Raw genomic sequence first — 72,089 nt, forward strand, 5'->3', positions numbered from 1 at the left:
CATCAAGCACTGCCCGCAGATGCTCAACCATAAATAGGAGTGCTGTCTCCGTACTGTGGCCAGCTCGAAAACCGTTCTGTGTATCATCCAGAACGTTAGTGCGCGATAGATGGTCCGAGAGGGCGGTGTTAACATGCACCTCCGCGACTTTAGCTGGACACGGGAGAAGCGAAATCGGCCGATAGTTCTCCGATTTACTAGGGTCGAGAGATGGCTTTTTCAAAATGGGCATTACTACTGCCTGCTTCCACTTCAAAGGCACACAGCCAGACGTGAGCGAGATGTTAATCAGGTCGCGAACTGGGTTAGAGAGTGTCAAATCTCTAAACATTGCTGGCTTGAGCGGGTCTGCCGGAGACCCAGATTTGACTTGAAAAGCCACAATCTTGAAAATCTCCGGGGTAAGACAGGGGAAAGAATCTAACACCACCTGTCTAGGCAAAGTATGCGGCCCAACGCCGGTATGCACAACAGTGGGGAAGGCTCTGTAGATGGTATGAACCTTCTCCAGAAAAAAGGCCGCCAACGTCTCACAGTGAGTTTTGGAGCTGATGGTGTCAGTAGAGGGCTTTTTTGCCACAAGGTCCTTGAGAACCTTGAAGATGGTTTTGGCTGGATTCAGGCTATTACGAAATTCCAGGGCATAAAATGCGGCTCGAGCCCTGCAGACCGCTCGATGATAAAACTTGACGGTAGCCGTATAAAAGGCTTTTTTGCTGTTATCGTACGTTCTCCGCCAGTCTCTCTCTGCACATCTACAAGAGCTTTTCAGTGCACGCAGTGTGCCCTTATACCAGGGACTTGGGTCACGGGGTCCACACTTACTCGGTATCATAGGAATAAGGGAGTCAAGGGCTCTGGTTATCCATTCGCAAAAATGGTCGTAGCCGATTCCACATTCTCCACTGAGCCCAATGGGTCTTCAGAAAGAAGGCGGTGGAGATCTTCCAGTTTTAATTTGCTCCAACGTCGTCTGGGCAGAACTCGCATCGAGGGCTTAAAAGGAGCCTCTGACAATGGACAGTGAATAGTCACCAGCGAGTGATCTGTCCAAGGCATAGGGAAAGGAGAGGCCACCTTTACCTCTGCTAGATTTGAAAAAAAGGGGTCCAAAATATGTCCACCGACATGGGTGGAATCTGAGACCAATTGAAGCAGTTGGAGGGCCTCAAGATCAGCCACAATCCCACCCACTGAGGGTAGGGCCGGGGTGTCAAAATGGAGATTCAAGTCTCCTAAGATAGAAAAGTTGGCACACCCTACTGCCAGCGAACTGACGGCATCAGGGAGAGCCTCCCTAAATGCCACATCGCTGCCCGGTGGACGATAAATTAGCAGTCCTGAGAAAGTAAAGTGAGGTGTGATGGAGACCTTGAACAGGGCGCTTTCGCATCCCGCAATATTTTGAGCTCTCCAGGCGCAAGGGTAGCAAGATTTAACGGCAAGCGCAACTCCTCCACCCCTGGAAGAGCGATTGAGCGTGTAGGTAGAGTACTCAGAAGGAAAGGCCAAGTTGAGAACAGCTATATCGGAGTCCTGGAGCCAAGTCTCTGTCATACAGAAAATATCAGGAGGTTCCTTACCCATGAGGTCGGCTATGTCCTGATGGTGTTTTACCAACGACCTCACATTCAGGTTCCAGATGGTAATATGGTGCAAGGAATAATTGCTACCATTAGCTGGCTTCGCTCCAATGTCCCTCGATAGGGCAGGTGCTTCAAGCAGCCACCTACCACATGCACACTGATGAGGGCCACACAGGGGGTGAACGCGGGCTCCGTCACAGGGTGGCAGACACCGATTGATAGACATGAGGGCTTCCCTAGTATAGCTGAGCATTGTGCAGTAGTTGACGAAGAACAGAGTCACCACCGGACCAGCGCGACCGAGCGCGGGCGGGCGCAGACGGGCAGGACTCTGGCACGACTCAGGCTAAGTGAAGGCGTCACCGCTGCGCGTTACCGCTGCGCTAAGCGGGGAGCTTTAAGTAGCTGTCCCCGAGTGTCTCCTGCGCACTAGAGCGCTCGCCAGAAGTAGCGCGCAAACACCCCACCACTCCGCTCCAAGATGGCGGCCAGAGTCGGAACAGACCCCTCCCAGGACCCGGACCCACTCAAGCGGCGGTGCCAAACAATTACAGTGCAGGTGGGTGCCCGACTAAAAACAGGGAATAATAACCCAGAAGGAACACAAATAGAAAACAGGAATAGTTACAAATCGCTATCAGCAATAGAAAGCGCGAAGCGCTTATGCAGCGAGACGCTACCTTATCAGGACGAGCGCTGGAGCGACTCGCCTTAAGTAGCTGTCCCCGAGTGTCTCCTGCGCTCTAGAGCGCTCGCCAGAAGTAGCGCGCAAACACCCCACCACTCCGCTCCAAGATGGCGGCCAGAGTCGGAACAGACCCCTCCCAGGACCCGGACCCGCTCAAGCGGCGGTGCCAAACAATTACAGTGCAGGTGGGTGGCCGACTAAAAACAGGGAATAATAACCCAGAAGGAACACAAATAGAAAACAGGAATAGTTAAAAATCGCTATCAGCAATAGAAAGCGCGAAGCGCTTATGCAGCGAGACGCTACCTTATCAGGACGAGCGCTGGAGCGACTCGCCTTAAGTAGCTGTCCCCGAGTGTCTCCTGCGCACTAGAGCGCTCGCCAGAAGTAGCGCGCAAACACCCCACCACTCCGCTCCAAGATGGCGGCCAGAGTCGGACCCCTCCCAGGACCCGGACCCACTATAAGTCACCCCTATAGCAGGCCTTAACAATCCTGAAGGCAGGGTGCTGGGTTGTAAGTGAGAGGGTGCCCCTGCATGAGCATGGCCCCTATGCAGCTTTCGGAGACCATTCTCCTGGGTTGTCTGTGACTCAGCCAGACATATAGGTAGAGGTGCATTATAACCTTGCGGTACATGCTATCTCGAAAACGGCTGAAACAAAACATGTTGTGTTTGGTATAAAACACCTTGGAATCATACCTCCACACTGGCAACTAGTGTGGAGGTATGATTCCACCTTTCTGAAGTGAGCTTCGTGCGGTCACTGGTCTTCCTGGTGCCAGCCTTCTCGACCTGGACAGCACAAAATGGATGCTGCTGACCAGAGACACATTTCTGCTCTCCTGGTGCTGAGCCAAGCTCGAGCAAAGGAAGGCAGCACAATAGGCATCCTGTCACAGGGAGGTGTGATCACATCCCTGACAGGATTTAGTGTATTGGGGCTGGGTGGGTGTTCTTTCAATGTGCCTAAAAGTCTGCACCTGGGGAACATTTTGTGTCCCTGTGCATAGTCCAGCTCAAATCAGTTCTGGGAGCCGTTGGCTCATGTGCTATTGCGAAACTGGACAATGGACATGGGGGTAATCTCCCCTCTGTCCTGACTCTCCCGTAGGAGGGTCCCCTGAATCTGTCAAACCCTCTCCCGTGGGTACCTAAGGGCTTTCCTGGCTGTAAAACCTTAGATGTGATGTGGACAAGATTCTGAAACAAGAAACCACTGACCTTCGACCATCTGGACACTCTGGACTTCGCTGGACTTTGACTCGTCCCCCTCTCTGTCCAAAGCATTGTCTGTGCCCTTGCACCATACTGGCTCTGTGCAAGACCTGTGGATCACTAAGGACAACAGAAGAATCTCCCTTGGGGGGAAGGGTCACTACCCTGCATTCGCGGGCACCGTAAAGCAACTGACCGGTCTTCTGATCCTGAGCTCTTGCGGACTCAATTGGACTCCGTGTAGTCCTGACCCTGAGCAGTATTTCCACCAAAGAACTCCGATGTCCTTGCACTGAGTGGGCTGGTACTTTGTGGGCTTGCTTGAGGTCCCCTCTTGACTCCTCGTCATTTGATCTGTGGGTACTCTTGAGAGCCATCTTGATTTCTATTGGGTTTCCCTGGTTGCTCCAGACGTGCCCTGACTCCCCATTGCGTGACGAGTCCCTTGGACCTTGCTGGTCCACACCGTAACCTGCTTGACTTTCCTGCGTGGGTTGCTGTTGCCAAGGCTTGTTGGTGCTCCCACCAGACACTGACCCTTCAGCACTCAACTTTTTTCGTGGGACCGACTGCTTCCGGCTTCTGGTCATCCTCGAAGTTTCCTGGGCCGCATGGCTGCAGAGTCAAGCATCCCTTCTTCACACCTTAAGCACCTGACCTTGGTGGGGTTGCCAATGAAGCATTATATTCCACAGTTCCTCCTTCTAGCGCAATTTTATTTGTGCAATTTGTATCGAGCCCCTGGTCACCCTGAAGTGACCCAGACTCTGACCCTTCTGCTTTCAGGTTCCCTCCATCACAAATCCACCCTTGGATTCTTACGGACACTTTCTTCCTTCCCGGCAGCAGCTCTTCTTTGAAGCCCTCCATTGAAAACGACGGCGGTTTCCGACACCACTCCAGGCCTACGCCGATGGCTCCTCTAGGATAGGTAACTCGGGTACTCCGGTATCCACGGGTGGGGTGGCTCTCCAACCTCCTAAGTTCCAAAGGGTTTCCTCGAAGTCCACCGAGCAGGGTCCCTAAACTTTAAAATTGTAACTGTGACTTCCCTATAGAATTGTACGGAGCCCCTGGTCTTGTTAGCAAACTGCACCAGTCCTCCGTGGGGTCCCTTTCTACTCACCTTGGGTGGTTCCTTGGGTTTCCAGTGATTCTACGTGTTCTAGACACTGTCTCGACTCCAGTCGTGGTTCTTATACCACTATTTTAGTCTATGTTTTTTGTGCTACTTACAACTGTTTCTTTGCTAAAGTATTGTGTGCTTTGTGTTGTACCCTTGTGTAGAGGATACTAGAGAGTGGTATATAAATAAATACATATTTTTATAACTACTTTGTGGTTCTCCTTTCATTTGATTAGCCCTAAAGGTGATATTCTGGCAAAACAACCTGCTTTACATTCCGTCAAGATTAAGCCTGAAGGCTACTCTCCACAGATACCACAAGGATAGCTTTCTAAAGGTTATCTTTGACCTCATACATCATAAGAGTCGTTTGGACTGGTGCAAGGTGGCCAATTTAATTAGTGGACAGTAACCAGGCCAGCTTCTCGCAGTCATGCTTGCGCTGTGTGTCATGCAAAATATGGTGCAGTCTACACCGTATTCGGACGAGATGGAGGTGCTTCCACAGTAGCGGGATGCTTTTTATGCTGTCCTATGAGCCAAACATTCCAGTCACCATGACACCACCGCACCAACTGCCCTGCATTACTGTTGTAATCTGTCTGGCGTGGCTGCAGACAGCTTGGCAGCCTTCTTCAGACCACCACGGTGATGGTCCAGCGGAAAGACCGCCAACATCAAATTCAGGCCCTCAGTCTTTTCATACATATCACATGTTCTCCATTGTAAATCTGTGTCCACTATACATTTGTGCTTTCCCTTTGCTTGTTGAGCATGATCAAAAACAGCTTGCAAGCCACCATCTGGTTGACTGAATCAGTGATTCACATACTATTCATTTTTATATTGTTAATAAACTCTTCCAGACTTTGGTGTGTGAGATGAATATCCTTATATAAGCTATTGCCAAAGTAACCTCCTGGTGTCCTGTACTGCAATTTCTTTGCTGGTGACAAATATCAGACTTTAAAGACATATACCCCCACAAGTTCTATTCGCCATGATTAGGATCTTTTAAGGTTGGTCTTTATCTAAAGTCAGACGATTTAGAAACATACGAGGCACATGACTAATCAACAAATTTACATTAACCTAAAAAAATCATTAAGGATGATTAAGATATCATAGACTTTTGTGTGCTATATTAATGTTAGCTTCTGCCCCAATATGCAGTTTGTTTTAAAATGTGTTGTTGGATTATGTAACGATACACAATGCTCAATCAATTTCAGAAGCTAAACTACTGACTTCAAGAAGCCACAACAATAATAGAAGGGCACTATGAGGAAAGGTAGTATAGCATTATGTGTTAGCACTGAAATGTATTTTTTTTAAAAACCATTTACACACCATTGTAGCAGTCCAGCTGAAGTTGGACTTTACATAATGATATTCTTAAAAGTGTAGAGAACAAAATAAATTACTAGTATGTAAAGTGCAGAAACATCATTGCTTCCTTCGTGGTGGGACTGGCCACGCAGCAAGCAGGAAACCTATCAAACCCTCTCTTTGATAGTACATACCAGTTATTTGTTATTTATGTGTATATGGGAGACGTACCTTGATGCTGTGGAGTCCCCGTGAGCAGTGTGTTGTGTAACAAGGATGCGTCTCCAGATGACTTTGTACAGTGATTTTGAGCACAGGTGGGTGAACACAAGGATACTTTGTGGATCTTCAAATGGAGAATCGAAAATGTAATATGATACTTGTGTGTGCATTTCTCATAGAACAATATTATGACTCATGAATCATCAATGTAACATTAGAACAGTGGCAAAGCCTCACACGTTCTGTTTGCAGCTAAACAATAACATAATGCTGTTGCTGATTGCACTGAACATGCAATGTGTAGATGATAAAACAGTGGATTAGAAATTATTCCCCTTGATGTACTTTTTTTCCCCTTTATGTTGATGGATTATGGAAATCTCTATCCATTCATAAATTTACAGGCTGTTAATTATACATTTTTAATAAAGCTAAATAATATAAACGTTTGCAATGTTAGTTGCTACAGTTCATTTTTCATCGTGAAAGGTGATTAAAATCTCTACAACAACAGGTGTAACGCGCAGGACGATTCTCTGGCTTTTGTATTATGCAGTTTGATCTCTTTCACATAGTTGAACAGAAATGAATAAGGGGAGAACCAGGTCACAGCGTGTGATAAAAATCAGGTTTCTTGGAAATAAATTAGAATATGAAATTTGACTTTGTACTGCCAGAGGTTGACCTGGTCTTGTCTTCTTCAGGGTACAATGAGCACTCCAGTCTTAAGCACCCTTGGTGAGTTTCAAACACAAGAATGTAATCATTTATTTTTGGTTGATACCACACTAAAGCACATTAAAATTTAAACAGATGAGGACAAACATAAAATATTTAACCACGCAAAAAAAATGCTCAAATATGTTTAAATGTTCTGTCAGTGAATCCTCTCCAATCGCATGTCACTAGTCATAATTGAATTTAGGATTTCTGTCTATTAGTAAGGAGCTAGTAGTTTTCTTCTGCACTTGGAAAAAAACTACAATCCAATAACATATATGTGTCACTATCAAAGCAAAAAAAATGATATTGCCCACTTGGGACATTTATCCATACTCGCTGTTGCCGGGCGCAAAGGGGTTAAACCTGGGGGCAGTGAGGAAGTGCGGATCGCAGCGCTGTGATTGGCTGCCGAGGGGCAGGTAGTCCCGGGGGCCTGGACGCTCATAGACAGCCGCGGCTGCTCGTCAGGGCTCAGAGTGTGGAGGGGGCGTATATGGAGGATCTGTAGGAGTGTCGAGGCGAGTCTCAGAGGAGCAGCGGCAGAGCCGAGCACCGGTGCCGGGGGATGGTTAGTGCAAGGGGTCTGAGTGCTTCATGAGGCCTGGGGCTATGTGTGTGTGTGGGTGCCAGCTCGGGGGATGAAGTGGGGAATCCCTTCAAGAGTAATAAGGCTTACAGGACAGGGGCAGGTATTTTTATTTATTTATTTAATGCATTTTTATAAAGCGCGGACTTTACCCGAAGGTGTGACAGCACAGAACAGCTCCTCAACCCCCCACTGTTCATGTAGCGCCGGCCGTGGCTCCGAGAGGATGGGGGCCTGCCGAGGATCTGCCGAAGCAGTGAACAGGGGAGCTGGGAATGAGGAATGGGAGCCCGGAGTCAGACATTTTTTAAGTTACCTTGTCACCTGTCAATTGCTGTATTCATATTTGAAACTGGTAGAATAGTGGTGAAATCTATTGTCCCCAAGTGATATACAGAAGGCCCTTTCCAACAAGAACAAAGTCATGGCCTATATTTAAATGTAATTCAAGAAGTTGGACGAATGATTCTTTCTCACAGAAATGCTTTATTGCATGTGTGTGTGGGGCTCTGTGTGTGTGTGTGTGGGGCTCTGTGTGTGGGGGGCTCTGTGTGTGTGGGGCTCTGTGTGTGTGGGGCTCTGCGTGTGGGGCTGTGTGTGTGTGTGTGAGGGGGCTCTTTGTGTGTGTGTGTGTGGCTGTGTGAGGGTGGGTGGCTGTGTGTGGCTGTGTGTGTGTGGCTGTGTGTGTGGCTGTGTGTGTGCGGCTGTGTGTGTGTGGGGGGCTCTGTGTGTGTGGGGCTCTGTGTGTGTGTCGGTCTGTGTGTGTGTGTGTGTGTGTGGCATTTGCGAGAGATTAAGCTGTTGGCATTGTAAATGACAATGCCATTTATTTATCTGTTTTCACCAACACATAAATAAAAATATTGTCATTTACATTGCCAATAGCTCTAACTTTTGCAAAGGCGAGACCGTTGCATTGTAAATGTAAAATGTAAATGTAAATGTAAATGTGTTGTATTTGTAAAGCGCACGGCTGCCCACGTGACGGGGCGTCCCGGCGCTGCACTCATACCGCTGTGGAACCCTTCCTGGCTTTTCCATGTGAAATGTCCGCTCCTGGGCACCCCCAAGGTGAAGCCAGGCATCCAAGCGCTGCTGGGGCCGTTGTGGAGATTAAGCAAGCTATTTCCCAGAGTCACAGAGTGGGACCCATGATTAGACTAGGCACTGAGGCGAGAATTATCAGGTCCAGGGAGATTGAGTCCAAGAGTCGCCGAGGCGGGAATTGAACCCTGGTCCCGTGCCAGACCTCTGCATCAGGTTCTGCCGCTCTAACCATTGAGCATTGTAAATGCTTGTTCAATAAGTTGCCCAGAAATGGACCATTTGCTATAGCCTATAGCTGTCGGGTATGTCCAAGTTAGTTTTCCTTGATAATGGGACGTATGTATGCCTTTATTAAAGTCTTATTTGAAAACTCCTGCTGTTAAGGAGTTGCTGATGAGTGTTCTGCCTGGGATGGCCCCTGAAGTTGTTAAAATAATGTTTTTGAAGATGTGAGGTGGACAAGGGTTATACGGGCAACCTGCAGGCTTGGTAATTTTTACACTATCCAGAAACTTTGCTGTTGATAGTTCTTTGAAAAGGAAGGCGAACACAACCTGCCTCTGGAGGATTTTTTGTTTGTGAATTAAGGAATTCACCAAGTGTGCTTTATTTGTGTAGTAATTGGCCAGTTTTTCACAAAAATCTTAAGAAATGTGATTGGTTCCTTCTATGCATCTTGGCTTACAGAATTCTGTCAGCATTTTTATAAAGTTCATTATTGGTACATATAGCATTGTGGATTTTGTTGGAATAGTACAGTGCTTTTGTTGAGCTTTTTTGAATGATGACTTGTATATTCTGTTATATGTGTGCAGGCATAATTTGTCTTTCGAGTTGTTTATTTTTCAGGGTCATCCCAGAACGTTTTGCCTTCCTCCTGTATTTTTTCTGACCAGTTGTTGGTGGTTTTATGAGTCTGGGCACTTTACCACTGCTGACCAGTGCTAAAGTGCATATGCTCTCGTTGTATATTATTGTTATGGATTAGTGTTTCCATGATTGGCTATTTGATTTACTAGTCAGTCTCTAGTATAGTGCACCGTGTGTGCCCAGGGTCTGTAAATCAAATGCAGCTAGTGGGCTGCAGCACTGATTGTGCCCCCCCAGAAGCAGCCTGTAAAATGTAACTCTGGCCTGCCTTTGCAGAGCCTGTGTGCAGACTTGTATGCAACGTTGACTTGACAAGTGCACACACTTGCCAGGCCTTAACCTTCCCTTTTCTTAAATATCAGTCACCCCTAAGGTAGGCCCAAGGTACCCCTGTAGGCAGGGTGCAGTGCATGTGAAAGGTGGGACGTGCCCTGGTATGTGTGGCATGTCCTGATAGTGAATTACTGCCAATTTTGTTTTTCCCTATTGCAAGGCTAACTGTTTCCGCGGGACTGAATGGGGAGTTTGTTTATAACATCTTATAAACCTAACTACCCTGGAAACAAGGTAGGAAAATAAAGTTTAGGAGGCCTAAACTCAGAATATTAAAATGCATCTTTTAGTGAGGGTGATTTTTACATTCTGTGTTTGAAAATACCACTTTTAGAAAGTAGGTATTTTCTTGCCTAACCATTCAGTGTGCCTATGCTAGGTTTGTGTATTGCATGCCTGGATTTTGGATGACAGGGACTGGAGACGGGCAGTGGATCCAGGGAGCCTGATGAGTCAGGGCTGGGCTGAATGGACCTGGGCTGCATTTAGAGTAGAGAGAGAAGATTTCCTTTAACCTGAATAGGCCTGGTCTACCTTCAGAAATTCTGTCTCCACCTCCTGCCAGTAAGCTGCACCTGTGAGGACAGATCTGGTTTCGGTGGGGTACAGATACCCTTTGCCTTCAGAGAACAAAGGAGTTTCGTTTATGAAAAGAGGAGCCCAGACCCCAGAGTTTTAGATCACTCCTGTGAAATCAAGAGGAACCTTTGCAAAGGAGAAGAGCAGGAGAAGCTGAGGAGGAATACTGCCCCTGTGCTGTTTGCTGTCTGGGATTGGCCTGCAGTGGCTACCTGCTGCCAAGGAAAGGAGAAAAGGACTTTACTGTTTGCTTTGTCACCTGCTTGAGGAAAAGATCTCTAAGGGCTTGACATTGAGCTTGCCATCTGCTCTGAAGTCTCAGGGACACAAAGACTTCATTTCTTCTGTCTCTCTGCATCCGGAACTGCTGTTTCAGCAGCCACAGAAGAAAATTGTAACACCGAAGCATCAGAGTGATGGCGTAACCTGCACCGAAGCAGTGGGTACCGCTCGTGAAGAGAACGATGCACCGCCCCGACTTGCGCAGTAGGCCCGATGCCTCCTGACGCCGTGCCGCATCAACACCAAAGCCGTCATCGAGGCCGCTGCCTGCACTGGAGCCGAAGACACCACTTGGACGCCCATGATGCACCGTCCCAACTCGCACTGCAGCCCCAACTTCACCGACTCTGTTGCTTCACCAACGTGGAGCCGATACTCGACCTGTGTGACTCCTGAATCCATAAACATTGCACCGTCGTAAGGAACCGATGCCACGCCACCGTCCTCGCCGCCATCATGAGGTCACCTTCCCGAAACAGTAAGTAACTGATGTGTCACCTCCCCTGCACCGCAGTAAGGAACCGAGGCTTCACCTCCCCTGGGGTCGTAAGGAACCGATGCCGTCCGGCACCAATGAAGCATCACCTCCCCAACGCTGTGCACCGTCTTTGCTTTCATCAATTCCAAGGTACTGTTCTTTGTGGGCCTGCTTGACTCCCTGCCAGATGCGGCACACCTTGCTGTCGGGGCCATACTTTGGGATTTTTATCTTTCATGACATCATAATTACTGAATGGTAAGGCAAAGGGTAGCTTGGTTAACACCTGTGTGGGGCTGTAATATTAAATTGCTGGAGATCATATTTTAAGTCCCTGTTTTCCAGAACTATGCCAACACCTGGTGGATTGTGAGTTCTCTGACCCCAGGGAGCTCCCATTGGAGGCAGACCTTTTGGTGGATTCCAGAGGGTCTGAAGAAGCATCTGAGGGTGATACTGAAAGTTTTGGTGGCCCAGATAGGTCCTGGAGAAATGGGAGGGGTGTAGGGTCCCATGTCCTGTCTCAGAGGAGGAGTGGGAGGGGGCTGTGTCCCAAGGTCCCCGAAACCCAGTCTCAAGGCCTGGTTGGTTCACCGAGGGAACACCAGGAGGGGGGCCTGGTCTGTACCAGGAGGCCATCTTCTGAGGGTAATCCCAGGGTTTCAGTTGAGCTAGGGGAGACTGCTGTAACCAGCATTCCACCAGCTCTGGTGTCTGGCAGCACATCTCTAGTAGGGAGAGGGCATGAGTCCAGAGAAAGGGGTGAGAGGGGGACACAGTCCCCAGGGGAAGCCCCAGTGGGTAAGGGGTTGCTAGCTCTGGAGTCAGCACCCCAGGACTGACCCTGGTGAGGCCACTTCTAGCCTGGGGGGGTCTTCATGCTCTCCCAGGTGGACAGGAGACTGGAGACCTGCATCAGCCAGACTCTTACACAACTCCAGAGGACTGTTTTTCCCTTGAGGTGGGGGGTGGTGTACTCCCCCAGAAGTCCTGAGTTGCCAGGCACAGGTTCATCCCGGAGGACAGACCCTGGGTTGGAGGGCCAGGTTCAGGGTATCGCCCTTGACCTGGCGGAAGGGGCAACTGCTAACAGTGCCCCTACCAGTTTGTCTTCTGGGGGCACCGCTCTATTGGGGAGGGTGCAGGACCCCACTAAGGGGGGCAGGTAGAGGGTAGCCTCACCCATGACCTCTGCCCAGTCTAAGGGTACGGACCCTAAGTTGGGATCCCAGTTGCAGGATTGAACCCCTGAACTGGTGGATGAATTGTGCAGGACACCTGCCGCAGGTACCCCATCAACTCTGGAAGGGGTACAGCTCCAGGTGGGACGGTGCAGAGCCCATTGGAGGAGGGCTGGGTGTGGGAAAGCCCACCCCAGTCTCCTGTCCAGCCGCCGGGTATAGGCCCGGGGCTGGTGGGTCAGTGTCAGGATGTCATACCTGACCTGACTGGAGGGAGAGTGGACAAAGAGTGCCAGGTGCCTAGGCTACTGCCCCTGCTCTCTAACGCCAAAGAGGTTTGAGAGCCCTGAGAGGCATAAGGCCTGGGTCTCATCACTGACAACCCTAAGTGTCCACTTTGGCTTGCTGTCCTGGAGGACAGAGTGGCTCCTGGGGGGACAGGTGTCATACCCCGGAGTGGACTGGACCACACCACTGTGTTGGCGATGTAGGTACTGTCTGCCTGTTGGGACACACCAGTGAGCAAGCGAAGGTTAGGTGCTGCACAGATGGGGTCCACAGGTGAAGAGAAGAATTCCCCATGGGTTTGGCCCTGAGAGTATGGACAGAGAGATCCAAATGGGTTCAGATTGGCATAGAACTGAAATATGCCCCTGCAGTTGCGGGCCAGGTCCATTCTCTCTCACCCAAGCAGAAAATCCTATCAAGGTGTTGATTAGTCTACCCTGGCTTTAGTCTTGAAGGGGGTCGTGTTGGACTTGGCCCTTTTTGCAGGGTCATCCCAGAACTTTTTGCCTTCCTCCTGTATTTTTCTGACCTGTTGTTGGTGGTTTTATGATTATGGACACTTTACTACTGCAGATCAGTGCTAAAGTGCTTATGCTCTCCTTGTATATTATTGTTATGGATTGGGGATTCCATGATTTGCTATTTGATTTACTAGTCAGTCCCTAGTACAGTGCACCATGTGTGCCCAGTGCCTGTAAGTTAAATGCAGCTAGTGGGCTGCAGCACTGATTGTGCAACCCACAGAGCAGCCTGTAAATTGTAACTCTGTCCTGCTATTGTAGAGCCTGTGTGCAGTCTGGTACTGCAACGTCGACTTGACAAGTGCACACACTTGCCAGGCCCTAACCTTCCCTTTTCTTACATATCAGTCACCCCTAAGGTAGGCCCAAGGTAGCCCCCGGGACAGGGTGCAGTGTATGTGAAAGGTAGGGCATGCCCTGGTGTGTGTGGTATGTCATGATAGTGAATTACTGCCAATTTCGTTTTTCACTATTGCAAGGCTGCCTGTTCCCATAGGACAGAGTGGGGAGTTTGTTTATAACATCTTATAAACCTTACTACCCCTGGGAATAAGATAGGAAAATAAAGTTTAGTATTCCTGAACTCAGAATGTTAAAATGCATCTTTTAGTGGGGGGGGGGATTTTTACATTCTGTCTTTGAAAATTCCCCTTTTAGAAAGTAGGTATTTTCTTGCTTAACCATCCAGTGCGCCTCTTCTGGGTTTTGAATGACAGGGGCTGGAGAGGCGCAGTGACTCCAGAGAGCCTGATGAGTCAGGGCTGCGCTGAATGGACCTGGGCTGCATTTAGAGTAGGGAGAGGAGATTTCCTTTCACCTGAATGGGCTCAGTCTACCTTCAACAATGCTGTCTCCACCTCCCGCCAGGAAGCTGCACCTGTGAGTAAAGAACTGGTTTTGGCTAGGTACAGACATTCTCTGCCTTCAGAGAACAAATGACTTATTTTTGTGTATGAAAAAGGGTTTCCTAGACTCCAGACATTTAGATCACTTCTGGGAAATCAAGAGGAACCTTTGCCAAGGAGAAAAGCAGGAGAAGCTGAGGAGGAATACTGCCCCTGTGCTGTTTGCTGTCTGGGATTGGCCTGCAGTGGCTACTTGCTGCCAATGACAGGAGAAAAGGACTTTGCTGTTTGCTTTGTCACCTGCTTGAAGAAAAGATCTCCAAGGGCTTGAAATTGAGCTTGCCTCCTGTTCTGAAGTCTCAGGGACACATAGACTTACTGTTTTCTGTCTCTCTGGAACTGCTGTCTCGGCTGCCACAGAAGGAAATTGCAATACCGATGCCGGTGATCAACGCCGTAGGCACCGCTCGTGAAGAGCACGACGCTTCACCCCAACTTTCACCATAGGGACGACGCCGTGCCGCATTGACTCTGAAGCCGTCATGGATGCCGCTGCCTGCACCAGAGCTGAGGACACCGCTCGTGCCGCCCACGACACACCGTCCCGACTCACACCACAGCTCCGACTTCACCGACGCCGGTGCTTCACCAACGTGGAGCCAATCCTCGAACTGAGTGACTCCTGCATCCATTGACATCGCACCATCGTAAGGAACCGCCGCCTCACTGCCATCGTGATGTCACCTCCCCGACACAGTAAGGAACTGATGTCTCACCTCCCTGAACCGCAGTAAGGAACCGAGGCTTCACCTCTTCTGGGTTATTAAGGAACCGATGGGTTATTAAGGAACCGACGCACCAGCGCCAACAAAGCATCATCTCCCCAACGCCGTGCACCGTCTTTGCTTTCATCAATTCCAAGGTACTGTTCTTTGTGGGTCTGCTTGACTCCATGCCCGACTCCACACACCTCACGGTCGGCGCCATACTTTGGGATTTTTATCTGTCACAACGTCGCAATAACTCCAGGTGGACCTATGTGTTGCTACAAACTTTAATTGAGTGAATAGCCTATTTTGGAGGATTTCTTGATGACTGTATTGTGGAGTTTGGTCGTTTGGTCTTGTTTTGGTTTAGATAAATACTTATTTTTCTAAACTGTGTGGTGTCCATTTGTAGTGTTTTCACTGTATTACTGTATGTGTTCTCAAATGCTTTACACACTGCCTGTTAGATAAGCCTGTCTGTTCGTGGCAAGCTACCAAGGGGGTGAGCAGTGGTTAATTTAGAAGTGTATCCCCTTACACTGACTAGAAGCAAGGGCCCCTATTGGGACAAAGGTACCTACCTCTGCCAACTCGAAACCCCCATTTCTAACATTTATAAAAAAAATGTTTTTTTGAAAAATTATGCTTCATACAAGGTGTTGTTCCTTTTGTTATCTATAGATGTTTTCAGTGGAATTAAGAGCTCAAATGCTTCATGGAGCCATCCATAGAGTGTTTGCACAGAATTTATTATAACCATAACTATGTTGGAGGCAAGCAGCCATTCAAGTTCCTCATAATTCATCTTTTTCCAAGGTCAAAATGTAGTTTTGAGTTTAGGTGGGGTGGGTTGTGGTTTCTTGTGTTGGAAAACAACCAGAAAGTGGTCCGACCATGTGACTAGAGTAATATTTTGGAACGTAACAAGGTATGGGTTGCCGAAAATTACATCTTACATGTGTCCTGTGATAGGAGTGATATTAGGAATTAACTGTTGTAGGTTGTGTGTGTCTAGGATAGTGAGGATGGCTGTGAGGTGTGATAAATTAGGTTTGTCAAACCATATTTTCAGGTCATCAAGGTTGCATAGGTTTGACTATATTGTAAGATGGTTAGACATTGTGTATAGAAATTTGTCCGGGAATGTTCTATTGCTAGGTGGTGGTCTAGGTGGTGGTCTATAAAGAAGGAGAAACTTACATGACTATTTTGGGTTGGGTTGCATCTGACAAGAATGACATCACAACCCTGTGAAGAAACATTCTCAGTTTTGGTGAGATATATATATATATTTTTTTAATATGACGCTATGCTGCCTCTTGTTTTGCTTATGTGATTTTGTGTCACAGTTTGATAGCCTGTTGGAACAGCTTAATGTAATACTGATGCCATATCTTCCCCTAGCCATGATTCAGCTTTGTAAAGTAAGTTGGGTCTGGTGTCTGTCAAGAGGTCAAATATGTGGTACTTGTTTTTTTAATGTAAGAAACATTTATTAGTAAGCAGTTTAAATAATGTTTTATGAATGTGGTATTTATTATTATTTATTAAATTTATTTAAAATATTTATAAAGCGCGGCTGTCACCTGGCAGGTATCCTGGCGCTGGTAGCTACTCCTGGGAGTTTATTGCCGGGGGGGGGGAATGACTGTGGCTGGCCGGTCTATTAAAGGGGTGAAGGAAAGAGCCATGTTTTGATTCGTTTCCTGAAGGGGAGGAGATGGGGGATTTGGCGGATATCGACAGGCAAACTGTTCCACAGCTTGGCTGCAGCTACTCTGAACGATCTTCCCCCCGTCCTGGCCTTCTTACATCTGGGCACTCTCACAAGGCAGGCAGTTGTGGACCTGAGTGTTCTGGTGGGGGTGTACCAAGAGAACAGACGTTGAAGAGGTCTGGGTCCTGCACCGTGTAGTGCCTTAAAGACCAGGCAGAGGGCCTTGAAGGCAACGCGTTGCTTCAAGGGCAGCCAGTGCAGTTCGGCCAGTGCAGCGGTGGCCGAGGATCTCCTGGTCCATCCAAGAGCCAGTTTGGCTGCTGCCGACTGCACTCGTTGGAGTCTGTCCAGTAGTGTCGCAGGAGATTCAAGCAGCAGGGCATTACAGTAGTCGAGGCGACTAAGAATAGTACACCTGACTACTAATGCTCTGGCGGAGGCAGGTAGCAAAGGCAAGACCCTGCGCAGTGAGCGCAGAAGGCCAGAGCAGGTAGCGACCGTTCTTGAGACCTGCGTTTCCATGCTCAGTTGGTGATTAAGCATGACGCCCAGGTTACGAACAGTGGTGACAGGTGACGGGTTGTTGGAATTTTCCGGGGGCCAGAACTCGGCGGGCAGAGGGCGGGGTATACGACTCGCAGGGCAAAACAGTACCTCGGTTTTCGAGGCGTTGAACTGAAGGGAGTTCTGATGCAGCCAGCTCGCGGTGTCTCTTAAACATTCATGGAAGGCTTGCAAGGAGATGGAATCTTCGCCTTCCCAAGAGAAGAGGAGCTGGGTATCGTCAGCATAGTTTACTGTGGTCATGTTATGTGATTTAATTAACGTGACCAGTGGTTTCAAGTAAACATTAAAAAGAATCGGACTGATAGAGGAACCCTGGGGAACACCGTGAGGGACAGGGAGAAAGACCGATTGAAAAGGGGGGAGGGATACGGCCTGTTTTCTTTCGCTGAGGTAAGAGTGAAACCAGATCAGGGCCGTGCCGTCGATCCCTGCCTCTCTCAAGCGCTCGAGCAGAATCCCATGATTGACAGTATCGAATGCGGCAGACAGGTCTAATAAAATCAGGGCCACGGCTTGGCCCCTGTCTGCGCGCATTCGAAGCTCTTCCATGGCCGTGAGCACAGCAGTTTCAGTGCCATGGGCTGGGCGAAAACCAAATTGGAATTCGTCCAGAATGTGGTGCTGCTCGAGGTGGGCTGAGAGACATTTACTGACCCAACGTTCGAGCACCTTCACCGGGAAAGGTAGGAGTGATATGGGGCGGAAGTTGGATAAACATTCTGGGTTTAGCGTGGGTTTCTTTAGTAGCGGGGTGATAAGCGCTTGCTTCCAGGGGCGGGGGACGAAGCCGCAGCTGAGGGATTGATTACAAATCATCCGGAGAGTGTCAAATAGTTCGTGCCCACATGCTTTCCAGATTTTCGGAGGCAGAGGATCAAGGGGGGATCCCGAGGTGATGCCCTGTGCAACTTTTTCAAACTCGGTTTGAGAAATAAGGGGGAAAGCCAGTAGCCTATTCATAGGAGGGCAGGCTGACCTCAGAGAGTCAGAATTGGTGGGGCTAACTTCGGGAAGGGTAGGATAAGTGAGTGACGGGGGCATTGCCAGATTGTTGATGATGGTCTCAATTTTGTCAGTAAAAAACTGAGCAAGGCTGTCACAAAGGGACTGAGATGGGGGAATAGGGTTTTTAACGCAGTCGGGATGTAAGATGTTGTCCAGGATCTGAAATATACTTTTTGGACTGTTGGCCGCGTTGGCTATGGTAGAGCAGTAGTAATTAGCTTTACTCTCTGCGATGGCAGATTTGTAGTCACGGAGTGACTTTTTCCAGAGGATTTTATTGTTGTTGCAGTATCCGTGTCTCCACTTTCTCTCAGCCTGTTTGCAGGTTGATTTGAGAATTTTCAGAGAGTCATTGTACCAGGGAGCGGGTGCTCTACCTTTAGGTTTACAGAGTTTAAGAGGGGCAACAGAGTCTGCGATGAAAGTGATTCTCGAGCTAAGGGATCTGTAGTTATCTTCCACCGAGCTGGTGGAGGAGAAACTTTCCTCCACCTCGAAGACTTTGGTGGAAAAGCTGAGTTTTTCTAAAGCTTTCCAGTTCCGAAAATTGTGGTGGCGGGTGATTTTTGGGCTTACTTGTTGTGGCGTTATTGATGTACAATTTGATGAGCGAGTGGTCTGTCCAGCTCATGGGTAGAATGTCGCCTACTTGAGTAAGACCCGGGGTCGAGAAGATAAGGTCAAGCCGGTTGCCTGCGGAGTGAGTGGGGTCCTTTATCAGTTGGTAAAGCCCCACACTGTCACAGGACAGCAGAAGGTTATCTAGACCTGTGTCGAGGCTGCCGTTTGGCCAAAGATTGAAGTCTCCTAGGAGTATAAGTTTATTATGAGAGGTAGCCATGTTGGTGATAGTCGTGAAGAATGCTTGCTGTTGCGAAAGAGAAAAGGCCCCAGATGGACGATAGCAGACAATCACCGTAAGGGTGACTCCTTGGTGGCAGTTTATAGTATTGGTTTGAGCTGCAGTAGTGTAAGTGTTGTCCTATGAAGTTGTATGTGAACTGCTATTGGTGGTATTGATAACTGTTACAGGACAAAGAAAGTGCTGTTTTTATCGTTGTCTTCCTCCAAAAGGCTTAGAAGACATTTTCAAGGTATGTGTGTGTATGTGTGTGTGTAGGTGGTGGTGAGACTGGTTGGCTTTGAGGGGATGGGCTGTGGATTTATGTTGGAAAAGAAGGCTTTTTGTGGAATACACATGGGGATGCGAGGTTATGAAGAGTGTTGTGGGGCTGCTTTCTTTTGTGCATGTTGGTGGTGGAAGGTGTGTGGGTGAGGCGTGTTGGTGGAGCATGAGAGTCAAATTCTAGAACAGATGCTAGACGTGAATGAATGTTGTGTGTTTATGGACTGAGAGACTGGTGTCTTTGTTGTTTGGAAAGTGTGAGGTAGAGATAAGCTTGAATGTGTTTTATTTATGTTGGTTTTCAGAGAAGAGTACATTTGTGTATATATTTTGTGATGTTTTTGAATGTATAAGATTTTTTTCAGATACATTTTGTACATGTATTTCACTGTATTCTGGTGGGGTAGCATGAGCTGATACTTTGGTAGTGACTTGAGGGTGTGGAATTGGAACGGGAAGGACTGGTGAGTTGCGGATGTTCAAGGCAGGCGTGTGGGATTGGTTGTGAGAGAAGAGTCTCTGTGTTGTATGAGAGGGGTTGGATTCACGGTTGGAGGCTGAGTAGAGGAAAGGTTTTGCCTCATTGGTGGAGGGGAGTGTTGAAAGAGTATGGTTATTGGTTTTGTATGACAAGAGGGGGAGAGTTGTGTGCTGAAGAAGTATAATCAAAGGGGGAAGAAAGGTTTGAGAGGGTTGGCAACGGCAATATTAGGAGTAAGTAGAGGATAGTGGAAGGATTTTCTTTGGAAACTGTTGGTGTTTGAGAGATTGAATGTGTGTGCTTTTGGGGTTATTGGTATATTGACAAAATATATTTTTGGTTGTGTAGTCGTACTGGGTTGTGGTTTGTGTAGGAGTGTGTGGATGCAAGAGTAGAAGGATGTGTAGGCGTGTGTTATGTGAGTGGATAGTGTTTGGTGGGTGAGTGGTGGTAGGAGTGCCCTTCTTTGTTGAGAGAGAGAAGTGTGGGTTTGTGTGCATAACTATGGATGTGGCTGGGTCCTGGTAAAGGTTTGAAAAAGAGCAGCATTTTTGGCCTGATGCTCTACCAGGCTCAAACAGGCAAGTCAGCCTTGTCTTCTTTGCTCTTAACTGTGACACCATAGGAGTGGCTTGTAAAGGCTGCTGGTGAGGTCATGTGGCCCTCTCTCAGTCTCTTAAGCTCACCTATAGACCTAGGCAAGTGATTTCCCAGAAACCACCAAAAAAGTGCATATTGAGCATGGGTGTGATCAGCTTTCTAATCCACAAGCTGTGTCTGGGAGCGTAGGTAGGAAGAGCGAAATGGAAGGGGGAGAGGAGGAAGGTGTGATAGACTGGGTCCAGCAGTAGTAAAGTTTGGTTAATGGTGGGTGGAACTGCAAATGCATTTACCCACTTTAATAATTAGGATAAGCACAGTTTGCCACCAAAACTGCTGTCTATTGCTCTCAAAATGTACTTTGATTATAGTCTAAAGAGTTCACAACTTTTGGGCTGCTAAGCAGTAAGTTAAAGTTTATTGTACAGAAAGTTTAAAACTTTAAAAGACGAATCTCTAGTACAAAATCAAACAGGCGGTTAGAGCTGGGCATAAGAATACATTGTTAGAACGTTAGGAATGGGCCGCCTGATAAGCAGAACTCAAGTAGTCACCAGGGACCCGTCAGTGGAAAAACAAGGAGGCAGAGAGAGCAAGGGTGTACAAAAGGAAAACCAGAGGCTACTAGGAGGAAAAGGACAGCAAAGAAAGGGAAGCAGAGCAAGAAAATGGAAGTGGAATGAGGGAGGCAATGAAAAAGGTGTGAGCATAGTGCAGGATTGAGCGAGGTAAAACAGACTGCAAAGAGGTAAAGGAAGTGGGTTTTACAGACGTCAGCAAGCAAAAGCTTTTTTTTTCTTCTAGAACATAGAGCTTAAAGGGTCATGGTCTAAATGGACCAGTGATTGTTAGCAGCAATCACAAAACATGTCACACTATTAATATATTTTGCAAACAGTCAGAATTGAGTTAAAGGCCAGGCTAAGAGAAGGAATAAAGGCACTCCTCTTACCTGTAGGTGTGTCTCAAGGGTTTGCAGGCTGATACTCAGGGTGATGGTATTGGAGCCCAAAGGCTAGAACTTAGGAGAGTGGGGTCACGCGGTACAGGTCCAAACAGGCAATTGGCCTTGCCCTCGCCGCCCTAAGCCTGGCGCCTGGGCTGAGACGCCCTGGAAGGAGGATGTGTAAAGGCTGGTGGCGAGGTCATGTTCTCCTCTCTCAGCCTCAGAGGCTCACCTGCAGGCCCAGGCAAGTAAGTGGTTGCCCAGTAACCATCACATGAGAACACCTGGAGGAGGGGTGTGTTCAGCTTTGTAATGCACAAGCTGTGTATGGGAGAGTAGGTAGGAAGAGGGAAATGGAGGTGTTGTAGGGATTCTGCACATACACAGAACTATGTGCAGGAAACCAGGACCACGGTGTGTATTGGTGTACCAGAAAACCCACCTCAGTACCCAGAACCCCAATCCAACTAGCTATAGTGTCTCATTCGTTCTCCGTACTACAGCGAAGCTACCAATGATTAGACATCCTAGAACATGTCACTCTGTCCCTCTCAGGAATCGCGGGAAGAGGAACACTCTTTCGTTCAAACACTCATACTTGTCCACAATGTGAGTAAACAGAGACACAATATAGTTTAAAATGTTTCTGTTAACTAACGTGTTCTACAATGCAGTATACTAGCCAACACAAGCAGCGAAATGCATAAGAACAATATAATCAGCAAGGTTACAATTCCATGAAGCACAAACGGGGCAATCATTTTATAATGATGGTGGAAACAGGGCTACAGCGCCTTACCACCCTCCCCTTGCTACAAGCTAGTTTATTATAATTATAGAAGACCGCTAGGCTTTGTCAGGGGACCCTATACCTCTATGTTTAGATACAAGGAATCACACCTCTGAACAATCACAGCTCGTCTTTGTTGAAATTAATCTTTCCAATGGCCTTTTCATGCATGCATTGCAATATTAAAAAGCACTCTACTTTCAATAGGGCATCTGTGCTCTATGTTGTGTCTATGGGCGCGGGACTGACCAAAGTGAATCAACAGCATACATTAATTTTCTACCTTGAGCACGCTGTGTAGACTAGGAGCACAGTGTACAGCTAAATGTGTGAAGGGTAGACAGTTCTCATGCACAAATGCAGCAGCAGTTTTTCAACGAGAATAAAGCCATGTAGAAATGTGCGCAAAAGCGGCAAGATGGCTGCAAAGCATAAACAAACTCATGCTAACTAGAGAGGTGGGAGAAAATGCATCTAGCAGCAGTAAAGTTTGGTAAATGGCAGGTTGAATTGCACAAATAGTCACAACCTTTTATGACACACGCACAGTTTGTCACCATAAATGCTGGTATGTAGCTCTTAATTTTACTGTGATTATAGTCAAAAGATTACATAGCTGTTGGGCTGATTAGCAGAGCTCAAGTAGTGAGCCAGGGCCTGTGAGTGGAAAAGCAAGGCTGCAAAGGGAAAAGCAGAGCAAACAAAGGAGAGCACAGCTGGAAAATGAAGGGGGCCTGTATGGGCAGTGCGGGGTGAGAGAAGAAAATGAGATGCAGAGCAGAGGATAAAGAGAGGGAGAACAGAGGCAGCAAAGGAAGAAAGCAGAGCAAATAAAGCAGAGCAGAGTTAGAAAATTGAGGGGATTGAAGATTGCAGTGAAGGATGAGAAACAAAAGAGGAGCAAAATATACTGCAAATAGGAAAAGCTGCCCAAAGAAAGTGAAGAGAACTAGACTAGAAAATGGAGGCGTCTCAGGGGGACAGTAAAGGATGAGAGAGGAAAACTGGGTGCAGAGCGGAGGATAAAGGGAAGGAAGATGGAGGTTTTAGTTTGTCATATTTCATCACAAACATGTGGCCCCGTTTTAATAAAGCATATCTTTTGAGTAATATGCTTTTCTCTGTCTAGTCTTGGTCAGCTACCTGTAACGGTTTTTAAACTACATTCTTTAATTTGTTGTGAAACTCTGGCAAATAAATATTTACTTCATCATAATCACATAAGAGTCCACGTGTTGAAATCTATCCTAAGCAACGGCAGACATTCAAATTTGCGTAATTTTTAAAATATCAGCCACCCTTTAAAGAAAATATGAAGTTTAATGCAGTAGCCCAAAATTCACCCAGCCAATTTATATTAGTGATATAAATATTCTCTGTAGTGACTATCAATCTATCAATTTTAATATCATTGAAATTTCGATGTCTAGGAATGGAGGATTTTGCTAGTCGAATGGCTACTAATTGATGCATTTGTGATTTGTCTTAAAGGTGAAGTAAAAGAGGAGTGGGGGCTTTCTGGTAACAGAGGGGAGAACCCACACCAAGGGTAACTCAAACCCTTATTAAAAGAATCCGACCAGAGCTGAGGGCTGAAATACTAGGTCTTGTATCCATGCTATTAAACCAATCACACAAACTTCTCTCGGCAGCATCTGAGAAACTGAAGTAAAACTAGACTTTCCCTTTAAGAGATGGAAAGAGGCTTGAGTGTTGACAGGAGATCAATCCTTCATCCCCCATTAACTCAGCATGAAATTCACCACACTAGAAAGTGAACACTAAATGGAGCTTTTTAGACTACTCTTTCGTCTTTTACCTAATAGATATGGACATAAACTGAAAATGCTTCAATGAAACCACACCATGCCAGACTAAGAAAGTAACTGTGTTCCAGGTTAACAGCACATCAACTAGGGAATAATGCAGAATTTTGCAACCATAATGGAAGCAAAATACAGATGCCTGTTGACACCCAGTTCTTCATTTTGTACAAATACCAGGTACAAGAATTCCCCCATGAGGTCCTAGAAAAACTAGAATGCAGAAAATGTAAATCCTATACATGAATGATCCCGTTCTCATCATTAGAACTGGGAATACTTTCCAGCTGTCATGATCTGAATCCCTGAGAATACAGAGGCCTTTGAATGAATTGCTGCCTAGAAGGCACAGGAAAATGGAAAATGGAAAAACTATGGGCCTCATTTATGAAAAGTGACGCATCGCTGCGTGAAAACAGCGATGCGTCACTTTTCACTGCGCACTCCTTACGACACCAATGATGCGTCATATTTAATATATGACGCATCATGTCGCAAGGAATTACAGATACGTCAGTATTTCTGACGTATCTGTAAGCGCAAAAGTGATGCATTGCTGGAGTGTGTCACAAAAGTGACGCAACTCCAGCAATGCGCCCTTTCACATGGGGCAAGCCCCATGTGAAAGGGCCTGCGTCAGTCTTACGCCTGCTGTGAGGCAGGCGCAAGATTTTGACGCAACGGCGTCCTAAAAGTGACACAGTGAAATCTCATAGATTTCACTGCGTCACTTCTACGACCCTTCCTTGCGTCAATACGCCCCCCTTGCATACATTATACCTGGCGCAGGTATAATATGGCGCAGGGGTTTACAAAGTGACGCATCTACCTAGATGCGTCACTTTGTAAATATGGTGCAACAAGGCACATTATTTACGCTGCTGGTGCGTCACAAAAAGTGACGCACCGGCGGCGTAAAAGTGGCGCAAGGCCTCATAAAAGAGGCCCTATGTTTTCTTTTCTTGACCTAACACTGGAATGCGCAGTGGACTTCGAAGGCGCTTCAGTAAGACCTAAATAAGAGAGCTGCAGTATCCAGTAGTCACATCTTTAGATTAGGTCTGCCAATTAATGTGGGGAGCATGTTACTCCCCCTTGTGTCCAACATGTACCAGTCAATGTCTTTAAATTGGATAGATGGGGGTCTGCTGAAAATAATAGAATGGTCAGAAAGGACACAGAGAAACTTATGACAAGGACAACAGACCTTCCCCAAACTACTTACCAAATTTGAATATTTTCTTATGCCAGTTTAGACAACAATTTGGAACTGCCAGGAGTTCAGCATCCACACCAACCATTTCCGACGCTTAAGCAATATTCGATTAATGAATGTTGGGAGAAATATATGTGCACAGCATGTACACTCCAGCAAATGTGGAAATGGTACAAAAGGCTTGCACATCTGGGACCGTATTAAACTGACTACCCCTTGTGTGCCACAGGCATGCACTTCCACTTTTTGCATCCCTGTGACACTTTGGCATTACAGAAGGGACAGCAGAAGCTTGTAAAGTCCCCTCTGTAGTACACATGGTGCCTATCACATCCATTCTAGCTAATGTAGGTGTTCTCTCATTTACAAGGGTGCATGGCCCCATCCAAATGTAGGAATCACTTTGCTTCTGCACCTGCGCTGTATTGTGAATGCTGGCACAGAGAGGGGGCGTGGCCAAGCTGCCAACCGACATGGCCGCGCAGGCTTGATGCTCTGTCTTTAACTACCTTGGACAAGCTCGTCATGGCTGCAGGATTAAGATCCGACATCTACAGACACCACTCCAGGTGTGAGAAGTGATGGCGGACTCGATGCCGTCTGTCTTGGCCGAATGGAGTTCCGCGTTGCGGTGCTACATCGCATTGCCCGGTGCTGCGGCGGCGGGGCCTGCTACAAATACTGAAGCCGTGACCTCGAGTACAGGCCATCGGGAGATTGTGGGCAGAGCCTCTGCCCTCTGAGGTGCTGCGAACGACAGACATATGACCGGCGGTGAGTGGTCGTGGTGGGGGTTGCGGACAGTTTCCACCACTCTGTGGGGCACAGGCTTTCCCCGGAAGCCTTGCGGCGACAGGGGCCGCGGGTGAGCTTGGGGTCTGACCACCCAGCCGTGCTTTGTGCCTCTGTTGATGCCCTCCTACCCCCGCGGCCATGAAACCCTCCCCGTAGTTGCCCCCCAGTAGGGCCCCCCAGTCTCCGGTCACAAGCTGTGCAGCTCCAGAGGGCAGCTCTGAGACGCAGTACCTTGGATCCATCGCGTGGGCCTCACTGTACAGCCAGCACACCATCTGGGCCCTGATTTACACCATTAGAGACGCTATACCTCAGTGAAGAGTGGGTGGCGGTTGCTCTTGGCCCCTGCGTGTGCATTATATCCTTTGTTTCATTGGAACTGAAGCAGGACCAGTCTCTGATCGGTCCCGAGTGCTACCGGGTGAGACTAGACTGCTGCTTGATTTTGGCCCTGCACAATTGGAAACCCTCTCCCTGCTAACACGTTGGTGCTGTGTTTGTCATTGCACGGGTTGGTGGCACAGCTCCATTGCCTTTCAAGCACCTTTCGCTGTTGTACCCATTGCCTCTTGTCTGGGGTAGTGCAGCGCTCACATCATTACAGCTGGGTGCAAAAGTGAGGCATGGGGGTAAGGATCCACGTCAAGGCACGCTTTCCTTTCAAACGACCAGCTCTGGTTCCACAGTGCAACAGTCCAAAATGGCGGAGGTAGGCGACATGCCAGCTCCCAAGGTCACGGGTCCCGAGAATCTTCTGGCGGAACTTAGGGAGGGTTCAAGCCCTAGACACCCGGTTTGATGTCCTGGACAGACGGTTAGACTCCATGGGGGCCCGGATTGATCTACATGAAGGATGCCTCACGGTAGTGGAGGGTAGAATCTCTGACTTAGAGGATGGCGCAGCCTAGACAGCGAAGAAATATGAGCGACTGGAGAAGATTCTAAAGTATGTTGCCATCAAGAACGAAGACTTGGAGGCTTGGGGGCGTAGAAACAACGTACGCATCACTGGTGTGCCGGGTCCACCACTACAGGGCGCCTTGACCGATTCGTAGAGTCTCTTCTTACAGATATGTTTGGGAGCCTGTCCTTCACCAACACTTTTATCGTGGAACGTGCACACCGTATCCTAGGTCCTCGTCCTAATCCAGGGTGTACGGCAAGACCAATCATAGCCCCACTCTTGAATTTAAGGGACAGAGACACTGCCCCAAGGCTAGCATGAGAAAAGGGTCAGCTTGACTGGCAAGGTTCAAACATCTCCCTGTATCCAGACTTTACTGTAATGGTCCAGGACACACAAAGGAAATTCGCGCGGGTGAAGGCAGCCCTACGAAAGATGGGACTACGATATAGGATGCTGTACCCACCACGGCTGAAGGTTGACATCGATGGCCAATCTCGTATTTTTGACTCTTCCCACAAAGCCCAAGAGTTCTGCCAAAAGTACTCAGCTTCTGTTAAAAAAAAAAAAGGCTCAGCTACCCTGCAGCACTCCCAGGAAGGGCTGAGCTCGGGTGCAGACCTCTTCTCCGCCTCATAGCGTCCTAGTCCCAATTTCATCATGGTCCAACTACATTGGCTTACCTAAACTGCAGTGAATTAATCTGATGCCAATGACATACTAGTAGATCGCCATGGATGCAAGACCTGGTAATATGTAGGCACTTGATGCCAATAGTAGGGGTAGAGACGGGGTGTTGCGAACCCCTAGTGCAAGTGCACATGTATCAAACTATACAGGTTTATGGGAATGTTAGTTTTTGTTTGTAGAACTTCTTCATCATTAAGGTTTGGGATGGGGTCTTCCCCCCAGTGTTTGTTGAGGGGAATGGGTGGTGGGAGGTAGGGGTTTTGAAAGGTTATTTTTTGTTCATCACACACTTGTCATATTTATGTTGTGGCAAAAACACAGCAATCGCAGGGGCCCGAGTTGGCTCATCCATCGGATATTGTTCATGACAACAGGGGGTGACTTCGTTTTTCATTCCAGATTAGTGTTGAGCACATGGAACGTTATGGGATTAAATAATACGAAGAAGTGCAGACAAGTTCTTAATTATCTGCAGTGCCATCAGACCGATGTGGCGTTCCTGCAGGAAACCCACCTACCTAAGGCGACATAGACAAAATTTGCTAGGTCCTGGGGTCCTTTTTAGCTCCTCCGGTCCCATTCAGACGGCGAGGGCAGATATACGGTGGTGGAGGGGTATCTCATAGGTTGGAAGACAGCATTTGTCTGTATTTACACACCCAATGCGGACAACCCAAAAATGTTCTATGAATTGCGCACACAATTGCTGAGGCTGGAGGTGGAGTACATATTCATGGGCGGGGATTTTAACTTGTTACTAGTGCCCACACAGGATAGTACATCAACTTCCCAAGCCATGAAACCTCAAGCCAAACGGGTTCTATTTACCTTATGCGAGGAATTAGGTCTGGTAGATGTGTGGAGACATTGTAGACTGACAGACTGCGCATACACACATTACTCTGCGCAACATAATGTATTGATGAGATTGGATTTTTGGCTTGTATCCCCTAACCTTGTGTCTTGGCATGAGGCTACTCAACACTTGACCAGAACCTTATCTGACCACTCTCCAGTAACCATGACACTTAAAGTCCCGCACCTGGAGGGGTGTGAAAGGCGATGGTGCTTCCCCAGCCAAGCATTGCAGGACGAGGTCTTCTGTGCGGAACTGCAAGAAGCAATAGATGACTATTTTGTATTGAATGTTGGTTCAGTCCAAACATGGCCCTCACTCTGGGAGGCCTTTAAGGCCTATACCAGAGGGGTTTGCATTTCTAAACATGCAGGGGTGTGGAGAGACCTTAGGCGCACGCTTGCCACCATCGAACAACAGTTAATTACTCTTGACCAAGAACAGGCCAGTAATCCGGGTCAAATCTCAGATGCCCCACATCTGGCTCTACTGATAGAGTTTAAGGAGTCCGCTACTCATGAGGCCCATTATTTGAGTAAATATGCCATGGCACGGCGCTATGGTGAGGGTGAGAGACCGGGGCACACGCTGGCGTGTCTCCTGAAGCCCCCCGCAGGACGTGAATATATCACCAGGCTTAGTACAGAGCAGGGCAACATAGTCAATGGAACCTCGGAAATCCGTAACTTATTTCTAGATTATTATATGAATCTATACTCATCGTGGACAGGGTGCAATGCTGAGGCTCAAACAGTATATTTAGATGAAGTAGCTCTAGTGTTGTTAGACAAACCCTACCAGCTTTTTCTTGTGGAACCTTTCTCCACAGCAGAAATAGTGAGTGCCATTGATGCGGTTAATGGATCAACTTCTCCAGGCCTAGACGGATTCACTGGCACTTTTTCAAAGGCCTATGAAGATATCCTTGCTCCCCTTTTACTGGAAGTGTAAAATGAGGCCCCGGAACGGCAGCAATTGCCGCCCACGTTGCGTAAAGCCCTAATCATACTGCCTCCTAAACCCGGTAAGATCTTCTATTATGTGGTTCATACAGACCACTCTCTTTGTTAAATTTAGACAATAAGATCCTGCCGAAAATTATAGCTCTAAGATTGACCCTTCTATTGGACAAGATTATCTCCCCCCACTCAATTGGGATTCGTCCCCCACAGATTCACGGCATTAAATCTACGCACGCTATTTGAGTCTTACACAGGATAGGTCCCGACATTCCGGCAGCGGCCATATTGCTTGATGCCGAAAAGGCGTTTGACTCCTTGGAGTAGCCATTTTTTCTTGCAGTAATGTAACGGATGGGTATGCCAAAAGGATTTTTAAGTATCATAGCGCTTCTATACACCTCACCGATAGCCAGGCTCCGAATAATGGTACCCTATCTAAACAATTTCACCTCTCTCATGGCACCAGACAGGGCTGTCCATTGTCTCCACTCCTCTTTATCATTGCTTTAGACCCACTGGTTCAGCATTTACAGGAAAAGCATCTACACAGAGGGCTGCAAATCAACACAGGCCCAGTGCGTATTTCCTTATTTACTGATGATGTTGTTTTGTATGGACGTCACCCTCAGGAGAATCTTGAGCCGCTAATTAGTTAGGTTATCTATTTTGGGAGCTTGTCTGGATTGGGAATTAACTGTGGCAAATCAGAAATATTTCCATTGACACCAGCTACTACTAGGTGGGAATAACCTTTCCCTTGGCATGGTGTGAGGACTCCACTAAATATTTGGGTATACAGATACACAGAGAGATAGACGAGATCATATTGTTGAATCATGGCCCTGCGCTTAACACTCTAGAACAACAGGTTGAATGTTGAATAAAATTGCCCCTCTCACTAGCCGATAGAGCGGCCCTCATTGAAATGGTGGTACTTGCCAAATTTTTGTATTTATTCCACAATATTCCCAACAGTTAATTTCGCACGATACGGTCCCATTGGATTAGAATGGCATGCGGGTGTTGTAGAGCTAGGATAAGTTGGGATACCTTAACCCTCCCATATGAGTGGGGTGGGCTAGGGGTCCCTAACTTCCACATTTAATATTTGGTAGCACAGTGCAGTTTTGCGCACTCCTGGTACCATCCGGATGCCAGAATACCCTATTCCAGACCGAAAGCCGATTTGGTACTCCCTACTCCAACCAAGATGATTTTCCCGACAGGGTTTCCTAGAGGCCCTCATGACATACAGACAGTCTCCACTACTAGCTGGGAATGGTTGAAAATTGGCTAAGATTACCGGTCATCGCACATTATATTCCTCTAATCGACCAGTAATTAATAGTCTATGGCTACCAATCACAGCAGAGAAGCTAGTACAACGGACACTAAATGCATACTCGTTAGTAGTGACTGGGGACTTGTTCCCGGGAGGCCAAGTCTTCTCAAGCACAGAAGAGGATCATTTTAGTGAAGCTTCCTTTATGGACCACTTTGTCCTCAGGAGATTACGCAGCACCCTTAGGGCACAGATCCCAGACTTTCCACTCAAGCCAACCCACTTCCCACCACTGTCCCTTTTTATTGCCGATTCAGGTGGCGCTCATCTCATACCCAAATTGTATAGAGCCACAATGGCACTAATCCTGTGTAGGGATGCTAAAATACGTGAGTCTTGAGAACGCGACTTAGGTCACGAAATAGATGACGATTATTGGTTTTTTTGTTGCCTTCAGACTAAAGAAGTATCTATGAATAGCAGACACAAACTCTAACATTTTAAATTTCTATGGCGAGCATACATGCAACCTGCTAAGATCCATGCCATTGATCCCACATGACCGCACACATGTCCAAAATGCAGAACATACCATGCAGACTTTGCACAGATTACCTGGATGTAAATTAAATCGCGCAATTATTGGAAGTCCGTGTATGCAATATTGTCAAAAATTGTTGCCTTGGAGCTTGTTCCTAGGTCTGAGGTGGTGCTAATGGGTTATTTTAGGAATATTCTGAAAAAAGTCAGTAGATTTGTTGCTTTAGTCTTGCTGTTAGTCAAACGAGCTCCGAGGGCCAAACCAAAGGATATATGGGGTCCATTGGGAAATTATTTGCTGGAAAAGTGCCAAACTGCTTCCTCACAATCAACATGATGGGATAGTCCCTGTCGGAGTAGGTTGAACTATTACGGTATTATATTGCACATTCAGTGAGGTGTGAAGATTGTTTGATTCATAGAACTGTATACCATGTCGTTCCTTTTGTCTAAATGTATTTTTTTTCACTTGGTCTTTACGTTTGCTCCCACAGATTGATGTATGAACGAAACGTTGTCACTTCCTTTTGTAATTGTCATTTTGTTGCACTGAGTAACCATTATATATATTGTCAACGATATTTTAAAATGTTAAATAAAGCCTTAAAAACAAAATACTGACAGATAGATGCACAAAGTCAGTGTGCCCCCTGAAAGAGGGGCGAAGGGAGTTCTATGGACCTCCCAGACAAGCCCCTGCAAGTGGGTGTAGCCACCCATTTACCTGCCTACTGGGGGATCTCTGCCCTCACCCTTTGAATTGTAGTTTGGGTGGAACCTGCATTCTTAAAGATGGAGTGGCTACTTAAAACAGCCCCTGCTGCTTTCACTAATGCACTGTCCCCAGTGTAGCCAGGAGTTGTTTTCTGCCCTGGGGTTAACACATTGACTTTAATAGGGCGCACTGTCTCTCATTGTAATTGTATTTATAAAGCACTTAAAACCAATGTTGAGGTGTCAAATCGCTTTTCGGCGAGAAGCACGTTACTCTGGAACCCAAAAAGGATTAGTGATACGTTAGGATACGTAAATATGTGCTAATTGGTCATGCATATATGCTCATTAAAAAGCATTTCTTTATACATTCTGCCACAATGAAAATAGTCTTTTAAACATATGGCTCTCGTAATGGAGGAACTGTGTTGGTGTTTGATATGGACTTGGGAGCATGACCCGCTTGTTTCTACTTCACATAGTATTTCCCCAGAATTTTTGCAGCAAGAAATGAGTAAGGGGGAAAAGAGGAGCGATAATCTCCTTACTTGTCTTGCCAGAATGTACAAAGATTTGCTTTTTAATCAGCATATATGCACATAATCACCTTAATTGCCAGCATGGTTGCACATCAGCAATGCCACTGTAACGTTTTAGATGGTATTTGACCTAGCCATTAATAACTGCAAGTGCGGTTGGAATTTAGTACTTTACAATACATGCTGGAGATTAAATATTGGTGGGCCACTGGACACATTGAAAACTTGCTTACAAAGTATGTGATTACCTGCCTTTGTAGTCCTTTTCACCTGTGATCAAGGCTCCTGAATAGAGCCTAAACGTGTCAATATTATGTCAAGAAGACACATTTTGCCACTTTCATTTTGTCGAATAAACAGAAAATCCAAAGATTTTGCCTCAGCGTTCCTCTTCTTCTACTTTGATGGATTTACGGGTGCTCTGTTCCTGTTTGCTGAGGTGCCTGAAATGGAGGATATATATATTTAACTATAAGTAATATATACATTTCTTAAGCCGCCCTAAAGAATATCTATATTTGTTAAACCACAGTTATTATACATATTTGTAAAACGAAATACACATACCTAGATACATACAAATAATCAAGTTATAAATGTTTACAAACACAGGGATATGCTGTACATTAAGTTTGCACATGGTGGCTATGTAGGAAAGAGCCAACTTTTGAGTGGTCTTCTGAAGGTAAGATAGTTTTCCATGGAGCTCATGTTTGCGGGTAATGAATTCCATAGTTTGGCTGCTTGAGCATAGGAAGATGTACCACCTGTGTTTTTTTCGTGTATGTTGGGGTTTTGAGGTGAGGTGCCAATCTTGAGCGAAAGTTCTGTTGTTGAATGTAATTGGTGATTTTATTCCTGATGAAAAGCGGTCCTGTTCCATGAATTGCTTTGTGGGCAATACAAAGCAGCTTGAAGGTGAATCTTCTGGCAACTGGTAACCAATGTAGGGCCCCTAAGGCAGGGTAGATGTGAGCGTGTGGCTTTACATGTAGGAGAAGTCTGGCAGCACAGTTCTGAATCTGTTTTAGTCTTTTCATAGTTTACAAAGATTAACCGTGGTAGAGGCCATTGGTGTAATCAAGTTTCGATGGTACAAGAGAGATAGTCTCCTGGTCCTTGTCTGGAATTTGGGGGTGTAGGACGATGCGTCTACGAGTTTTCATGGTAATAAAGCTTGATCATGCTAATTCGTCCACTTGGGCATTCATTGATACCATGGAGTCCATGGTAATTCCAAAGTTTCTCTCTTCCTTAGACACTTTAGGAGGTGTTCCCAGTTTGTCAGGCCAGTTGGAAAGAAGGTCATAATTTGTTCACTTGCCACATATGAGAATTTATGTTTTGAAGCATTCAGTTTGAGATGGCTCCATGTCATCCACTGTACAACGGCTCTGAGGCAGCTGAAGATTTGTGAGTTTCCAATGTTTTTGGGGCTTTCTAGTTACAGTGCTCTGTCATTGAAACAAGTCTGTTGGAGTGAGTCACCATTACCCAACCTGGTGCACCAAGCAATAGAAAAAAAAGATCATAGGGGAGGAGAGTGAGCTGGCCCATGTGGCATGGTTACAACAAAGTGCCACACATGTAATAACATTGTGTGTGTGTGTGTGTGCATGTGTGTGTGTGTGTGTGTGTGTGTATACATATATATTTCTCCACACATCCAATGATCTCGTCAGCGTAAGTAGGGGAGCACTCACAGGTCCTTGCTTCAGATGTTGTTTATTCGTGCAAACCTCCCCCCCACCCCCGGCACTGACAGACGCGTTTCGGCAATCTGCCTTTCTGGATGTCAGTGTGATCAAGTGTAAGACATTAAAGTTTTAGGTACATAGAAAATCATTGGCATTAAATCACACATCATATAAAAACACCCCATTCCCTCCAGCAATATCACAGCACTTAATAGACTTTTCTGAATAAAAACCAGTTCCCTTACAACCGACCAATATGGCGGACTTGGGCCCATCACGACGGAAGGAGGCCAAACCATTTGCCCCACATTTTGTTGAACATTTCCGGGCATCCCCGAGCCTCAAAGAGGGACTCCTCCTGTATCCCACACCAGTCCACACCCCTCCGCCATTTCCGCAGTGTTGGAGCCTTGGCCTGGGCCCATCTAGCCGCTATATCTCGTTTTGCCACTGCTAGTGCCGTACCCAGGAAGCGTTTATCGGCGCGGGAGCCATCCAAGCCGACGAACACACCCAACAGCAAGTGTCTCGGATCATGGGGAACCACCCTTCCCAAAGCCTGCGTGAGCTCCCGCTCCACCCCTCCCCAAAAGCGGTCCAGTGCCGGGTAGAGCCAAACCATATGGTAGAAGTCGGCAGGGGCACCAGAGCAGCGTGCACAGTCCGGGGAGGCTCGTATGCCTGCCCGAAAAAGGCGCGCCGGGGTGAGGTAGGCCGCGTGAAGGTAATATAACTGGACCAGGCGTAGCTTGGAAGATGTGGTCAGGGATTTGGGTGCCATAAGGGCATCCCGCCAGTCGGCCTCGTCTAAAGGGCCCACCCACTCCTCCCACCTCTCCCTAAGCCGGACCAGGGATGGTGGACAGTTGTTCACCAGGGCACAGTAAATACGGGACACCCCCCCTCTCCCCAGGTTACCCATCATTACTTGAGCCTCAAGGGGGCTAAATTCCGGGAGGGAGGGGGCGCAGGGAGGTGTATGTGAAGGGCATGGCGGAGTTGTAAGTATTTATAGAACTGGGAGTGTAGGAGAGTATGCCTGTGTTGTAGGTCAGAAAAGGAGCGCATGTGGTCCCCCACCCATACATCACCGAGTTGTGTTATCCCCACCAAGTCCCAGCGACGGAATCCCTCCAGGGAGGAGACCTCATTCAGCCAGGTGCCATGCCAAAGGGGTGTCTGTCTAGTCAGCTTCCGGTCCCAGGACACCAACCGGAGGCAGCGCGCCAGGCTGTAAAAACCATTCTGGTGATAGGAGACAGGGTTTGTGGTACCGGGGAGCCGTAAAGTAGACTTTGAATCTGTGAGAAATCCAGGGCGGCGAGCTCCACCCGGTAGGCTGGGTCCGACCAACCGCCCGCAAACCAGTCATGGATAACTACGAGTTTGGTGGCTAAATAGAAGAAATGGAGATTGGTGACTCCCATACCGCCGTCAAAGGGGGGGATTCGGCAATGGGACAGGGACAAACGCGACCTTCCTCCACCCCATAAGAACCGGATGAGTGCGCCGTCCAGTTCACGAAACCAGCCACCGGAGAGGGGGATCGAGGTGTTCTGTAGGATATAAAGAAAACGAGGGAGGATCATCATTTTGAAAAGGGCACTTCTGCCCAGCGGGTTAAGGGGGAGAGATTGCCAGTTCCTAAGGTCTCGCTTCATCTGGGCGACCAGGGGAGTAATGTTAAGGGCCCATTCCAATTCTGGCAGGAGGGTCACCCACACTCCCAGGTACTTAAATGATTGCCTCCGGAGGGGAATCATCTCTTGCCAATCGAAGCAATCCCGGGAGGGATGAAGGGGAATTAGGGTGGACTTTGCCAGGTTGAGGCGAAGTCCAGAGACCTGTTCAAACTCAAGGAGAGCAGCTAGAGTCCTTGGGCCAGAGTGTTCCGGGTCGGGCAGGTAGAGCAGAACATCATCCGCATATAGGGCGAGACACCATTTTTAAAGTGCAAAATGTGGATAACGTGATTTAAAAACATAGAAATAAAAGATGGCTTAGTGAAGTTACTACCACACAATGTAGAATTCATGGCAGCCATCTTTGAACCTGCTTCAGATATAAACACGTCAGTGCATGATCAGTACTCCATTATTATATACAAATATATACAATAAATACGTGGTTTAAGAAAACATTTCATAGTTCAGATATCTGATAATTATTTAAGCTTTCAAAGCGAAAATATATCCTATAAAAAGTTAAAAAGGCGGCTTATGAAAGCGGTTGTTGCCTCTTATTTTTTGGTATCATAAATTAATTGCTGCTTTATATGCCAATAAGACTACTGAGAAATTACCACAATTGCGCCCTGAATGGGTAAACATGTATAACGGAATAGGTGAAGAGAAAGGGACCAGGAAAAAATTAATTAATTAACATAGTTGTTATTATTGGAACTGGACTGCTCTGAAAGCTATCCTATCGCTGTCAGAGGAACAGTAAGAGTAAGAGAGGGGGCAGACAAGATTGCTATAATACACCAAAACCATTCCAAATGAGCCCATAGCTCCTCATCAATATTGAGGCCTAAAGGGACTAAAGGGACTCTAGTTTGTAAATCAATTATGTGTTTGGGTTCTGTCCCCCCCTCTTTCGTTCTTAGGGACTTGATTAACTGTATGAGTTACACTGTAATGAGTTACAGTCAATTTTTAAGCATTTGTTCGAAATGACGAGCCATCAAATAAGCCTGATCTTTCTTGGTGATGACTCGCATGCTTTTTAGTATACGTTTTTTGGCTGGATGGATTGTACTGCCCACATACCTCTTAGGCAGGGACACTCCAAAACATACTCAGTAAATTTGGAATTGCAATTAAAAAATCATTTTTTCTTATCATAGTACCACTTTCCAAGGAGTTATAGTCTAGTACTTTATGGCTGTGTTTACACGGCTTGCAATTCAGCCACAGAAAAAATCCCCTCACCTTTGTTGTTTGTTGTACAGGTGGCCAAAGGTGGCTATGCACTAGATGTTCGCTAACAGATTTACTGCGCCTATATGTTATCAATGGACATACTGGAATCACTCTCTTCAGAATAGCGTCAGTTCGAAGGATATGGCAATTTTTTAAAAACATTTGGACTACTTCTGAAGATTTAACATTGTAATGCGTGATTATCCTTGCATGAGTAACTGTGGCTGTAGTTTCGGACTTGGTGGTCTTCAGTATCAGTAGTTGTGATCTATCTATTTTGTCAGTTTTAAGAGATGCCTGGTGTAAAATAGATGGGGAATATCCTCTCTTTTCAAACATCTGAAAAGCCTCTTCTCTTGCCTTATCATACCCTCTGAAGGTTGTGCAGTTTCTTTTTAAACGGAGGAGTTCCCCATAAGGGATGTTGTTAATCATACTCCTCAGATGGGCACTCTTAGCATGTAACACAGTATTTCCCGCTGTGGGTTTTCTAAATAAGCGGGTCAGAATTCTAGAGTTCTCTATGTCCACCTCCACATCTAGATAGCAGACACTGTTGTTGTGTTGCTGATCTGGCCACTGAATTTTAGTTTTCGGTTGTTACAATTGAAAAAGGCTACATATTCTTCAGCAGCGAGCTGGGTGCCCTACCACAGAATGAACAGGTCATCAATGTAGCGGGCCCATAATACGAGGTGGTCCATCCATCGTTGGGGTACATCCCTCCAGCCCACTTGCTTCTCCCACCAGCCAACGAAAAGATTTGCGCTGGTATTTGTAAAGTTGGCCTGAAAAAATGAAGATGTTGTTTTCAAAGCAAAAAGTGAACATTGCCAATAGCATCTCATTATGTTTCATGTACTTCAGGGGTCGCTTGTTGAGAAACCATTTAATAGCTTCCACACCGTCGCTATCATTAATGCAGGTGTAGAGGCTAGTGATGTCTAATGTTACGAGGAGCATATCTTCCTCCCAGCTGACACCCTCAATGATTCTCAAAAAATCTCCAGTGTTCTTAATGTAAGAACTAAGGCCTCTGACCCACGGTGCCAAAAAGGGGTCTATAATATATGAGTGGAGCAGTTCTCTAACAGACTATTAATAGAAGCAACAATCAGTCTCCCTGGTGGTCTACTGGCATTTTTCTGAATTTTAGGGAGGTGATAGAAAGTGGGGATTACAGGATATTCACAGAGTAAAAAATTATATTTGTCTGTGTCGATCATACCCTCCTCCCTCCATGTCATTGGTAAATGATGGAAAGCCTTTATACAGTTTGCGTAAAAAGCTCTGTTTGTTGGCGAATAGGAATCTTTGTCTTGCAGTTGGCATAAGGCGTCTGCATCATAATGCTCACGAGAAAAGACGACAATATTGACACCTTTATCAGACGGCTTTATTATTATTGAGGCATCACTTCTCAATGTTTTAATAGCTTGCGATTGCTCAATTGGAATGTTGTAGTCCTAATTTTTAGAGATGTCGTTTCTTAATTTCTTCAAGTCAGTGACAACAGAGTCACTGAAGACATCAATAGCGTCAAAAGCTGTTTGGGGTATTCTTCTTTATTTTCTCTTCAGGCCACTTTTACCACCCGTCTGTGTAATGCCTGCTATTTCCAGGGAGTTGTCATTATTTGGCTGTTGGTACATCTCAGAATTTGACTCCTAAGTCTCTAGGAGTTGCAAGGTCAAAAGAGTGTCTAAGTCATAACCAACGAGTAAATCCATTTGGTTGGTGATGGCGGTTAGCCCATTATGGGGCATTATGGGACTTGAAGTTCTTACATCTATTTTTACAATTACTTATGGATAAACACCTTTACAGTTACATGGATGGTCAGATGAGATTGCACGCTTTCCTTTGTAGGTGTGCAGGTTTACTGTAGCCAAACTTGGGGTTACAACTTAACAGAATTACTTCCTCTATCACATAACCGGATTAGTACCCTTATGCTATAACATTCATCCTCTTTTGTGTGTCACAGTTAATATTATTATTTCTAAACAGTGGTAGTCACACGCATTGCTGTTTCAGTAACATCTTTCAGATTTTACCCTAATGGTTACATTTTGTGCACTAAATTACCCCATGTTATCATGTGGTAGAATTACCATCTAGTAGGATGCATATTGTATGTATCCATCATAGGCTGATGACCAGTTTATGTGCAACACTCAGTTCACAGTGAGGATGTTATAGATGGACATATAATTCTTCATCCCCCTTGAGACCATACGGAGTCTTGGTTTTGAATCGAATGATTAGGCGGGATTCCAGTCTTCCAGTGGTGATAATTACGCTTGAATAAAGCTGAATTACTGGTGAATCGTGGAGTGCAGTAATCTTACTTGATGAGAAATATATATATATATATATATATATATATATATATATTTCCTGGATTCTCCTCGCCCCTCACTCTCGGCACAAGTCACAGCACAGCAGCAGATAAGTCTTTCAAAAAACTTTTTATTTTTATTCACACACCATGTGCAGGATGCAGCTCATCACAAAACGGACGGCCTACGCATTTCGGCTACTCTAGCCTTCCACTGGACCATAGAGTCCCAGTGATCTAGATCTTCATTTATAGTGTAATGTGAAAGTACCCTCTACCATGTCAGTTAAAAATTTAGACCAGCAACCTCGCTTATTTTGCATGGTTTCTTTTAGACGCCATTATTGTTTAACATTTCTGTAAAGTACACATGTTGGCAAACGTCTGGGTGTATGTGTCAGTATATACAAATATATACATATTTACACACCTTATCTACAATTTGGGAACAAGCCAACTATTTCTCATATCGTCTTAGTAAACTTAATATTAATATTGGACACAATGAAGATTTGCCCAATTTTTCTACCCATTGATTGATATGAGGTCTTCACAGTGTGCAACAACAATTTCTATGAGAATAAAAAATAGGCCCATTGTTCTCAGTAAAGTACCTGAATACATTTCCCTAATTTTGTAAGGTTTTCTCCATCTAACATGATTCTTATACTCATCTAATCCGCAAATTGATACAATCTGTATATACACTGTTTATAAAACATCAAGGTCAATTCATGATGCCAAGGTATTACAATCAGGATCTATATGGTTATCTTTAACTGGAAATATGTCAGAGGGGTCTAAATTATTTTGTTGTGGTGAAGTACAATCAGTTTTTTAAGAACCCTCAGTGTCTCAAACTCATTTAGAATCATTTCTCCCAACCCATATCCAGGTAATGTATATACACAAATTTATATCTACAATCTGAGTGTATTTGTACTTATTCAGTTTTAGTGTTTTAATCATGTCCCGATGTCTACCCATGTGTACTACATATCCCTTAATGACTTTTTTCGACTTTTCAAGTTTGACACCTATTTACAACTATTTACATGAATGGATTCAGAATGTCACTCTCAATTAATTCTAATGTTTTCCCATGTTTTGGAATTTCATAACAGATGTACAAATAGTTCAGCATCCAGATTATGTCCATCCGGATATTCAGTTCCCATGCCAAGAATCATCCTGGATTCCAGTTTTCGCAACTGTAGAGTTTGATCACCACCCCTCTCCGATGGTTTACTCAGTTTGATCCCGGAATATCTTAACAGATCTGGATTGCTGTTATGATATTTGGCAAAATGTGTGGCCATAGGGTAGCTTGGGTCTCTGTTCTTAATAGCCCTTAGGTGTTGTAAAATCCTTAGTTTTAGTTTATTGATTGTGCTCCCTATGTATGATTTCCTACACGGACATTGCAGCCTATAGATCACACATTTGGATTCGCAAGTTATATGATCTCTTATTTTTTCCATTTTGCCATTCCGTAGTTTGTACTCTTTGACATTTGTGCCATGCTCGCAGGCCTTACCTTTGGCACACTTCCAAAAACCCGGGGTTGTCAGCCACGTAGATTTTTTAGAAGGTTGTTCTTTCAATGTTAGACGGCTTTGGGTTAGGATGTCACGCAATGAGGCAGTTTTTCTATATGTGATGCTAGGATATTGAGTTAATTGTTGTTTTTAAGTATTGTCCAGGAGCAGTATGTTCCAATTTTTCCGTAGAGCTATTCCCATATCCCTACTCTGATTATTGAAATCCATGGTCAATCGAGTCTCTTCCCTATCTCCGGTTTCATCATCACTCCCACGATCCTTCCTGCTGCCACCAGGAATCAAAAGATCACTTCTGTTCTTTAGAGCCACCCTATTTTGCGCAGTACTGATGACTTCCTCGGGGTAGCCTCTTTCCCGGAAGCGTTGAGCCATTCTCTCAACCTCATCTTTCATGTCAGTCTCTTCTGAGCAATTTCTCCTTGCCCGTAGCATTTGTCCGTACGGGATACTCCATTTTAGGTTAGCTGGGTGTCCACTATTGGCATGGAGTATGCTGTTACATGAGGTGCTTTTTCTGTGAATTTTGGAGCACAGCTTATTATTGCTCACATACATTTCAACATCCAGGAAGATGAGGTTGGTCGAGCTGATTGTGGAAGTGAAATGGAGATTATATTCATTTTCCTCCAATGAGTCAATAAACATTTGTAGTTTTTCTTTTTTCCATCCCACACGATAAACAAGTCGTCGATAAAACGACACCAGAGTTGGATATTTGATCCATGCTCCTTCTCCTTATTCACTACTGCTGTTTCCCATGCTCCCATCAGGAGATTTGCATATGTTGGCGCAAATGATGTCCCCATTGCGGTCCCCTGTTTCTGGAGATACAGTTGTCCCAGAAACAGGAATGCATTGTGCGTCAGACAGTAGGTTAACATATCCAAAAGTATTGCGGAATGTTCCAAATGACTTATAGACCTCATTTCCAGAGTTTTCTTAACAACTTCAACATCATCTTTGTGGCGTATTGAGGTGTATAAAGAGGCGACATCAATGGTCGCCATTAGGTAGTTAGTTTTCCATTCAATTTTTTAAAATTTTTTCCAAGAAGTCCATTGTATCCCTCAGATAGGAAGGTAGAACAGTTACATAGGTCATTAAAAAGATGTCTATAAATCTCGACGTTGTTTCCAACAATGACCCTATGGAACTGACGATGGGTCTTCCTGGTGGTTTGCTGAGGCACTTGTGTACTTTGGGTAGAAAGTATATTGTAGCGGTAATAGGATTGTCAGTTTTTAGGTATGAATATTCATTGAAGTCTATCAGACCTCTTTCCTTCCAACCTAACAACAAAGAATGATATTCATTCATCCAGTTTTCACGTGGATTGACCTCTAGTCGTTTGTAATGCTCCTCATTGTTAAGTTGCCTATTAGCTTAATGGATGTAGGCTGTCACGTCTTGCACAACCAGATTTCCCCCTTTATCCAATGCTTTTATTATTAGAGTGGGGTCATTTCTCAGCTCAGACATTGCTCTGTACTCTTCTGCTGTTAAGTTTTGATTTTTGTCCCTTTCATTTCTGTGGTTGAGAGATCTGCCCGCAATCCTTGTTGTTTCTTCTATCATGACCTCATGGAGAAGGTCCACTTTGTTTCCTGGGGGAAGTTGTGGGCAAAACCTTGATTTTCTCTTTAAACCACTCTCACCTCCTATATTAGTAGGGGTTACAGATTTTTGACAAAATTCAATATCCTGTTGGATTGTACTTGTGTGATCCTTTTGACTCAGGGAGACTGTGTCCTTTATTGTTTCTAATGCAACAATTTCTGGTAAATCCTTGTGTCGGATGGCAGATGTAATTGTCTTTGGTCCCACGTGCTCAGATTTTTTCTGGGGTTTTTCTGCAAAGAATTTTTTCAATTTCACTTTTCTGCAGAATTTGAATAGGTCAATTTGTGTGTTGGGAACATCCATATTCTTATTTGGGCAGTAGGAGAATCCTCTATTTAAAAGCTTCAATTGTGCATCAGACAACTCTTTACTTGAGAGGTTGATCACTATGTTGTGTGATGTTGTTTGTTTTTTTGCATTTATTTTTGCTTTCCTCTGCCTCTTTTTGCTTTGGCTCCTCTTGCCACCCCTTCTTGTTGTGGCTTTGATAGGGGTTTCTGTTGGAGTGTTTGCTGTTCCCTTCCCCACGTATTGTTTCTTCCTCTTCCCGTTTGCCGCGTGATCATTTGGGCCAACTGCATCTCCCCACGAAAATCCAACGGTGTAGTATTCATTTCTTCATCATTTGAGCTTAAGTCCGAGCTGTCCACCACCTCAATGTGCTCCAGTCCAGTCTTCATATCCATTGCTACATGACTCCTCAAAGTGTCGTATTTCCGGGCGAATGTATATATTCGACCATTCGCATAGTCCAATCTATCCCTGGTGAATTTGTTGGCCTTGCGTTTCTCTACTTCCAGTTCATGTTTTGCTACCTTCTTTTCCATGTTTTCAATGGTCTCCTTGTTTTCCTCCGATGAGGGCATGTCTGCGAGTACTAATTCCAGAGCTCCAATGATCGCTGAAATTTTCTCCAATTTTCTTTCCGCGTGAATAATAAGAGTTCTCATTAATTTAAAGGAACATTCATTGGTGTCAGCTTGCCATAGTTTAATTAGATCTGCATCCAAATCATTTAATGTTGGCATGATGAGTATCCGGAGTCCTCTTGGGACTCTCTTATACACAATGTACTTTTCCAGAGTGGTTTTTTCCCACCATTTATTTATTTCTAGTATTTTCTATTGTTGCAGTTCTCGCACTATGGTTATAATTGTCCTCTCCTTTTCTTTTCTTCCCCCCGTGTTGCTCCTTTGATTCAAACTCTCTGCGGGGAGATTTTCATCATTTAGTAGCTCGCTCGCCCTCATCAGGCGACTTCTTGATTTGTCTGCCATGATCCCAGAGCTTGGTTGCGATCTTTATTCTATTTGATGTAGCCTTTCCTGGTGGGTGTTTTTTTTTGTTTCGTTTTTATTCTGGTCTCACTGTTTCCCTACTCCTTGGGTTAACAGGTTGTCCAGTATGTCTGCTGCTCCTCGTGAACACTTCGTGTTCAGTCGGCTCCCAAAATGCTGCACTGGCCCTTTAAGAAGTTCACGGGTCTTCGTTTGTGCACAGACCTCGCTTCCGATTCTTTCACTTTCTCAGGGCCTAGTTATCGCTCCAATGCGAAGTGGCGAACACAATTTCAGGAACCTTCAGATGCGGGTAACGCTTTTGACAGTATGACAGTCTTAGTTCATTCTCAGTATGCAGCCGCATTGATTTCCCCGCATCCCGGCTACTTTACCCACGGTTCGCTTGCCGGCAGGAAGCTGCTGCCTCACACCGCCTGGACGCCGCTGTGTACCAGTAGTGCAAAGCGAATCACCCCCCCAGCCAGCGCACTTACCAGCGGGACTTCACCGGTGTTCTTCTCCGCGACGTGCTTCTCACACCATAACCCACAGGTTTCCGTTGCGGCAGTTCGGCAATGGCAGCAGAGGTGTCGGTCGTTTTTCCTCCTTTTGCTCAGTCGACTGGAATCGATTTCCGACCGCCTCCCCTCAGCTGAGAGTGCTCGTGATACACGCCCAGTCTGCGTGTCAAATTTCCTGGATTCTCCTCGCCCCTCACTCTCGGCAGAAGTCACAGCACAGCAGCACATAAGTCTTTCAAAAAACTTTTTCTTTTTATTCACATACCATGTGCAGGATGCAGCTCATCACAAAACGGACGGCCTACGCGTTTTGGCTACTCTAACCTTCCACTGGACCATAGAGTCCCAGTGATCTAGATCTTCATTTATAGTGTAATGTGAAAGTACCCTCTACCATGTCAGTTAAAAATCTAGACCAGCAACCTCGCTCATTTTGCATGGTTTCTTTTAGACGCCATTATTGTTTAACATATATATATATATATATATATATATATATATATACATTAGTACTAGAACAGGGCCGACGGTGGAACCTTCATTACAAATGCACCTAGCCAAAATGACCAAAAACAGTAATTTTCCCTTTAAATTAAGAAGAGGGACTTGTGTGCACACCGATAAGCACCCACCATCACAGTGCCAGTTCCATACAGAACTTAGCGTAATTTAAATCATAAGCACAGATGCACCACATACACAAACTGTGAAAACTGAATCACAGACTTATTACAAAGAACTGGGAATAATGTCCAATTGTTTAGAAAAACTTCTTTTTATTGTTCCAATGTGTAAGAAAGGACAGCCGACGCGTTTCGTCCCAGGTGGGACTTCTTCAGGGCTGTATTTAAACAAGAAAAAAGCACATAAACAAACAATTAAAAAATGGCCTATTAATATGCTCAGCCGAGCATAAATAGTCACAAGTTAAAAACAATGCTCATTGTATTCTAATATCCAATTGCATAATAGTACACAATAGGCGCCAATGAGGCCAGCCCATAGGCGGTGAACTCCCCAATATAATACTATATAATTTAATCAGTACAATGTACTTTATATTTCCCAGCCCATCGACAATAGTTCATGTGGCATGAGACATGGGAAATACATGGAGGAAAGGAGTCATTTGCGAAACACTTTGCTGAGTTAATAAGGCGAGAAAGATAACTTATACCTATCTGTATATTCAAAAAGGAGGTAGCAACATGAGTTTTGATAATACTGCGTCCATCGTTACAAAAAAATTATAAAGTGAACCAAAAAACAGAGACCTACCAAGGTGATGTGAGGCCTCTTGGATGATTCGGCAGGTCGTGTGGGAGCAGGCGGCGTGATATTGTATGCTGATAAACACCGTAACGTCCTTACAATGCACGGATATATCTATTCCAAAATCAATAAAAAGAAATCGTCTAAGATTTAAGACGGATCTATGAATATTCCCCTGCGTTGCCCTGTGCAAACCCCCTCCGCCACCAACACCATAAATACCAGAAATAACAGAAAGCCAGGGGGTAAGAAGTTGGAGGACTCACTTTACTAAAAATTAGTGTAATTCCTCATTTCAGTATTCTCTTGGAAGAAGATTAAATCCCTGATCAGGATGCGAAAGAGACAAGGCTTCAATTTGGGTACAGGTGATCTGAAAATAACAAAAATCAAGAAAGGACAATGAAGATATCTCAATGGGCAATATACAAGCCCTGCCCTTGAATACAATTATCACAAGGTTAATAGATAAGAACCCCTTATTTGATCCCTGGGTAGGCGTCTAAACATTAATAACCCTAATTCCATTTATTGCCATTCAGTCAAGACACGTCAGCTGTCATCCAGTAATAACGAGGTCATGCTGCCATTGTCTAAGTCTCCCCTAATGGGATCCCGAACGGTTACCACGGCAACTATCCAGGTAATGCTTACCCTAGTTCGTCCCATGGATTGCAATTACTTTAAAGTTCGGAGAAAGCACCGTCGTCAAGGATGTGCCTCTAAGTCCTCGAAGAGCAAAAGGAGAGAGGCGTGACCTGGGGGTCTAGAGCCAAAGGCTGAGTGAGTAAGGATTAAAGCGGACATAAGAGTTACCTCGTTTACAAGTATATGGCTCAGATCGGCATTCTGCCTGTAAGCGTCTTCCTTTCTTGTCCCTGGCCGACTCTAGAAAAGATGGAAAGAGGCTGTTAAGTTCTAGTGAAGCCAGCTATATGTATTGGCCAATTATGACGCGAAATTTAGGAGAACAGTCCTCATACGACTATTACAGGTTGTAGAGGCACCTAGTTCCATAATAATCATGCCGTCACACTAATGCTCAGCATCACTGCATCACGTAACCAGTTTGTCGAATTCGGAAACCATGCCTAAAAAATTACCAGAGCAGCAGCCCTCCTGAGACACATGCAGTGGCGGCATTAGACGTCCGCTGTGACAACCCAACACATCAATGACTGTAAAAAATTAAAAAGCAATAATATATATGACAGTCTTAGAAAAAGGGGAGCTTGACACCCACCCCCGAGCTCCTAAATTCACCCCCCTATGTAAGACGGGAACCCGACGAGAGGCTAATTTACATATTAAACTTACCACGGAAAGACGGATATTGCGGCCCCGATCTATCTCCTTCCGTGCTGGGCTCCACTCCTCCAGTACGAATAGCACCTGGTAAGAGTGAATGATGATGACCCTCGAACTTATACCTGCACTAATTGCCATATCCACAACACCTGTGTGATCCTAGATGGAAGGATAAGGGCTTAAAGGCAGCTAATGTGCATTGCGGCCGCCATATTTGAATGTCGTGCACTCCATCCATATGAGATGCACAGGCTTCCGTTAATCTATATATACTAGTCCCCATGTCTAGAGGGGCATAGAAACTGGTCTATACAACATATAGAGCGGACGCCCAAAAAACGTGTTTGCAAAATGAGCGGCATCCATTAAGTCCCGAACCCCGTTGTTAAAAATATAAAAATGCAATCGAGTGTATAGTCGGGAGAGCGTAATTCAAAACACCTGCCTTAATCCCGCAGGATCGATGAAGAGGCCGCGCATCGGGTAAAAAAAGTTGCTAATCGCTTGTAATAGCAAAACTAGGGGCTACTCGGTCCCCTGTACCGTAAGTGTAGACGGCGGTCATCTTAGATAGGTCGAATGCCCCCGTTGAGGTATGTATGCAAGAAAAGATGTCAGGCAGTAAGAATGCACGCCCGAACGGGAAACATGTGTAGGGCACTTATAGGGAGCAGTGTTCAGATAAGCAAAAATAGGCCATCTGCATGAAGCAAAGATTCAACGCAGTATTGCCCTAACTCACCAATCTTTACATCGTGAACAGTATAAGTATCTTCATTCGCCATAGCTGTGGCAAAAAAGGGGAATTCAGTGTGATCAAGTGTAAGACATTAAAGTTTTAGGTACATAGAAAATCATTGGCATTAAATCACACATCATATAAAAACACCCCATTCCCTCCAGCAATATCACAGCACTTAATAGACTTTTCTGAATAAAAACCAGTTCCCTTACAACCGACCAATATGGCGGACTTGGGCCCATCACGACGGAAGGAGGCCAAACCATTTGCCCCACATTTTGTTGAACATTTCCGGGCATCCCCGAGCCTCAAAGAGGGACTCCTCCTGTATCCCACACCAGTCCACACCCCTCCGCCATTTCTGCAGTGTTGGAGCCTTGGCCTGGGCCCATCTAGCCGCTATATCTCGTTTTGCCACTGCTAGTGCCGTACCCAGGAAGCGTTTATCGGCGCGGGAGCCATCCAAGCCGACGAACACACCCAACAGCAAGTGTCTCGGATCATGGGGAACCACCCTTCCCAAAGCCTGCGTGAGCTCCCGCTCCACCCCTCCCCAAAAGCGGTCCAGTGCCGGGTAGAGCCAAACCATATGGTAGAAGTCGGCAGGGGCACCAGAGCAGCGTGCACAGTCCGGGGAGGCTCGTATGCCTGCCCGAAAAAGGCGCGCCGGGGTGAGGTAGGCCGCGTGAAGGTAATATAACTGGACCAGGCGTAGCTTGGAAGATGTGGTCAGGGATTTGGGTGCCATAAGGGCATCCCGCCAGTCGGCCTCGTCTAAAGGGCCCACCCACTCCTCCCACCTCTCCCTAAGCCGGACCAGGGATGGTGGACAGTTGTTCACCAGGGCACAGTAAATACGGGACACCCCCCCTCTCCCCAGGTTACCCATCATTACTTGAGCCTCAAGGGGGCTAAATTCCGGGAGGGAGGGGGCGCAGGGAGGTGTATGTGAAGGGCATGGCGGAGTTGTAAGTATTTATAGAACTGGGAGTGTAGGAGAGTATGCCTGTGTTGTAGGTCAGAAAAGGAGCGCATGTGGTCCCCCACCCATACATCACCGAGTTGTGTTATCCCCACCAAGTCCCAGCGACGGAATCCCTCCAGGGAGGAGACCTCATTCAGCCAGGTGCCATGCCAAAGGGGTGTCTGTCTAGTCAGCTTCCGGTCCCAGGACACCAACCGGAGGCAGCGCGCCAGGCTGTAAAAACCATTCTGGTGATAGGAGACAGGGTTTGTGGTACCGGGGAGCCGTAAAGTAGACTTTGAATCTGTGAGAAATCCAGGGCGGCGAGCTCCACCCGGTAGGCTGGGTCCGACCAACCGCCCGCAAACCAGTCATGGATAACTACGAGTTTGGTGGCTAAATAGAAGAAATGGAGATTGGTGACTCCCATACCGCCGTCAAAGGGGGGGATTCGGCAATGGGACAGGGACAAACGCGACCTTCCTCCACCCCATAAGAACCGGATGAGTGCGCCGTCCAGTTCACGAAACCAGCCACCGGAGAGGGGGATCGAGGTGTTCTGTAGGATATAAAGAAAACGAGGGAGGATCATCATTTTGAAAAGGGCACTTCTGCCCAGCGGGTTAAGGGGGAGAGATTGCCAGTTCCTAAGGTCTCGCTTCATCTGGGCGACCAGGGGAGTAATGTTAAGGGCCCATTCCAATTCTGGCAGGAGGGTCACCCACACTCCCAGGTACTTAAATGATTGCCTCCGGAGGGGAATCATCTCTTGCCAATCGAAGCAATCCCGGGAGGGATGAAGGGGAATTAGGGTGGACTTTGCCAGGTTGAGGCGAAGTCCAGAGACCTGTTCAAACTCAAGGAGAGCAGCTAGAGTCCTTGGGCCAGAGTGTTCCGGGTCGGGCAGGTAGAGCAGAACATCATCCGCATATAGGGCGAGACACCATTTTTAAAGTGCAAAATGTGGATAACGTGATTTAAAAACATAGAAATAAAAGATGGCTTAGTGAAGTTACTACCACACAATGTAGAATTCATGGCAGCCATCTTTGAACCTGCTTCAGATATAAACACGTCAGTGCATGATCAGTACTCCATTATTATATACAAATATATACAATAAATACGTGGTTTAAGAAAACATTTCATAGTTCAGATATCTGATAATTATTTAAGCTTTCAAAGCGAAAATATATCCTATAAAAAGTTAAAAAGGCGGCTTATGAAAGAGGTTGTTGCCTCTTATTTTTTGGTATCATAAATTAATTGCTGCTTTATATGCCAATAAGACTACTGAGAAATTACCACAATTGCGCCCTGAATGGGTAAACATGTATAACGGAATAGGTGAAGAGAAAGGGACCAGGAAAAAATTAATTAATTAACATAGTTGTTATTATTGGAACTGGACTGCTCTGAAAGCTATCCTATCGCTGTCAGAGGAACAGTAAGAGTAAGAGAGGGGGCAGACAAGATTGCTATAATACACCAAAACCATTCCAAATGAGCCCATAGCTCCTCATCAATATTGAGGCCTAAAGGGACTAAAGGGACTCTAGTTTGTAAATCAATTATGTGTTTGGGTTCTGTCCCCCCCTCTTTCGTTCTTAGGGACTTGATTAACTGTATGAGTTACACTGTAATGAGTTACAGTCAATTTTTAAGCATTTGTTCGAAATGACGAGCCATCAAATAAGCCTGATCTTTCTTGGTGATGACTCGCATGCTTTTTAGTATACGTTTTTTGGCTGGATGGATTGTACTGCCCACATACCTCTTAGGCAGGGACACTCCAAAACATACTCAGTAAATTTGGAATTGCAATTAAAAAATCATTTTTTCTTATCATAGTACCACTTTCCAAGGAGTTATAGTCTAGTACTTTATGGCTGTGTTTACACGGCTTGCAATTCAGCCACAGAAAAAATCCCCTCACCTTTGTTGTTTGTTGTACAGGTGGCCAAAGGTGGCTATGCACTAGATGTTCGCTAACAGATTTACTGCGCCTATATGTTATCAATGGACATACTGGAATCACTCTCTTCAGAATAGCGTCAGTTCGAAGGATATGGCAATTTTTTAAAAACATTTGGACTACTTCTGAAGATTTAACATTGTAATGCGTGATTATCCTTGCATGAGTAACTGTGGCTGTAGTTTCGGACTTGGTGGTCTTCAGTATCAGTAGTTGTGATCTATCTATTTTGTCAGTTTTAAGAGATGCCTGGTGTAAAATAGATGGGGAATATCCTCTCTTTTCAAACATCTGAAAAGCCTCTTCTCTTGCCTTATCATACCCTCTGAAGGTTGTGCAGTTTCTTTTTAAACGGAGGAGTTCCCCATAAGGGATGTTGTTAATCATACTCCTCAGATGGGCACTCTTAGCATGTAACACAGTATTTCCCGCTGTGGGTTTTCTAAATAAGCGGGTCAGAATTCTAGAGTTCTCTATGTCCACCTCCACATCTAGATAGCAGACACTGTTGTTGTGTTGCTGATCTGGCCACTGAATTTTAGTTTTCGGTTGTTACAATTGAAAAAGGCTACATATTCTTCAGCAGCGAGCTGGGTGCCCTACCACAGAATGAACAGGTCATCAATGTAGCGGGCCCATAATACGAGGTGGTCCATCCATCGTTGGGGTACATCCCTCCAGCCCACTTGCTTCTCCCACCAGCCAACGAAAAGATTTGCGCTGGTATTTGTAAAGTTGGCCTGAAAAAATGAAGATGTTGTTTTCAAAGCAAAAAGTGAACATTGCCAATAGCATCTCATTATGTTTCATGTACTTCAGGGGTCGCTTGTTGAGAAACCATTTAATAGCTTCCACACCGTCGCTATCATTAATGCAGGTGTAGAGGCTAGTGATGTCTAATGTTACGAGGAGCATATCTTCCTCCCAGCTGACACCCTCAATGATTCTCAAAAAATCTCCAGTGTTCTTAATGTAAGAACTAAGGCCTCTGACCCACGGTGCCAAAAAGGGGTCTATAATATATGAGTGGAGCAGTTCTCTAACAGACTATTAATAGAAGCAACAATCAGTCTCCCTGGTGGTCTACTGGCATTTTTCTGAATTTTAGGGAGGTGATAGAAAGTGGGGATTACAGGATATTCACAGAGTAAAAAATTATATTTGTCTGTGTCGATCATACCCTCCTCCCTCCATGTCATTGGTAAATGATGGAAAGCCTTTATACAGTTTGCGTAAACAGCTCTGTTTGTTGGCGAATAGGAATCTTTGTCTTGCAGTTGGCATAAGGCGTCTGCATCATAATGCTCACGAGAAAAGACGACAATATTGACACCTTTATCAGACGGCTTTATTATTATTGAGGCATCACTTCTCAATGTTTTAATAGCTTGCGATTGCTCAATTGGAATGTTGTAGTCCTAATTTTTAGAGATGTCGTTTCTTAATTTCTTCAAGTCAGTGACAACAGAGTCACTGAAGACATCAATAGCGTCAAAAGCTGTTTGGGGTATTCTTCTTTATTTTCTCTTCAGGCCACTTTTACCACCCGTCTGTGTAATGCCTGCTATTTCCAGGGAGTTGTCATTATTTGGCTGTTGGTACATCTCAGAATTTGACTCCTAAGTCTCTAGGAGTTGCAAGGTCAAAAGAGTGTCTAAGTCATAACCAACGAGTAAATCCATTTGGTTGGTGATGGCGGTTAGCCCATTATGGGGCATTATGGGACTTGAAGTTCTTACATCTATTTTTACAATTACTTATGGATAAACACCTTTACAGTTACATGGATGGTCAGATGAGATTGCACGCTTTCCTTTGTAGGTGTGCAGGTTTACTGTAGCCAAACTTGGGGTTACAACTTAACAGAATTACTTCCTCTATCACATAACCGGATTAGTACCCTTATGCTATAACATTCATCCTCTTTTGTGTGTCACAGTTAATATTATTATTTCTAAACAGTGGTAGTCACACGCATTGCTGTTTCAGTAACATCTTTCAGATTTTACCCTAATGGTTACATTTTGTGCACTAAATTACCCCATGTTATCATGTGGTAGAATTACCATCTAGTAGGATGCATATTGTATGTATCCATCATAGTCTGATGACCAGTTTATGTGCAACACTCAGTTCACAGTGAGGATGTTATAGATGGACATATAATTCTTCATCCCCCTTGAGACCATACGGAGTCTTGGTTTTGAATCGAATGATTAGGCGGGATTCCAGTCTTCCAGTGGTGATAATTACGCTTGAATAAAGCTGAATTACTGGTGAATCGTGGAGTGCAGTAATCTTACTTGATGAGAAATATATATATATATATATATATATATATATTTCCTGGATTCTCCTCGCCCCTCACTCTCGGCACAAGTCACAGCACAGCAGCAGATAAGTCTTTCAAAAAACTTTTTATTTTTATTCACACACCATGTGCAGGATGCAGCTCATCACAAAACGGACGGCCTACGCATTTCGGCTACTCTAGCCTTCCACTGGACCATAGAGTCCCAGTGATCTAGATCTTCATTTATAGTGTAATGTGAAAGTACCCTCTACCATGTCAGTTAAAAATTTAGACCAGCAACCTCGCTTATTTTGCATGGTTTCTTTTAGACGCCATTATTGTTTAACATTTCTGTAAAGTACACATGTTGGCAAACGTCTGGGTGTATGTGTCAGTATATACAAATATATACATATTTACACACCTTATCTACAATTTGGGAACAAGCCAACTATTTCTCATATCGTCTTAGTAAACTTAATATTAATATTGGACACAATGAAGATTTGCCCAATTTTTCTACCCATTGATTGATATGAGGTCTTCACAGTGTGCAACAACAATTTCTATGAGAATAAAAAATAGGCCCATTGTTCTCAGTAAAGTACCTGAATACATTTCCCTAATTTTGTAAGGTTTTCTCCATCTAACATGATTCTTATACTCATCTAATCCGCAAATTGATACAATCTGTATATACACTGTTTATAAAACATCAAGGTCAATTCATGATGCCAAGGTATTACAATCAGGATCTATATGGTTATCTTTAACTGGAAATATGTCAGAGGGGTCTAAATTATTTTGTTGTGGTGAAGTACAATCAGTTTTTTAAGAACCCTCAGTGTCTCAAACTCATTTAGAATCATTTCTCCCAACCCATATCCAGGTAATGTATATACACAAATTTATATCTACAATCTGAGTGTATTTGTACTTATTCAGTTTTAGTGTTTTAATCATGTCCCGATGTCTACCCATGTGTACTACATATCCCTTAATGACTTTTTTCGACTTTTCAAGTTTGACACCTATTTACAACTATTTACATGAATGGATTCAGAATGTCACTCTCAATTAATTCTAATGTTTTCCCATGTTTTGGAATTTCATAACAGATGTACAAATAGTTCAGCATCCAGATTATGTCCATCCGGATATTCAGTTCCCATGCCAAGAATCATCCTGGATTCCAGTTTTCGCAACTGTAGAGTTTGATCACCACCCCTCTCCGATGGTTTACTCAGTTTGATCCCGGAATATCTTAACAGATCTGGATTGCTGTTATGATATTTGGCAAAATGTGTGGCCATAGGGTAGCTTGGGTCTCTGTTCTTAATAGCCCTTAGGTGTTGTAAAATCCTTAGTTTTAGTTTATTGATTGTGCTCCCTATGTATGATTTCCTACACGGACATTGCAGCCTATAGATCACACATTTGGATTCGCAAGTTATATGATCTCTTATTTTTTCCATTTTGCCATTCCGTAGTTTGTACTCTTTGACATTTGTGCCATGCTCGCAGGCCTTACCTTTGGCACACTTCCAAAAACCCGGGGTTGTCAGCCACGTAGATTTTTTAGAAGGTTGTTCTTTCAATGTTAGACGGCTTTGGGTTAGGATGTCACGCAATGAGGCAGTTTTTCTATATGTGATGCTAGGATATTGAGTTAATTGTTGTTTTTAAGTATTGTCCAGGAGCAGTATGTTCCAATTTTTCCGTAGAGCTATTCCCATATCCCTACTCTGATTATTGAAATCCATGGTCAATCGAGTCTCTTCCCTATCTCCGGTTTCATCATCACTCCCACGATCCTTCCTGCTGCCACCAGGAATCAAAAGATCACTTCTGTTCTTTAGAGCCACCCTATTTTGCGCAGTACTGATGACTTCCTCGGGGTAGCCTCTTTCCCGGAAGCGTTGAGCCATTCTCTCAACCTCATCTTTCATGTCAGTCTCTTCTGAGCAATTTCTCCTTGCCCGTAGCATTTGTCCGTACGGGATACTCCATTTTAGGTTAGCTGGGTGTCCACTATTGGCATGGAGTATGCTGTTACATGAGGTGCTTTTTCTGTGAATTTTGGAGCACAGCTTATTATTGCTCACATACATTTCAACATCCAGGAAGATGAGGTTGGTCGAGCTGATTGTGGAAGTGAAATGGAGATTATATTCATTTTCCTCCAATGAGTCAATAAACATTTGTAGTTTTTCTTTTTTCCATCCCACACGATAAACAAGTCGTCGATAAAACGACACCAGAGTTGGATATTTGATCCATGCTCCTTCTCCTTATTCACTACTGCTGTTTCCCATGCTCCCATCAGGAGATTTGCATATGTTGGCGCAAATGATGTCCCCATTGCGGTCCCCTGTTTCTGGAGATACAGTTGTCCCAGAAACAGGAATGCATTGTGCGTCAGACAGTAGGTTAACATATCCAAAAGTATTGCGGAATGTTCCAAATGACTTATAGACCTCATTTCCAGAGTTTTCTTAACAACTTCAACATCATCTTTGTGGCGTATTGAGGTGTATAAAGAGGCGACATCAATGGTCGCCATTAGGTAGTTAGTTTTCCATTCAATTTTTTAAAATTTTTTCCAAGAAGTCCATTGTATCCCTCAGATAGGAAGGTAGAACAGTTACATAGGTCATTAAAAAGATGTCTATAAATCTCGACGTTGTTTCCAACAATGACCCTATGGAACTGACGATGGGTCTTCCTGGTGGTTTGCTGAGGCACTTGTGTACTTTGGGTAGAAAGTATATTGTAGCGGTAATAGGATTGTCAGTTTTTAGGTATGAATATTCATTGAAGTCTATCAGACCTCTTTCCTTCCAACCTAACAACAAAGAATGATATTCATTCATCCAGTTTTCACGTGGATTGACCTCTAGTCGTTTGTAATGCTCCTCATTGTTAAGTTGCCTATTAGCTTAATGGATGTAGGCTGTCACGTCTTGCACAACCAGATTTCCCCCTTTATCCAATGCTTTTATTATTAGAGTGGGGTCATTTCTCAGCTCAGACATTGCTCTGTACTCTTCTGCTGTTAAGTTTTGATTTTTGTCCCTTTCATTTCTGTGGTTGAGAGATCTGCCCGCAATCCTTGTTGTTTCTTCTATCATGACCTCATGGAGAAGGTCCACTTTGTTTCCTGGGGGAAGTTGTGGGCAAAACCTTGATTTTCTCTTTAAACCACTCTCACCTCCTATATTAGTAGGGGTTACAGATTTTTGACAAAATTCAATATCCTGTTGGATTGTACTTGTGTGATCCTTTTGACTCAGGGAGACTGTGTCCTTTATTGTTTCTAATGCAACAATTTCTGGTAAATCCTTGTGTCGGATGGCAGATGTAATTGTCTTTGGTCCCACGTGCTCAGATTTTTTCTGGGGTTTTTCTGCAAAGAATTTTTTCAATTTCACTTTTCTGCAGAATTTGAATAGGTCAATTTGTGTGTTGGGAACATCCATATTCTTATTTGGGCAGTAGGAGAATCCTCTATTTAAAAGCTTCAATTGTGCATCAGACAACTCTTTACTTGAGAGGTTGATCACTATGTTGTGTGATGTTGTTTGTTTTTTTGCATTTATTTTTGCTTTCCTCTGCCTCTTTTTGCTTTGGCTCCTCTTGCCACCCCTTCTTGTTGTGGCTTTGATAGGGGTTTCTGTTGGAGTGTTTGCTGTTCCCTTCCCCACGTATTGTTTCTTCCTCTTCCCGTTTGCCGCGTGATCATTTGGGCCAACTGCATCTCCCCACGAAAATCCAACGGTGTAGTATTCATTTCTTCATCATTTGAGCTTAAGTCCGAGCTGTCCACCACCTCAATGTGCTCCAGTCCAGTCTTCATATCCATTGCTACATGACTCCTCAAAGTGTCGTATTTCCGGGCGAATGTATATATTCGACCATTCGCATAGTCCAATCTATCCCTGGTGAATTTGTTGGCCTTGCGTTTCTCTACTTCCAGTTCATGTTTTGCTACCTTCTTTTCCATGTTTTCAATGGTCTCCTTGTTTTCCTCCGATGAGGGCATGTCTGCGAGTACTAATTCCAGAGCTCCAATGATCGCTGAAATTTTCTCCAATTTTCTTTCCGCGTGAATAATAAGAGTTCTCATTAATTTAAAGGAACATTCATTGGTGTCAGCTTGCCATAGTTTAATTAGATCTGCATCCAAATCATTTAATGTTGGCATGATGAGTATCCGGAGTCCTCTTGGGACTCTCTTATACACAATGTACTTTTCCAGAGTGGTTTTTTCCCACCATTTATTTATTTCTAGTATTTTCTATTGTTGCAGTTCTCGCACTATGGTTATAATTGTCCTCTCCTTTTCTTTTCTTCCCCCCGTGTTGCTCCTTTGATTCAAACTCTCTGCGGGGAGATTTTCATCATTTAGTAGCTCGCTCGCCCTCATCAGGCGACTTCTTGATTTGTCTGCCATGATCCCAGAGCTTGGTTGCGATCTTTATTCTATTTGATGTAGCCTTTCCTGGTGGGTGTTTTTTTTTGTTTCGTTTTTATTCTGGTCTCACTGTTTCCCTACTCCTTGGGTTAACAGGTTGTCCAGTATGTCTGCTGCTCCTCGTGAACACTTCGTGTTCAGTCGGCTCCCAAAATGCTGCACTGGCCCTTTAAGAAGTTCACGGGTCTTCGTTTGTGCACAGACCTCGCTTCCGATTCTTTCACTTTCTCAGGGCCTAGTTATCGCTCCAATGCGAAGTGGCGAACACAATTTCAGGAACCTTCAGATGCGGGTAACGCTTTTGACAGTATGACAGTCTTAGTTCATTCTCAGTATGCAGCCGCATTGATTTCCCCGCATCCCGGCTACTTTACCCACGGTTCGCTTGCCGGCAGGAAGCTGCTGCCTCACACCGCCTGGACGCCGCTGTGTACCAGTAGTGCAAAGCGAATCACCCCCCCAGCCAGCGCACTTACCAGCGGGACTTCACCGGTGTTCTTCTCCGCGACGTGCTTCTCACACCATAACCCACAGGTTTCCGTTGCGGCAGTTCGGCAATGGCAGCAGAGGTGTCGGTCGTTTTTCCTCCTTTTGCTCAGTCGACTGGAATCGATTTCCGACCGCCTCCCCTCAGCTGAGAGTGCTCGTGATACACGCCCAGTCTGCGTGTCAAATTTCCTGGATTCTCCTCGCCCCTCACTCTCGGCAGAAGTCACAGCACAGCAGCACATAAGTCTTTCAAAAAACTTTTTCTTTTTATTCACATACCATGTGCAGGATGCAGCTCATCACAAAACGGACGGCCTACGCGTTTTGGCTACTCTAACCTTCCACTGGACCATAGAGTCCCAGTGATCTAGATCTTCATTTATAGTGTAATGTGAAAGTACCCTCTACCATGTCAGTTAAAAATCTAGACCAGCAACCTCGCTCATTTTGCATGGTTTCTTTTAGACGCCATTATTGTTTAACATATATATATATATATATATATATATATATATATATACATTAGTACTAGAACAGGGCCGACGGTGGAACCTTCATTACAAATGCACCTAGCCAAAATGACCAAAAACAGTAATTTTCCCTTTAAATTAAGAAGAGGGACTTGTGTGCACACCGATAAGCACCCACCATCACAGTGCCAGTTCCATACAGAACTTAGCGTAATTTAAATCATAAGCACAGATGCACCACATACACAAACTGTGAAAACTGAATCACAGACTTATTACAAAGAACTGGGAATAATGTCCAATTGTTTAGAAAAACTTCTTTTTATTGTTCCAATGTGTAAGAAAGGACAGCCGACGCGTTTCGTCCCAGGTGGGACTTCTTCAGGGCTGTATTTAAACAAGAAAAAAGCACATAAACAAACAATTAAAAAATGGCCTATTAATATGCTCAGCCGAGCATAAATAGTCACAAGTTAAAAACAATGCTCATTGTATTCTAATATCCAATTGCATAATAGTACACAATAGGCGCCAATGAGGCCAGCCCATAGGCGGTGAACTCCCCAATATAATACTATATAATTTAATCAGTACAATGTACTTTATATTTCCCAGCCCATCGACAATAGTTCATGTGGCATGAGACATGGGAAATACATGGAGGAAAGGAGTCATTTGCGAAACACTTTGCTGAGTTAATAAGGCGAGAAAGATAACTTATACCTATCTGTATATTCAAAAAGGAGGTAGCAACATGAGTTTTGATAATACTGCGTCCATCGTTACAAAAAAATTATAAAGTGAACCAAAAAACAGAGACCTACCAAGGTGATGTGAGGCCTCTTGGATGATTCGGCAGGTCGTGTGGGAGCAGGCGGCGTGATATTGTATGCTGATAAACACCGTAACGTCCTTACAATGCACGGATATATCTATTCCAAAATCAATAAAAAGAAATCGTCTAAGATTTAAGACGGATCTATGAATATTCCCCTGCGTTGCCCTGTGCAAACCCCCTCCGCCACCAACACCATAAATACCAGAAATAACAGAAAGCCAGGGGGTAAGAAGTTGGAGGACTCACTTTACTAAAAATTAGTGTAATTCCTCATTTCAGTATTCTCTTGGAAGAAGATTAAATCCCTGATCAGGATGCGAAAGAGACAAGGCTTCAATTTGGGTACAGGTGATCTGAAAATAACAAAAATCAAGAAAGGACAATGAAGATATCTCAATGGGCAATATACAAGCCCTGCCCTTGAATACAATTATCACAAGGTTAATAGATAAGAACCCCTTATTTGATCCCTGGGTAGGCGTCTAAACATTAATAACCCTAATTCCATTTATTGCCATTCAGTCAAGACACGTCAGCTGTCATCCAGTAATAACGAGGTCATGCTGCCATTGTCTAAGTCTCCCCTAATGGGATCCCGAACGGTTACCACGGCAACTATCCAGGTAATGCTTACCCTAGTTCGTCCCATGGATTGCAATTACTTTAAAGTTCGGAGAAAGCACCGTCGTCAAGGATGTGCCTCTAAGTCCTCGAAGAGCAAAAGGAGAGAGGCGTGACCTGGGGGTCTAGAGCCAAAGGCTGAGTGAGTAAGGATTAAAGCGGACATAAGAGTTACCTCGTTTACAAGTATATGGCTCAGATCGGCATTCTGCCTGTAAGCGTCTTCCTTTCTTGTCCCTGGCCGACTCTAGAAAAGATGGAAAGAGGCTGTTAAGTTCTAGTGAAGCCAGCTATATGTATTGGCCAATTATGACGCGAAATTTAGGAGAACAGTCCTCATACGACTATTACAGGTTGTAGAGGCACCTAGTTCCATAATAATCATGCCGTGAATCATGCCGTCACACTAATGCTCAGCATCACTGCATCACGTAACCAGTTTGTCGAATTCGGAAACCATGCCTAAAAAATTACCAGAGCAGCAGCCCTCCTGAGACACATGCAGTGGCGGCATTAGACGTCCGCTGTGACAACCCAACACATCAATGACTGTAAAAAATTAAAAAGCAATAATATATATGACAGTCTTAGAAAAAGGGGAGCTTGACACCCACCCCCGAGCTCCTAAATTCACGCCCCTATGTAAGACGGGAACCCGACGAGAGGCTAATTTACATATTAAACTTACCACGGAAAGACGGATATTGCGGCCCCGATCTATCTCCTTCCGTGCTGGGCTCCACTCCTCCAGTACGAATAGCACCTGGTAAGAGTGAATGATGATGACCCTCGAACTTATACCTGCACTAATTGCCATATCCACAACACCTGTGTGATCCTAGATGGAAGGATAAGGGCTTAAAGGCAGCTAATGTGCATTGCGGCCGCCATATTTGAATGTCGTGCACTCCATCCATATGAGATGCACAGGCTTCCGTTAATCTATATATACTAGTCCCCATGTCTAGAGGGGCATAGAAACTGGTCTATACAACATATAGAGCGGACGCCCAAAAAACGTGTTTGCAAAATGAGCGGCATCCATTAAGTCCCGAACCCCGTTGTTAAAAATATAAAAATGCAATCGAGTGTATAGTCGGGAGAGCGTAATTCAAAACACCTGCCTTAATCCCGCAGGATCGATGAAGAGGCCGCGCATCGGGTAAAAAAAGTTGCTAATCGCTTGTAATAGCAAAACTAGGGGCTACTCGGTCCCCTGTACCGTAAGTGTAGACGGCGGTCATCTTAGATAGGTCGAATGCCCCCGTTGAGGTATGTATGCAAGAAAAGATGTCAGGCAGTAAGAATGCACGCCCGAACGGGAAACATGTGTAGGGCACTTATAGGGAGCAGTGTTCAGATAAGCAAAAATAGGCCATCTGCATGAAGCAAAGATTCAACGCAGTATTGCCCTAACTCACCAATCTTTACATCGTGAACAGTATAAGTATCTTCATTCGCCATAGCTGTGGCAAAAAAGGGGAATTCTGGTATTTTTTAATACCGCAAGCATATAATGGACAGAAAGTCAAAAAAACATATAATAACTTGCACATATCTGGATGGGTGATCACATAATAGCAAATGCAACCTTGCGGTAAGAGATAAAGCTTCAACCCCTATTGGCCATGAGAGATAACAGCATTGTTCATTTGTACAAAACATGAAGACATATTCAATCATACATGATCAAAAATGAGGAGCACTATACAAGTCATTCTCTAGAGACACTGCATACATGTAAAAACTCCGAAAGTCAGGATAACAAAGAAGGTATACAGATCATTCTCTACATACAACCATGTTATATTGCTGGTTTCATGACAGGAAATGATGCATCTCATCATCAAAATTATGGCCAAACTCAACCGTTCTCAATCTACAAGTCCAGGTGGCCTCTTTCTTTCTTAGAGCTAATAGCCTATCCCACCTCTAGGGTGTGCAGGGACGTGGTCTATACCCATAAACCATATGGTGTCTTCTGGTGTGTGTCTCTCCTGCATGTGATAGGTCATTGGGTACTTTAGATCACCGTTTCTATGTGCTCTAACATGCTCCTGTACTCTGATTTTAAGCGCCCTTTTCGTGCTGCCTACATATATTTGCCCACATGGGCATCCCAAGACGTATATTACGTACTTGGTGTTGCAGTTGATGAAGTAATTGATCTTGTGTCTACGTGTGGTGTTGAAACAAAACTCCTTTGTTTTATCTTTACCTAGTTTGCACATGTTGCATCCTCTACAGGTATAAAACCCCCACTGTTTTGCTACTTAGCCAATCTGTTTTTTTCTCCCTTGTGATATAGCTAGGGCAGAGAATATTTCTCAAGTTCTGACCTCGTCTATATGTCACCCTGGGTTTAGCCGGCAGGATCCCCTGTAGGCTCGGTATAGCCATAAGCAAATGCCAGTGTTTACGAAGAGTGTTATAAACTCTGCTACTCTCATCTGTATAGAGTGTGGTAAATGCAACATGAGCTTGCTTCAACTTTCTTCTTTCTTACACATTGGAACAATAAAAAGACGTTTTTCTAAAAAATTGGACATTATTCCCAGTTCTGTGTAATACGTCTGTGATTCAGTTTTCACAGTTTGTGTATGTGGTGCATCTGTGCTTATGATTTAAATATATATATGAGTTTGCTTTTTTTGTTTAATGGGTATTCTAACCATGAGAATCACAACTTCTGGACACTTCTGGGCCTCAGGATTGGCATAACTCAGCATAGGTTTCAGAAATCCTGTAAACAACGTGAGGAAGAAAGCATTCAAGGCACTACTGCTGCACTTGGCCAACACCTGTATGTGTTGACAATATGTGCTAGGTTGGGAGCTAGCCCTGGCTGCAGTCCAGTGCCTGCCATCAACCCACCCTTCACATACAACGTGGCACCAATACAAACATGGATCTATAAACTAAACACAAACCAAAATTGTATGGATAATGATTACGCCAAATGTTAACCTTCTAGTTCTTTAATGTTACTATGATTTGTTATGTATTGGGCAACAATTTCAAACTAAAAATAAAAAGTACCATACTTTTTCTGGCTTGAGACACATGCAATGCTTAAATAGAACAAAATAAGCAATTTTCAGCACAAGCTTGAGCTCTCTTCCTCGCAGTCTCTGTCCTTAACACCCAGAAAGTCATGAAAATCAGTTATTGATCCAGTTCCATCGCAGCAGGAAAGGAAAAAGCTTAGGGTACTCACCATTACTCTGACATGTGAATGAAACCGCGAGTGAACACCTTTACCAAACAATTATTGTAAAACAAAAAAAGGCCTTTGTCACTCAACTGAGAAACTGCTGCACCATCAACTCCTTGGGTTCTGCATTCTGTTAGGATTTGGCGTACCTGTTTAAGGTGTGCCACAGTGGAAACTGTGACAGTGTGCCCTTACAATAATGGGGCCGCAGGGCTTCCACTTATTAAAAAATAAGCACTTCCCACCTAGTCCTAAAAACATGCACAAGTCCCTCTCTGAAGCAAAATGGGGCATACACATGGAAACATAAAGGATGTCCCAGGAAAGAAATCTTTTTTAGGAACATGATACCTGGAACCGTATGGAAAACTGTCATAGATGCGAGTAGCATTCATGAACTAAATGAACACATCACCATATTCTCATTTTTTGTTGTTGCACCTAGGCCATATTACAGAGTGTGTTTGCACCTACTTTGATATTACTGCGTTTGCGGCCCCTTCTGTAATACCGGTAGCGCAGGGCACATAAAGCACCAGAGCTATCTGCAGGGGGCATTCTCTCATTTGCATGGGGGTGTGTCCAATGCAAATGAGGTCATCCCTTTGCTTCTGTGCACGTGCCGAATTACAGACGCAGGCCCAGAGGCAAAGAAACCCAGAGTGCACCATCTAAAAAGTGATGCGCCATCTAAAAGGTGGCACACTGTCTCTGTGCCCCCTGATGCAAGCCCTCCGGATGGGCAAAGGGGGTCCCATGGACCCCACAGATATCCCCATGCAGCCAGATACAGTCACTAACTGCACCCGCCTGCATGAGGATCTCTAATCCCCCTTCAAAGAGCAGGTGGGTTCCACCTACACTGTGAGAACATGGTGCAGCTTTATAGCAGTCGCTATGTTTTTCACAGGAATGCGCTGCCCCCAGGGCAGCACGAGTTTGCAGCTGCCCTGGGGGCGGCACATTCATGGTAATAGGGTGCATTATCATTGTTTGCGCCAGGCGCACCATTTAAAATGTCCACCTGGCGCAAACAATGAAAATGCGCCTTTACTGTAATGAGGCCCCAGGTATGCTAAAGACCCAAAAAAGAATCCTGAAAAATATCATGCTAAAATATGGAATAAACGATAAAAGGATTGTTTTTTTCTCGTTGTAGACAAGATTCAGCACATAACCTACAATTGTGCCGTTTTGCTATAAAAAGTGGCAAGACAAAGAAAGAAGCTTCAACTCACTCTTCTGCAAATGAAAGATAGCACTACTAGAAGTCTTTCATAGGCTGCACAGTTCATCACTTCTACAGCTCTCACCTCCCACAATTCACCGCCTGCCTCTCAGTTCCTTTTTCCGCCGTAATAACATCAGCATTTTTTATGTTGGATTTTTTAACACATATATTATATTTGCCTCTAACCCACTTTTTTTTACACTCATCACAAGATTTAGATGATTTATACTATATATACTCAAAAAGTCTAGTTTTCTGCGCAGATGAAACCCCCAAAAAAAGACAAGGATAACTGATTTAGTCATTAGGAGCATTATGAATATAACATTGCAGGTCCTTCATGACAGGCCACATGAATGCCTGCACCAGCTGCCATCATATGGGGAAGAGGACAGTCGAAGTGGAAACAATAATTACACAAATCCTACACATGGAAAAACTAAAACACGACAAAAATACGATAATGAATATTGAAGAGGGAGCCAATTGGATGCACATTTAAAGAATTAGTAGACCAAATCTGGTAGGGGAAAAGACAAATTGTTGCTGACACGGGGGGCGGATCACTGACATAATATCGACTAGCAAAAATATCGGCGACAAAATATCGACAGACAGAATATCGACTTTGTATCTACAAACAGGTAAGTACAAAAATATCGAGTAAAAAATATTGTTTACAAAAATATAGTTTATAAAAATATCGACTTTATTAAAAAGAATGTTAAATTAAATTAATATTAAAAATGTATTACTAAAATATACTTAAAAATAATTAAATTACCTTATAATAATTAAATAATTATTTAAAGCTAAAAAAAACTTTACAATCATATTTGTTAAAACATATATATATAGTAACATAATATAATTAAAAAATATCCAATATTATTACCGTAGGATAGCGGAAGTGTAAAAATTACTATTCCCACTCCAGAGAGTGCAACAGTAGGTAAGGCGTTGGATAGCGTAGAGGTAAAAATTACTATTCCCACTCCAGAGAGTGCAACAGTAGGGAAAGCGTTGGATAGCGTAGGGGTAAAAATTACTATTCCCACTCCAAAGAGTGCAACAGTAGGGAAAGCGTTGGATAGCGTAGGGGTAAAAATTACGATTCCCACTCCAGAAAGTGCAACAGTAGGTAAGGCGTTAGATAGCGTAGAGTTAAAATTACTATTCCCACTCCAGAGAGTGCAACAGTAGGGAAAGCGTTGGAGAGCGTAGGGGTAAAAATTACTATTCACACTCCAGAGAGTGCAACAGTAGGGAAAGCGTTGGATAGCGTAGGGGTAAAAATTACTATTCCCACTCCAGAGAGTGCAACAGTAGGGAAAGCGTTGGAGAGCGTAGGGGCAAAAATTACTATTCCCACTCCAGTGAGTGCAACAGTAGGGAAAATAGATACTTCATATATTATTTAAAAAAATATATATATCAATATCTATAAAAAAATAATTAAAAGTAATAACCAATGTAATATAATATAATATTTACTTAATTACAAATACTAATTTAAATTAATCATTACAATTAGTTATTTATTAATACTAATTAATTACAAATTAACAATTAATTAATTAGTAATTAAAAAGTTACTTAACAATTACAATCTAATAAATACCCCCAAAAAATTAACATATGTAATTAGTTATAATTAATTTACTTCCCACCCTATTCCCCTATAAACCCACAACCCGCTTCAGAAAATAAATGAGTTAAATTAACATAACTATCAATTAATCAATTAAATAGATTTAATTGGCAATTAACATTTAATTAATTACAAAATAAAAATTAATTACCAATTAATTATAAACAAATACCAATAAATAAATTTACATATTTAATTATCTATAATTTAATTACTTCCCACCCTATTCCCCTATAAACCAACAACCCGCTACAGAAAATAAATTAGTTAAATTAACATAATTATCAATTAATCCATTAAATAAAATTAATTGGCAATTAACATTTAATTCATTACAAAATAAAAATTAATTAACAATTATTTATAAACAAATATCAATAAATAAATGTACATATTTAATTAATTATAATTAAATTACTTCCCACCCTATTCCCCTATAAATCCACAACCCGCTACAGAATTAAATTACGCAAAATTTAAATAACATTAAATTAATTAATTAAATTACATTATAACATAAATAAACACTTTTAACACATAAAATACACTATAAAAAATTCGATATTATTAAATTATCGATATTTTAATTAACCTATATTATGTACTTCGATATTTTCACTATCTATATTTTAAAATTCGATATTACATTACTTACCTTCAAAACGATATTTTTGATGTCTATATTCTGTCCATTCGATATTTTGTCCAGCCTATATTTTGGACTCGATATTATGTCCATTCGATTCGTCTGTTTACCCGGGGGGGCATGTGCTGGGGATTTGAGGATGGTGCTAATGTGATTATGTGTTAATTAATTTAAAAGAAAAGTGTTGTCTGCAGAGAGTATACAGATATTCAAAATATATTAATATTTTCCAAGAATCCAGAAAAACTAGGAAATAATTGAGCCCACAAAATATAGCTAGGTCCATCATATTTGTAATGTTGCTTCAAGATATCATGAGGGTTACTATTTGTATAGCTAGCTGAAATTGTGTCACAAGGATCAAGCAACCAGAGGACTGATTGGCCTGCAACCAGACATCTGCTCCCAGACATAGGGGCCGATTCCGATCCTGGAAAAACACTGTACAAATCGTGGTATGGAGTGTTTTCCCCATACAACTCTTACTTGTAAGGAGGCCCCTACAACCGAGGAAGTACGATCCGTACAAATAGACGCACTCCATACAAATTGTAAAAAAGACCATACAACTTGTATATATACAAGAGATTCCGATTCGGATTGCTCTGTACACGATGTTCCCATGTATTCCCGGCAGCAGTTTACAACCCGGCAAGTACGATTCGTACAAACGGCACTCCATACAGCTCTTTTTTTACAAGAGCCAAAAAGTGCTGGAAAAACCTTGTACGCCCCGAAAACAGTACGAGACAGACCCCCTCATGTACGCGTCGTACACCCCATGAATACAGGGGTACGGTGCGTACGGATGGCACGGAAAGTGGGGTACGGTGCGTACATACACGATGAAGGGGTACTGGTCGTGTACGCACCGTACAAGCACCGTACCCCAAAAACACATATGTACGCACCGTACCCCAAAATCGCGTATGTGCGCACCGTACCCCAAAAACGCGTGCGTACGCACCGTACCCCAAAAACACTGTTTTGGGGTACGGTGCGTACGTACGCGATTTTGGGGTACGGTGCGTACGTACGTGATTTTGGGGTACGGTGCTTGTACGGTGCGTACACGACCAGTACCCCAAAAATCGCGTACGTACTTTCTGTACATGCACGATGTTGGGGTACGCACCATACACACACCTCGCATGTGGGGGGACCCCTGTACGCCTCATACCCCTATACGACGCGTACCCCGGTATGAGTCGTACCCCCAGAACGAGTCATACCAGGGTACGAGGCGTATAGGAGTTCGCTTTGTTGCCCGGTATGAGTCATTCCTCGTATACAGGCCATTTTCCATACAAATCGTATGCTGACAACCCGGTACCAATCGTACTTGACGGGTTGGACAGCCTTTTTACAAATTATATGGTCTTTTTTACAAGTCCGTGTCGTACAGCTTTTCCCGATCCGATTTGTAAGGATCGGGCCGATCTGTATGTATTTTTCCCATACGAATCGTACTACACGGGTTGGAAGGGACTTTTACTATTTGTAAAAAAATACAAATCCTATTTGTATGGAAAATAAAAATCCAGGATCAGAATCGGCCCCATGAGTCCTGGTTGGTAGGCAAGAGCTGGACTGGTTGCACAAAGAAAATATATAAACCAATGAAAGAGCTAATGTTAGTCCATCAGTGGCCTAGGGCTTCTTGCAATTGGAAGAAATGAATACATTAGAATTTGCTCATGTAGTGTGTGTATTTGCTACACAATTATGTACTCAAAACCACTATAAATAATGAACTGAAAAATTAATATGCTTGTCAGCAGGCAAGAGCAAGACAACTCGGAGTGAAAGTACAAAATCCATATCACCCTTCAAAAAGATCCTAAGTCCATCACACCAGGGCCACAGCTGTGTGCTAGGAGATTCCCCAGCAGAGGGCTTTGCTTGCTGCCTTTAGGTGATTCATCCGCTCCCACATGTCCTTGACTTTTCGGAATATGGCCGCCATCACATTTCCACCAGAATGGAAAAATGCATCTTTGTTTGCAAAGATGTTAAAGATGCTGATGCTACTCTTGCTCCATGTACTCTATAGAGGTGTCTTTCTTTTGTTGTTTAGAAAAAGGAGGCAGCTTGCGGCGGCAGAGAGCTGAGAGCAGAAGCTGCTAGCAATGCAGGAGTCAAGGCCATCTAGGCGGGCTGTGGGCAGGAAGCCCAGGAGTCATTGTGTTCAGCTTTGACTGACAGAGAATGACATGTGAATATTTTGCAGCAAGCAGCAGATGCTTTCTTATTGTAATCAATGAAAGAGAGAAGTGCAGAATGTATGAGGAAGCGCTAAGGAAAGCTCTTAGCACATATAAAGTCGTTGTGGACTGCATAGGTAATTGTCACTTACTGATCTGCACAAGGTAAAGTGCTTTAGCTGAGCCTTGTCCAGAGGTGCACAGCAGTGTTTACCTTATAGCCAGGGAGCTGATAAGACTAACAAGGCATCTCCATTTAATCACAACCACACAGTTACTACCATGAATCACAGCACCATACATGTGACACAAAGCATGTGTTATGATGATCATAATCTCTAAAAAAAGAAATTCTTTAATGTGTTCATGTAAATGCCTTAAACCTATTTGCTGGGATGACCCGTCGGTTGGCCCCTGGTTGCTGGTGTAATAATCAGGAGAAAGGTGCTGGGCATAAAGATAGTGCTGGGTGTAAGCTCAGAGATATTGTTCTAGGAATATTATCTGCTGTGTAGTGCAACTCATGAAGCTAATGCCCTTGACAAACTTTTGCTGAGGCAAACAGAACACAGCATCACAAGCAAGGACAACAGTGACCAGGACGTACCACCCACTAGGTCAGAACAAGCAACAGGGGTGTTCAAAAAACAACCAGAATACTGTTCATTGTTGTCACGCTACCTCTATTGGCACCTAACGGCACTACGGGTAATAAACGAAAAATATGTTAAAGTTAGAGGAGGAAGAGTGTACACAGCGTTTATAGACTTCTCCACAGCATTTAATAAAGTAGATCGTCTCTTGCTGTGGAGAGAACTGTCGGACCTGGGTATGCCGGCCATCCTCTTGGAGTTAGTAGTCGGTGCTCTTCATACAGACACTTGGTGTAGAGTCTTAATGGGAGGGGAAAGAGGTCTCTCCCAAACTATCCCTACTGTAAATGGCCTAAAACAAGGATGTTTATTGGCTCCTCTACTATTCTCCCTATATTTATCTGACCTTCCCCATGCTTTGTCTCAAAGTGAGGGCATCGCTCCATTACTGGGGGGAAAACCGATTGCTTGCTTACTTTATGCTGATGACATATTAATATTGGATCTGACGCCGAGGGGATTAAATAGTTGGCTGCAGGTGCTACACGAATATGCAGAGGCCCACTATTTAAAGATAAATGTATCTAAAAGTAAAATAATGTGCATGCACGGAGGGAAAAAGTCGAAGTATGGGAATTTTGTTTGGTCTGTAGGTGGACAAAAGCTGGATCTTGTACAATCATATGTTTTCTTGGGAAAAACAGTGTATGGCAACCTAAGTGATAACGCCCATATAGAAAATAATATTTATAAAGCAATTACACAGGGGAAAGGTTTGGGTTCCCTCTATAGATCAACTGGAAGAATACATTTTGCTCTTTTATTAGAAGTATTTCGTGCTAAAATTCCTGCTTGCCTGTTGTATGGTATTGAACTACTTGACTTAGGAAAATGGGGCTTTTTAAACACAACAGAATGCAACATTTTACGGAGCCTCGCCTCAGTCAACTCTGCTTGTCCCATGGTTGCACTAAGGTTGGAATTTGGTCTGAGAAGTAGCTGGCTACAAGGTCTCGCAGGGATAGTGCGATGGGTTACAAGCCTTGTCAAGGGTGACCCTGGTACACTAAGATTTTTTATCTGGAAATAATTATTAGGAAGCTTAAATGAGCAGTCATTAATTGTTATAAATTTCAGAACTGCGGTTGACTTGCTGCAACTGGATGAATCCGTACTTTTCACCATATCGCCATATCAATTAAAGGCCACTTTGAAGCAGGCCACCTGGAAATTAAGTTTCACCAGGAATAGGGAAGCCTGTATTTTAAAGAGAGGCGCCCACCCGGCCATTGACTCCTGTGTGATAAACAAAGTACAGGCTTATATCTCTTGGAACCTGCCCCATAGAGTGCAACGCTTTTGGTATTATTGAGGCTGGGTATACTCCCTCTAAACAACGTATTATCTAAATGGTATGGTTCTTCTCCAGTTTGTAATCTGTGCAATAATTCTATCCAGGATGTTGATCATGTGCTATTTATCGCCTGCCCTATTACTGTATCGGCGTAAATGGATGAGGCCAATCTGTTTACAATTATCTATTCTTTCTGCCTCTGCACTAACAGATTCCATTTATGAACCACCAAATGAAATGTTTTCTCATAGGATTTTTAACTTTTTAAAGTGTTTTTTAGATATGTATTAAAACATTTATATGGAGGCTATGATTATTAAATTTGGTTGTATTTGATGTTTTATAACACTTAGGGTATTTGTATATATTTTAATGTTTTGTAATTGTAAATTTCAATTTTATGTGGATCTCTTCGGAGTTCCAAGATCATAAATAAATAAACTTGAAACTTGGCACTGGGTCCTCCTGTGAGTGTTCCTCCTCCTGTGAGAACTCAGAGCCATAGAACAAATGATGGGTGGGGCTAGCTATTAAAACCCTACCTACTGTCAGAGCCACACACTCCACCAATGTGGATATGCTTCTGGGCCCGCTCTGTTTGGTTCGGGACCTGTCTTTCCAGGACGTTCTTACCTCTCCTTGATAGATTGGTGGCCTCTTCTGCTTTGAGTGCTGCTTTAGCTGCAGAGTGTGGCATGAGCTACTCAACAGGAGAGGTGACTTCTGGTAGCTGAAAACTATGGACTGCGGTTTTACCTACTTCATCGCACAGAGGCATCCTGTTGAGAAGCTTATCCTTTCAGAGAACTTTACATGTGATTTATTTGTGGCCCAAGTCAGCCAAAGCATCAATTCAGAGAACAATAACTCTAGCACAGAGAACTACAAACATGTAGAAGTCTGCGCACTGCAAGGATAGAAGTGCAGGGAATAAAGAGTGATGATATTTCTTAGAATTAAATGTTAATGGGCCTATATGCTAGACAGCGGCGTAGCTCGCCACTTTGCCACTCCTGGGGGGGAGGGAAACATGTATGTATGTGGTTTGAGAGAGGACGATACACGAGCCCTGAAAACTGTAAGGTTACACAAAAGAACCCTGCTTCCTGTTAATATTAAGAATACAGGACAGAAACTATCCAAATAATAAATATAGTGCAAATTAACCAATTTCCCAGAACATACTCACCTACTCCTAAACCGAGTTATACCGAATGACATTTCGTTGGGGCTAACTTAACTGATTTAAATTGAGTCCATAGAGGAATGTGAAAATACAAAAAATACGTGACCACACGGCATGCACATCGGCAGGTTGAAATAGTGTTTTGGTTGTTATGCTTCGATGCAGAATTTGATGCCAAATCTGGAGGGCATTGAAAGAACATTGTAGACATTGGTGACACTTTGTTATGCAAACAATGACCCAAGAAGATTGGTGACAGTAAAATAATATGTTCACTTTTTAGAACGGACTTATAATTATGGAGTTTTAATCTGTATTTTGATATACTTCATGCATGTGCACTTATATACGATTTGTTTATTGGTTTTCGAATGAAATTTGGCATATGAATAAAAG

Source organism: Lissotriton helveticus, chromosome 1_1 (genome assembly GCF_964261635.1).
Source record: "Lissotriton helveticus chromosome 1_1, aLisHel1.1, whole genome shotgun sequence".
Taxonomy (NCBI): Eukaryota; Metazoa; Chordata; class Amphibia; order Caudata; family Salamandridae; genus Lissotriton; species Lissotriton helveticus.